The 72,089-nt window shown below is 36.4% G+C and overlaps 3 protein-coding genes and 3 pseudogenes across 3 annotated transcripts; 5 read left to right on the plus strand and 1 right to left on the minus strand.

Moving 5' to 3' along the window:
- Positions 4,173 to 5,138, plus strand: OR52P1P (olfactory receptor family 52 subfamily P member 1, pseudogene; annotated as a pseudogene).
- OR52N24P (olfactory receptor family 52 subfamily N member 24, pseudogene) lies at positions 16,055 to 16,790 on the plus strand (annotated as a pseudogene).
- On the plus strand, positions 21,373 to 25,541 carry OR56B1 (olfactory receptor family 56 subfamily B member 1). The gene is made up of 2 exons (XM_001499362.3): positions 21,373 to 21,388; positions 24,583 to 25,541. The coding sequence occupies exons 1-2, from the start codon at positions 21,373 to 21,375 to the stop codon at positions 25,539 to 25,541; spliced, it is 975 nt and encodes a 324-aa protein (XP_001499412.3).
- Positions 25,542 to 38,787: 13,246 nt separating this feature from the next.
- On the plus strand, positions 38,788 to 39,777 carry OR52N4 (olfactory receptor family 52 subfamily N member 4). Its single transcript, XM_001499373.2, has one exon. The coding sequence runs from the start codon at positions 38,788 to 38,790 to the stop codon at positions 39,775 to 39,777; it is 990 nt and encodes a 329-aa protein (XP_001499423.2).
- Positions 39,778 to 55,884: 16,107 nt separating this feature from the next.
- OR52N4J (olfactory receptor family 52 subfamily N member 4J) lies at positions 55,885 to 56,850 on the plus strand. The gene has a single exon (NM_001391419.1). The coding sequence runs from the start codon at positions 55,885 to 55,887 to the stop codon at positions 56,848 to 56,850; it is 966 nt and encodes a 321-aa protein (NP_001378348.1).
- A 3,012-nt stretch (positions 56,851 to 59,862) lies between these two features.
- Positions 59,863 to 60,453, minus strand: LOC100146283 (serine/arginine-rich splicing factor 3 pseudogene; annotated as a pseudogene).
- Positions 60,454 to 72,089: the final 11,636 nt, after the last annotated feature.

The following is a 72,089-nucleotide window of genomic DNA, read 5'->3' on the forward strand; positions in this document are numbered from 1 at the left end:
AGAGGTGGAGTGTTAAAACTAAAACAATACAAAAATAGAGAAAGGTATTAGACTGCACCGTGGTAGTAGACTGCACATACTCCTTTCCTGCCTCTTTAACAAAAACTTCTACCTTCATCTTCATATTCTGATCTTGTCAATGAGAAGAGAACTGCTTGGACGCTCAATTTCCTAGGGAATACAAAAACTCCTTAGATGGCTCTATTCACAAACCCAGTGCAACTAACTGAACTCCCAAGTGGGGCTGTGAGATAGGTTTCATCATTATAACAACCTCTTGGTCAAATATTCAGTTAGTTGAGGGCGGAAGACCAGCAATGCTCTTTCAGTCTTCCGAGGATATTTCTACAATGCTGTGCCTTCTAATTTCTGCTTTTCTGGAGTCATGTGAGTTTTGGCTGGGGAAAGAGTCTGGAAAAGACATTTTTTAGCCTCAAGAGAAGTCTATCTGTGCAATTGGTGATTGGCAGTTTATTTCAAAGCAGGGAGAATGAGATTTAGAGGCCAGGAAAGGGGATTTTGCTAAATAATATCTCAGTGTGTCTAGTTTGGAGTTTTATTTATCAGGTTTCCTAAAATGGGTGTTTTAATTTAGCATCAGGCTCAGTGGTTGGAAAGGGGAGCAGAACGGGGAGCTTCCAACAAAGGAAGAAGCGAGTGATATATTAGCCAGAGCAAGGAAATGAGAAGCATTGTGAAGAAATTTCAAGACATTTACTGTGATGTTTCTGAAATAACTAACAAGAAATAATTATTCACTGAGCACTGAGAAAATGTGTGTGCTTAGTGAGATAGACAGATACCCGCAGAGATCAACAGCAATAAACTGGACAGGAGGAATCAACAGAACCTTAATGATGACCTTGAACTTTTTCATGGTCCAGTGTTCTCACAATGGTCTAGCTGTGCTCTTGTGAAGACAGAATGGCAGCTTTTGGTTTGTGGTGCTGTTTCAGGAATGGAATTTTTCTCCATTCACAGTCTTTCCCCCAAATTGTGATGTTAAAACTTTTATCCTACTGAGGGCTTTGGCTTTAATGTCACAGTAAGAATTGGATTAGAGATTGAGTCAAAGGAACAGGTTCAAACTGAGGTGTTAGAATGGTCACAAATTTTATCAATAGCATAAAATATTTTATAAAAGAGATGGTTTGAGACTACAGATTCATTCCTGTGAATTGGATGAGATGGTGATGGGACTGAGTGAGTGAAATGATGAATACATTGTCCTGTGAAGGGGTTGGTGTGTATAGAGTTTGGGATTCCTTAGAAAGAAACTACACAGACCACAATTGATATTCACTTACATCAATCAAATTAAGAGGTGATCTTGACAAGTAATATGTGGTAATCTGTGCTTAGTCCAGCTTCCACAATAAGAAAAAAATCATAAAGCATAGAGTCAGAGACCTAAAGAGCAGGAAGGAACTTCAGTGAAGAATCATCAAGTTATGCCTCCTGCCTATGGGTAAGTGAATTTGTGAGAAGACTGAAAATTGTCTGGCATAAACTAAATGTTTGGTGTGGTGTAGTGAGCAGTGATTTTCTGCTTCTGCATCTAACTCCAGCTTTATTCTTTATGTTGAGCTACTCAGTTGAGCAGAGATCCACATTAGCTCAGTGAGCAAAACTGTGTCTTAAAAACCAGAGTTGAGTGTGTCTAGTTTAGGTGAGAGCAGCCAGCGAAGTATTTTCCAATCTCCTAATGATTGTCCTGTGACCCTAGAGGGCATATAGAAAAAAATTATAAAGAACATTTGTTTTATCAGCAAGTTTGCTCTATAATGAGCAGTCTTTATTATGTAAACAGTCAAGCTAAAACTGGATTCTAGCTGGTTAAGGAAACTGCACGAGGATTCTGCATTGAATATGAGATCACTTTCCTATTAAAATGAAGGCAATGATAATAGTAAATTACATTTATTTAGCACTTTCTATGGGCCACAAACTATACTAGGTGTTTTCCTTAAATTTTAAGGATCTTACAAAGAATAACTATTACCATATAATAGATTAGAAAACTGTAGGATCTTGGACAAATTTACTGTCCAAAGCAACACTGCCAGTGAGAGGTAAATACAAATATTTGTTCCCAGTTTCATGGATTCCAATGCCTAAACTCTTTTTATTTTTTTTACCACCACAGCTCCCTGCTTTAAAAACTCCAAGATCCTATACCTCCAAAATAGTCAGCCTCTTCAAAGAATATGTAAAAGCAGGCATGAGATATGAGTACATTCTTGCGCAAATATTAGTTGAAGATCTAGAGAGCTCACATCACATCACTAACAGTCACATTTTTAGACAAGTTCAAACTTTCACCTTGATGTGTTTGTCCTCAGAGAAGATAAAACTCTTGGTCAAACTGATCAGAAATTTAGATCTTTGCATTCTGCCTTCCCAGGAATAAGCACAGAGAGCAGTGTGCCCAAAGAAACTCTCATATGCACCTAGTGGTACAAGCCATATTTATCCCTCTTCTGTGGAGGTCATGTGGTTTATTGTCTCAGAGCTGTGATTAGAATAGCACTTGTCACCAACCTCCTCTCTTAGTGTTAGTCACTATGTCTCTGAGAACTAACGCAATGGTTGCTCTTGTTTATCAACATGTTTAGGCTATCTGGTGTTGTTTTGTTTCTTAAACCCACCTACGTGGTGAAGAAGGATCTTCTATGCAGTCCAAAGATGCAGAAGCTTCTTTTCTGATTTTTTTTTTCCCAGTGACTTTACACACATGGTATTTTGCTCTTTGAGGAATAGGAGAGTTTGCTTCTCATCTGATATACACATCCAGAGCAAGAAATAGTTGTGGCAAATAATTGATTCCTCTTTGATAACTATTTTCTAATTCCTCACATTTCCTACAATCAGTGGCTTTTTTTGTACTGATTATTGCAATACTGGTTATCCAGCATCTAGAATAGGGCTAGTTAAAGGGGAGGTTCACAGAAAATATTTACAGTTGAATAAATAGATATGAATTTCTGGGCAGTAAAGTTCTCATCCCCATTTTGAAAACTTCCCTTTAAAGTGATTCTGCAGCTTTTATTTTAATGACTATATCTTAATTTCTATCCCATCACCATCATGGTTTCCCATGTTCTGCATAATTCCTTTTAGCTTAAGTACTTCTTGCTATGAATTGTGTCTCTTAGGGAGGGGCGGTATGAAAAAGGTGAGATAAATGAGAGGGTAGTGTAAGATTTTTCCACATGGAGGGATAAGCCATCCAGGCAGCAGTCAAGGTAGTCTTGTAAAGTCACTTCTTGACATTCTGGAAGGGTGAAATTGAGAAGGATTTGGCTATATCTTTTCTCTGACATTACCAAGAACCACAGATAAAATATGAATTAAGGATTAACCAAGAAGTGGACTGTAAAATGTTGGAAGTTTCTGTTTTAGAAATAAAACGAAATCCAAAAAGGGTTCACTTAAACATCTTGGGAAATGGAAACTGAATATGTGAGGCTAGATGAAGCATCTTTTGGAATTTCAGATGAAGATAGATCAGGGACATGTGAATATCTCTCTTAGTTAATGTAAGGAGTGGAAAGAACTAGGGTAATATTAAGATCAGAAATAATCACCAAGCACTAGGTCCAAAACTAGAACCCATTTTAAGTTGAAAAACAATAAAAATGATGTCCAGCTTCATTCAGTGAACTGTGTTGGCCGTATGTGTTTTAGACTGTTGATTCCACCTAATCTCTTCCTATACTCCAGAAGAGAGAGAGAGAGAGAGAGAGAGAGAGAGAGAGAGAGAAAGCGTGTGTGTGTGTGTGTGTGTGTATGAAGTATATTTCTGAGAAGAATAAATGGTGTCTGTATCTTATTTTGAGGCCAATAAGCCTTAGCCAGAAGACATTTCTGATTTATTTAAATTCTTATTTGAACCCTTTCTCATATTCATTTATTTTATTTAACAAGTATTATGTCAGGCACTATTCAATGCTCTTCACAAATTTTAATCCATAAAATTCTCTTAACAACTATAGCGGATAATACTATTATTTTTCCCATTTTACAGGTGATAAAATTTGCCTAACATTGTATAGCTAGTAAGCGTTACTCTAGTCTCATTCATATCCCTGTCCTGTGTTGTCTCTTCAGGTAAGGTGATACTGTGTGGAGGTTTCTGACCAGAGAAGATTCCCAGAACTCTTGGCCAGACCATGGAGTCTCCTAATTATACCAATCTGGACTCTTCTGTTTTCTTCCTCCTGGGCATCCCAGGTCTGGAACAGTTCCACCTGTGGTTCTCACTCCCTGTGTGCTGCCTGGGCACAGCCACAATTGTGGGCAACATGACCATCTTCGTTGTTGTTGCCACTGAACCAGCCCTGCACAAGCCTGTGTACCTGTTCCTGTGCATGCTCTCAACTATTGACTTGGCTGCCTCCTTCTCCACAGTTCCCAAGCTACTCGCCATCCTCTGGTGTGGAGCTGGAGACATCTCTGCCTCTGGCTGCCTGGCACAGATGTTCTTCATTCACGCCTTCTGCATGATGGAGTCCACCGTGCTGCTGGCCATGGCCTTTGATCGCTATGTGGCCATTTGCCACCCACTCCGCTACACCACTATCCTCACTGACACCATCATTGCCCGCATTGGAGTGGTTGCTATGGTGCGGGGCTCCATGCTAATGCTCCCATGTCCCTTTCTAATTGGACGTTTGAGCTTCTGCCAAAGCCATGTGATCCCCCACACATACTGTGAGCACATGGCTGTAGTGAAGCTAGCCTGTGGGGACACTAGGCCTAACCGCATGTATGGGCTGACAGCAGCACTGTTGGTCATTGGAGTTGACTTATTCTGCATTAGTCTTTCTTATGTCCTCATTGCACGAGCTGTCCTTCGCCTCTCATCCCATGAAGCTCGGTCCAAGGCCCTAGGGACCTGTGGTTCCCATGTCTGTGTCATCCTAATCTCTTACACACCAGCCCTCTTCTCTTTCTTTACCCATCGCTTTGGCCGTCACATTCCAATCCATATTCACATTCTTTTTGCCAATGTCTATCTGCTCTTCCCACCTGCTCTTAACCCTATGGTATATGGAGTTAAGACCAGAGAAATTCGGGAAAGAGTTGTCAAAGTGTTTCAAAGGGGTAAAGGAACCCAGATCAAAGCATCTGAGTGATCCAGGGGTATAGAAGGGACTTAGTCCAAAAGAAAAGAAACTTTTCAAGATTAAACAATGTTAGTATTTGAGACTGGAAAGAAGTTTTAATAGAGTGTTGATATCCTCTGCAACACCTTCTAGACTATTTCTAAGAATAATAAATCAGAGAAGAGATCAAATTGGTTTGGCATTCAGGGAAGTGTAACATGGGAACATTCTTCCAACCTACGTTAGAAGAGCCTCTGCATAGTCATAGGAGCTTTCCTCACTTTCTGGCCCTCTCTCAATACAGCAGGCATGGATTCCTAATTTCATACTTTAGGTCATAGCTGCTGTATGACCATCTGCAAAGATGGGAGATAGGACCGTACAGTCACAGAGCTACACAGGTTTTTTATGATTTTGAGTGAATCCTATATTTCTCCATTAAAACCTAAAGCCAAGAAGAGGGAAGGGACTCACCAATACCCACAATAATAGCAAGTGGCAGAGCAAGGACTTGAAACTGAGAATCCTTTTACAAAACAATAAGACTTCTATGGATGAGGGCACAGGATAGGTCAGGAATAGCTCTTCATTTATAAACTTGGAATATTCATCCCACAGATATATGCTTGTCTTCAGCCCTAGGAAGACAACCTAAGTCCAGGTGACCTGGATATGACTCCCTGACAAGCAATGTATAAATATTCTTACACATTCATACAACTGTGAGGGACTCCCAGAGGTCATTGACTCCTATCTCTGAACCTATAAAGGACAGTCACTTATCCACACCAGAGTAGGAAATCTTAGCCATTCATCCATCCATATATTTAGAAGGAAAGAGAGCCAACTTGCTCTTATTCCCTCAGTGGAAAGTTTTTAACTGTACCTGCTAAATTGGAAATTGGTTACTATACATCTTGAGACCTGTTTTCCAAAAAGAATAGCTTTAAGCAATTGGCCTTCTACATTTCGTTGACAAATTAGCACTAATTTTGAATTTATGGATGGCACATGTCATCTGCTTTTCATCCTCTCAGCATGCCATTCCACACTGTTAAATGGAGGAGACACAGAAACCCCTTCTGTAAATTCATAGACACTCCTACCTTTGAAGAATATGGGTCTTGAGGGCAGAAAACTAAGGAACAACTTTTTAAAGCTTCCATTAGTAGGAATATGAATGTTTTGATTGTGATATTTCACATAGGTGGGGATAAACAGTTTGCACTTCAATAAAGTGTGCTGAACACGGTCTATTTTTCAAAGGAAAGAATTATTACACCACTCTATAGGAAGATTGCCAGTGCAGAGTGTGACACTGGTTTTAGTTAATTTTTCCCTCTGATCATCAAATTGAGATATTCTTAACAGATTTTTAAGAATTGTATACAATTCTAAGCAGAATTTCTCTGCAGGATTTCTATTTTATGCTTCAAATTGACCATCTTGCTAGCATGCAAACCCTAGAACCCTAAATCTGGAACAATTCTGTACGTGGTGTCATATGTTCCTGTACTCAGACTGCAGAACACTTCTGAAGAAAGTATACAGACATGCAGATTGCAATTGCAACCACTATTTGTTCATAATTTCAGATTTTAACTGAGATCTCATCGCTATATGGCAATGCCTTTACCTGCTGCATGGTGTGCAATAATACATTTTTATTGTACTTAATGCTTTTATACACCTCGTGCCCCTCAGGGTTGCCATATTCCATTAATTTCTATTTCATAAAGAAAAATGAAATGAAAAAATAAAAGAAAAGAAAAAAAAGTAAAATGAAAAATGAAATGATTGGAAGTAAACTACCTCACATTCTAATCCTCACTTGAACTTTTGACGTCTATTACCATTATTTCCTCCTGTATTATTGTATTAATTTATTATTAATTCCTTTTTCTGATAAAGCAAGCTTCTCAAAATATGTTCTTGGGAGCTCAAACCATTGCTCACTTCTATGTCTTGTGCTCACAACTTGCTTGAATTTATTGACACTTTTACCCAATAGTAAAATTTCCCTTGACCTTGGTGAGCTTTCTTTTTTATGCATGTTTGTGGAAAATATTTTTGGAATTAATTATTTCTGCTTTCATGACTCCTGTTCCTTCCCTACATTATAATCTGGCTTCAACGACAAGTTAAAGTTTCCAGTGAAACATCTGTTATCAAAGTCAACAGTAAACTTTTCTAATTGGACTAGTTTACAGTATGTTTTGCTATTGGCCATATCTGCATCTCCCAAATCTGCCTGCTGCGACCTCTGTAATACCACACAATCCTAGCTTTTCTTGTATGTGTATAATTTTTTTTCTTGTTCTCAAAGAAATTATATTAGATCAAAAAGAAAACTTCAGTGAGGTCCATAAGGAAGAAATGATTTTTTTTTTTTCTTGGAAGGACCTGAATTTTTTTTTTTATTAATGTTATGATAGATTACAAGCTTGTGAGATTTCAGTTGTACATTTTTGTTAGTCATGTTGTGGGTACACCACTTCCCCCTTTGTGCCCTCCCCCCAACCCCCTTTTCCCTGGTAACCACCGATCAGATCTCCTTGTCAATATACTAACTTCCACCTATGAGTGGAGTCATATAGAGTTCATCTTTCTCTGACTGGCTTATTTCGCTTAACATAATACTCTCGAGGTCCATCCACGTTGCTGTGAATGGGCCAATTTTGTCTTTTTTATGGCTGAGTAGTATTCCATTGTGTATATATACCACATCTTCTTTATCCAATCATCAGTTTCTGGGCATGTAGGCTGGTTCCATGTCTTGGCTATTGTAAATAATGCTGCGATGAACATAGGGGTGCAAGGGACTCTTGGGATTTCTGATTTCAGGTTCTTAGGATAGATACCCAGTAATGGGATGGCTGGGTCATAGGGTATTTCAATTTTTAACTTTTTGAGAAATCTCCATACTGTTTTCCATAGTGGCTGTACCACTTTGCATTCCCACCAACAGTGTATGAGGGTTACTTTTTCTCCACAACCTCTCCAACATTTGTCGCTCTTGGTTTTGGATGTTTTTGCCAATCTAATGGGTGTAAGGTGATATCTTAGTGTAGTTTTGATTTGCATTTCCCTGATGATTAGTGATGATGAACATCTTTTCATGTGTCTATTGGCCATATTCATATCTTCTTTTGAGAAATGTCTGTTCATGTCCTCTGCCCATTTTTTGATCGGGTTGTTTGTTTTTTGTTGTTGAGCCGTGTGAGTTCTTTGTATATTATGGAGATTAACCCTTTGTCGGATAAGTGGCTTGTAAATATTTTTTCCCAATTAGTGGGCTGTTTTCTTGTTTCAATCCTGTTTTCCCTTGCCTTGAAGAAGCTCTTTAGTCTGATGAAGTCCCATTTGTTTATTCTTTCTATTGTTTCCCTCAACTGAGGAGTTATAGTGTCTGAAAAGATTCTTTTGAAACTGATGTCAAAGAGTGTACTGCCTATATTCTCTTCCAGAAGACTTATTGTTTCAGGCCTAATCTTTAGGTCTTTGATCCATTTTGAGTTTATTTTGTTGTGTGGTGAAACAGAATGGTCAATTTTCAATCTTTTACATGTGGCTGTCCAGTTTTCCCAGCACCATTTGTTAAAGAGACTTTCTTTTCTCTATTGTAGGCCCTCTGCTCCTTTGTCGAAGATTAGCTGTCCATAGATGTGTGGTTTTATCTCTGGGCTTTCAATTCTGTTCCATTGATCTGGGGACCTGTTTTTGTAGCAGTACCATGCTGTTTTGATCACTGTAGCTTTGTAGTATGTTTTGAAATCTGGGATTGTGATTCCGCCGGCTTTGTTTTTCTTGCTCAGGATTGCTTTAGCAATTCGCGGTCTTTTGTTGTCCCATATGAATTTTAGGATTCTTTGTTCAATTTCTGTGAAGAATGTTCTTGGGATTCTGATTGGGATAGAATTGAATCTGTAGATTGCTTTAGGTAGTATGGACATTTTAACTATGTTTATTCTTCCAATCCATGTGCATGGAATGTCTTTCCATCTCTTTATGTCGTCATCAATTTCTTTCAAGAAAGTCTTGTAGTTTTCATTGTACAGATCCTTCACTTCCTTGGTTAAGTTTATCCCAAGGTATTTTATTCTTTTTGTTGCGATTGTGAATGGGATTGAGTTCTTGAGTTCTTTTTCTGTTAGTTCATTGTTAGTGTATAGAAATGCTACTGATTTATGTATGTTGATTTTATACCCTGCTACTTTGCTGTAGTTGTTGATTATTTCTAATAGTTTTTCTATGGATTCTTTGGGGTTTTCTATATATAAGATCATGTCATCTGCAAACAGCAAGAGTTTTACTTCTTCATTACCTATTTGGATTCCTTTTATTTCTTTTTCCTGCCGAATTGCTCTGGCCAACACCTCCAGTACTATGTTGAATAGGAGTGGTGAAAGTGGGCACCCTTGTCTTGTTCCTGTCCTCAGAGGGATGGCTTTCAATTTTTGTCCATTGAGTATGATGTTGGCTGTGGGTCTGTCATATATGGCCTTTATTATGTTGAAGTACTTTCCTTCTATACCCATTTTATTGAGGGTTTTTATCATAAATGGGTGTTGGATCTTGTCAAATGCTTTCTCAGCATCTATTGAGATGATCATGTGGTTTTTGTTTTTCATTTTGTTGATGTAGTGTATCACGTTGATTGACTTGCGGATGTTGAACCATCCCTGTGTCCTTGGTATAAATCCCACTTGATCATGGTGTATAATCTTTTTGATGTATTGCTGTATTCAGTTTGCCAAAATTTTGTTGAGGATTTTTGCATCTATGTTCATCAGTGATATCGGCCTGTAGTTCTCCTTCTTTGTGTTGTCCTTGTCAGGTTTGGGGATCAGAGTGATGTTAGCTTCATAGAATGTGTTAGGGAGTACTCCGTCTTTCTCAATTTTCTGGAACAGTTTGAGAAGAATAGGTATTAAGTCTTCTTTGAATGTTTGGTAGAATTCTCCAGAGAAGCCGTCTGGTCCTGGATTCTTATTTTTGGGGAGGTTTTTGATTACCGTTTCTATTTCCTTACTTGTGATTGGCCTATTCAGATTCTCCATTTCTTCCTGATTCAGTTTGGGGAGATTGTAGGAGTCTAGGAATTTGTCCATTTCTTCCAGGTTGTTCAATTTGTTGGCATATAGTTTTTCATAGTATTCTCTTATGATCCCTTGTATTTCATTGGTATCTGTTGTGATTTCTCCTCTCTCATTCCTAATTTTATTTATTTGCGATTTCTCTCTTCTTTTCTTGGTGAGTCTGGCTAAAGGTTTGTCGATTTTGTTAATTTTTTCGAAGAACCAACTCTTTGTTTCATTGATCCTTTCTATTGTCTTTTATGTTTCAATATTGTTTATTTCTGCTCTTATTTTTATTATTTCCCTCCTTCTACTGACTCTGGGCTTTGTTTTTTCTTCTTTTTCTAGTTCTGTTAGGTGTCGTTTGAGGTTGCTTATGTGAGCTTTTTCTTGTTTAGTGAGGTGAGCCTGTATTGCGATGAATTTCCCTCTTAGGACTGCTTTTGCTGCATCCCAAATGATTTGGTATGTCGTGTTCTCATTTTCATTTGTCTCCAGATAATATTTGATTTCTTCTTTAATTTCTTCAATGATCCATTGTTTGTTCAGAAGCGTGTTGTTTAGTCTCCACATTTTTGCACCCTTCTCTGCTTTTTTCTTGTAGTTGATTTCTAGTTTCATAGCGTTATGATCAGAAAAGATGCTTGATATTATTTCAACTCTCTTGCATTTATTGATGTTTGCTTTGTTTCCCAAAATATGGTCAATCCTTGAGAATGTTCCATGTGCACTTGAGAAGAATGTGTAACCTGCTGTTTTTGGATGAAGTGTTCTATATATATCTATTAAGTCCATCTGGTCTAATTTTTCATTTAATTCTATTATTTCCTTGTTGATTTTCTGTCTGGATGTTCTGTCCATTGGTGTTAATGGTGTGTTGAGGTCCCCTACTACTATTGTATTGTTGTTGATGTCTTCTTTTAGTTCTATTAAGAGTTGCTTTACAAATTTTGGTGCTCCTGTGTGCGTATATATTTATAAGTGTTATGTCTTCTTGGTGGAGAGTCCCTTTTATCATTATATACTGTCCCTCTTTGTCTTTCTTTATCTGTTTTGCTTTGAAATCTACCTTGTCTGATATTAGTATAGTGACACCTGCTTTCTTTTGTTCATTATTAGCTTGGAGTATTGTTCTCCATCCCTTCACTCTGAGTCTGTGTTTGTCTTTGGGGCTGAGGTGTGTTTCCTGGAGGCAGCATATTGTTGGGTCTTGTTCTTTGATCCATCCTGCCACTGTGTCTTTTGATTGGGGAGTTCAATCCATTTACATTTAGAGTGATTATTGAAATGTGGGGGCCTACCACTACCATTTTATGTCTTGTTTTCTGGTTTTCTTCAATTTCCTTTGTTTCTCGTCCCATGGTTTAATCTGTTCTGATGAAGAGCTGCTACTCTCTGTTGTTGTCCTTCTACTTATCTCCTCTGCTCTTGGTTTTGTAGCCCCTTTCCTTTTTTGGATTTTTCAGGAATGAGGGTTTTCCTGAGGATTTCCTGAAGAGGAGGTTTTGTGGCAATGAACTCCCTTAACTTTTGTTTATCTGGGAAAGTTTTTATTTCTCCATCGTATTTGAAGGATATTTTCGCTGGGTAGAGAATTCTAGTCTGTAGGTTTTGGTCCTTCAGATTTTTGAATATATCATTCCACTCTCTTCTAGCCTGTAAAGTTTCTGCTGAGAAATCTGCTGATAGCCTGATGGGGGTTCCTTTGTAGGTTAGTTTCTTTTGCCTGGCTGTCCTTAGTATTTTCTCTTTGTTGTTGACTTTTGCTAGCTTCACTACTATATGCTGTGGGGTTGGTCTTCTTGCATTGATAAAGTTTGGAGATCTATTGTCTTCTGTCACCTGAAGATCCATCTCTCTCACCAGATTTGGGAAGTTCTCAGCCATTATTTCTTTGAATAGGCTTTCTGCCCCTTTCTCCTTCTCTTCTCCCTCTGGTATACCTATAATCCTTATGTTGCATCTCCTAATTGTGTCTGATAATTCTCGGAGAGTTTCTTCATTTCTTTTTAGTCTTACTTCTCTCTCCTCCTCTGCCTGCAGCATTTCTATATTGCCATCTTCCAAATTGCTAATTCTTTCCTCCATATTATCGGCCCTACTGTTCAGTGCATCTAGATTTTTCTTAATCTCCTCTATTGTGTTCTTCATTTCCAGTATTTCTGTTTGGTTCTTCTTTATTGTATCAAATTCTTTTGTGACATAGCTCCTGAACTCGTTGAGTTGTCTATCTGAATTCTCTCTTAATTCATTCAGTATTTTAATGATGGCTGTTTTGAAGTCATCATCATTTAGGTTATATATCTCATTTTCTTTGGGATTGTTTTCTGTGTATTTGTTATTTTCCTTCTGTTCTGGAGATTTAATGTATTTTTTCATATTGCTTGATGTTGTTGATTTGTGCCTCCGCATAGAGATAGAGTTTAGTTGCTCCTTCCACTTGTTTTTGCTTCTGTGATGGGGGAGCAGCTGTTTATACTGCACCAACCAGGAACTCTATCCGCAGTTGCTAACCAGGCCTGGGCCCCTCCTTGTAGTCACAGTGGTCCTTTGGATTCCCTCTTCTGCCATGGGGGCCGTCACGGGGGGTCTTCAGGCTGCTGGTGCCTACTGTTGCAGCCCACCTAGACGTGCTCCCTCCTTGGGGTCTGCAACGGTGTTATGGGCTTTTCCAGTGGCCAGGGGTGGGGTCACTTATATTTGCCGCTCCGTCACTGTCGGCACCCACAAAATCTCACTTGTCCACTATGAGTCGCAGCAGAGCTATTGGCATCTTCTACAGTCTGTGGTTAGCCCACCTAGCTATGCTACTTTTGTCCCGGGGTCTTCCAGCCTTGTGGCTGCCAGTTGGGTGCTCTCTACTAGTGCTGTGCAGAGGCTTTCGCTGAGGCTGCTGTGAGCCTGTAGGATTTCCCCCTAGGCTATGGAGCCGGGTCGCTGGAACTCCACCCAGCCCCAGTCCTGTTCCCCAGGAGCTCGGGGAACCCTTTGCCCTGTCTGGAGGATAGCCGTAGATCCCGATTTCAGTGGTAGCTGGTCAGCTGCTGCCCTGCCTGATATTCTCCTCTCCGGGACCCTCCCAGTGTTGTGGATGCTGGGCGTAGCCCCTCCGCTAATGGCAGACAGAAAGTTTTGTCTGCTGCCCGGGTGGAACTCTGGAGCTTCCCCTCCAGGGCGCGGAGCCAGCCTCTACACCTTCACCCAGCCCCAGTCCTCTCTGAGATCTCCGGCAATCCCTTTCCCCACCGTGCAGGCAGTGGCAGCTGGGGGGCCTCTGTACCCTCAGTGATTCTCTCTGGGACACCAGGCGGGATCTCCCCGCCAATGGCGGGGAGAGACTCTCCCAGCGGGCTCAGGTGTGCAACTCCAGAGTTTCCCCCTCCGTTTAGGAGCAATTGTGGGGGGTTTAGGTAGGGTTCTGATCACCTGTTTCCACTGTCGCTCCTCTGTTGTGTGCTCGCTCCTGCCCTAGGTGTGTGTTGATCCTCTGGGGGCGTCCGTTGGAAGAAAGCCGCTTGCAGGTACTAGGCTGTTCGGTCGGGGTCGGAGAGTTTTCACCTATCTCCATAACCTCCCAGAGGGAAGTCTGTCCGCCTTCCGATGTATAGTCGCGTGGGTCTCTCAGACGTCCAGAGATGCTGTCTGGATATCCTTTGTTAAGCGATGAGTGTCCAAATAATTGTAGACTCGAAGGGAGAGAGACAAAGAGGACTACTCACGGCGCCATCTTGGATCCTCCCTCCAGGAAGAAATGATTTTTAAAATGCAAAATTAAGAGCAGTAATGCTAGAAATAAAAAAATAAAATGCCAATATTTTCATGGATTAAGTAATTATAAATTTAAATGTCATGGATATATCAATTTCTCCAATAAAATTCGTATAGACTTTCTAGTGACAAACTTATTCATGGCATGATAGAATGTAAACTCTTATACATTACTAGGAATTAATTTTAAATAAATAATAATACCAGAGTGCCATATATGATTCATGAGCAAGTATATTTGTTGTAGCATTTTTATTAAATAAAAAAATGCTGGATATCAAAAGATATAAAAATGTTTGAATAAATTCTATTTATCTAATAACAAACATTTATACAGTCTTAAAAATCCTCTTTTGGAAGAATATTTAGTGTGCTAATTGTATACTGTTAATTGTATAAACAGCAATATATATGTAATGATACAATAGTATTCTATTTCTATTAAACTATCTACTTGCGTATATCCTCATATTAGTAAATTTAAAAAATACACTGATAAATGTTACTTCAGTGGAGGGACAAATAAGTGTATTTTAAAAGGTAATTTTAAAAGAATAATTTAATGAATTATTGTGCACTAAAAGCATTCACATAATTTGAATGTATTCAACTTGGTTCCCCCAGGGCCCTTGCAAAACTTCATAGGGAAAGGAACTAAGCTCTGCGGTAGTGAAATAATTAGTTTCTATTAAAACATCTCATTTCTGAACTATAGCCAGTTATCTATCTACACAGATACACGTTCATATGTCAGTATACACATGCACACATGCATTCGTACACACATACATATACATGTTTAGCTATTCATCAATCACCATTTAGACATCCTGGAGGTTAGCTTGATTCCAGTACCAGTAGTGTCTCTTATGCTTTGAAAGGATCCCTTGGGACATTTAGGATATATAACACTCATTTCTCTTCAAACTCAGGTCAATGGTCTTCATATCAAAGAAATCCAGAGTTAAAAACTTGCCCAGAGACTGTGATGTTTAGAAAGCCAAGTTCCTGGGAAATTGGAATTCATATCTTTGTTTTGCCCTCCAAAACCTAAGGTATTTAGATATAACAATATAGGAGTCAGGGACAGGAGAATTTCCACTTAGCCATAGAGGTAAAGAGGAGAAAAGATTTAAGATGGGCACTAACTGATTCCCCTCCTACCCCCACAGATGTAAATGTTTCATTCCATTGATCTAGGTTCAAGTCAGAAGATGATAGAAGGTGATGTTTCAGGGGCTGAAGGAAATATTTATTTCTCATCTTTGGCATTAAAAGTCAATTTAGATGATAATAATGCCCATACATCTACATAAACAACTCTTCTAACCATATAAGAATGCTGGCTTTGGGAGTGGGGAAAGTCAGGAATAGACCACTGCCGTGTCATGGAATAATAGGAATTATGTAAAGAACAATTCTAGGTCATGAGAATCATCCTCAAATTTCTCTTGCTGCCTACTTGCCTTCTTTTTTTTCCTTATTAGTGTCCAATTTAACTTGAATTAGATCTATCCATAAATTCTTAGTTCTGCCAAATATATTTTAGGCCAATATGTATTTTGTAGCAATATCTACCAGGAGAAATCTATTTTCATGGTATAAAAATCCAGAATGGTCTAGTAGGGCTGAGGTATAAGCTCTGACAGCTGTTTTTTTCTTTTTTGTAATGCAAGTGTCTGACTTAAGCTTTGATTGCCAAGGCATCCACTTCAAAGAAGCATCCACTTCAGAAAAGGCTATCTCAGATAAACACATGGCCAGCCACAGCACTAGATAAAAGGCCTAGCTGCCCCTGCCTCTCCAGGCTCCTTTGTTTTAGAGATATTTGTTGATTTCTACAACTGACCATTTGGGCCACTTGTTTTTTCTCTTCCCACACTTTAAATGCTCATTCTCATCTTTTAAATTCACCAATAAAGAGTGAGCCCACAAAGCCCTAGGCCTACACCTTCAGCTCCAATAAAAGCAGAACCCCGGGCCTACAATCTCTCTTACACTACCCTACCTGATCTGCTGTGAGGACTCCCTGCACTGGCCCATGTATTACTTTTTGGCCATGCTTCCCTTACTGACTTTTTCATACTTTTTGGCCATGCTTCCCTTACTGACTTTTTCATATGCTCTAGTATAATCCCTAAAGCCCTCAGCATATTCTGGTTCCATTTCAAGAAAATCAACTTTGATGATGTCTGGTCCAGACATTCCTTGTCTATACCTTCACAGAGATGGACTCCAGGGTGTGCATGCTCATGGCCTTGGACTGATATGTGGCCATCTGCTACCCTCTGTGCTTCTCAATTATCCTCACCAATCCTATTATTGCAAAGGCTGGACTCTCCACTTTTCTCAAAGGGGTGTCACTCATCATTCCATTCATTTTCTTCATCAAGCTGCTTCCCTACTGCAGAGGCAATATAATTCCCCATACCTACTATGACCACATGTTGGTAGCCAAGTTATCCTGTGGAAAAATCAAGGCCAATGTCATCCATGGTGTGATGCCTGCCCTCTTGATTGGAGGCTTTGACACGCTGTGTGCATCACAGTTTTCTACATCATGATCTTCTGGGCAGTGATCAGCCTGTCTTCAGCAGATGCTCAGCAGAAGGCCTTCCTGCACCTGCACTGCCCACATCTGTGCCATTGTTTTCTCCTATAGAACGGCTTTCTTTTTTTTCTTTTCCCATCAGTTTGGAGGCCACACAATTTCTCACATCATTGTGGCAAATATTTATCTGCTTTGCTTCCCATTATGAATCCTTTTGTTTATGGGGTAAAAAACAAGCAGATATGAGACTGTGCCATGAGGATTCTTTCAGGTTCTAAGGACATCAAATCCTATAACATGTGAAAGGGATATTTGCCTGGGGTTGGATGGGAAGGAAGAGAATGCTTCTCACTGTTTAGGCAGGAGAATGTCCAAAAATAGGTATCTGAGCTTCCCAAATAAGCATGAAGAGTAGTCCATTGCTATACAATTTTTTGCAGAATACCAAAATAATTTTCATGCCACATCAACCTCCATATGAGTTTTCCACCTGCAGGTTCTCTGTATGACTCAGGTCTCAATAATATCAGCTTCCAAGAAAGAAAATTACTAATGGGAAGCTAGAGCAATTATCCAGAAAATTAAGTCAAGCGAAACTGATGATCTGGGGCCAGAATACCTAAATTGTTCTATTTTTTAATTGTGAAAGGAATTTCCAGTTTGTTCACTGTGATTTAACTCTGGAAAAAATGTGCTATAAATTCTCATTATTCACAAAAATTCTGTTTTCACAACTTTTTAAGGACAAAACTAGAAAGCACATCAGGAAGCCATTAGAATAATGAGGTAAGCCTCTGGATAACTTATGAGAAACATGATGACCTGGTATATGACTAGTTCTCTCCTAATATGAGCAATTCCCACAATTGCCTCCTTCCCAACTAGTGGGTTTTATATTTTCTTTAAGATGGCTTTCAAACAATGTACAGTTTGGAGGGATAAGTAGAACTATTAGTGACATTTATGAAATATTATGATAAATGTATTTCTATAACTACAAGGTTATGAAGAGCAATGGTTACTTTTCTTCTTCTGAGCTGAGAATGAAACTAAGACAATTGCTTAAAAATTTCCTGTATAATACTCAGGGTCTTTCTAAATTACCACGAAAGTGACAGACTACAAATAATAGTAGTTCGATAGCATTGTCAAAGATACCATAAAGAAGATTGCAGAGTCAGTTCTTCCTGCCCAACTTCCAAAATCCACATTACTTTTCTCTGAAGTTGTTAATTTATATGCATTAATTTCCATTTTTTGGTTCATCTTCTAGTCTTTTTCTCATTTTATAAAGGCAGAAAACCAATAAGCTTTCCTCAAAATCACCTTTTTTGTTTTATTTCTCTCAATTTTAATAGTAAAATTTCTTTAAAGATTGCCAGCATTTATTCTCTCCACTTACTGATCCTCAAATAATTCTTGCCTCCTTCTAGCTTCCTTCAGAACATCTTTCACTTCATCATTTCACTGAAATAGATATTGTCAGTTTCACAAATGACTTCACTGTTACTATACCAAATGGTTCCTTCTCTATGCCCATCCTGCCCTACCTCTCAACAGTACTGAATATAGTTGATGAGCCTCTTTGTCTAGAAACACTTCCTTTCCTTGATTTCTGGAATACGTCACACATTCCAAGTTGTTCTTCATACTCACTGAACACTTTCTATATGCCTATTTTTCTCCTATTCCTCTGGATTTCTTTATGCTAACATATCACTGGGTTTAACTCTTTCCCTTTTGTACTCATTCCCTAGGCATTTCATTATAAATGGTATGATTGCATGATAATGACTCACAAACTGATTAACTTTTTAATGGATTCATTGAAGCTCAGGAGCAAGTTCAAGGTGACATAAACTTTATTATACCTTTTCTTTCTTTTTTTACTATGTTATAATTGACACACAACATTATATTATTTTCAATTGTACAACATAATGACTTGAATATTCGTGTATATTTCAAAATGATTATGGAGGGAAGTCTAGTTAACATCCATTACCATACATAGTTACAGAATTTTTTCTTTGTGAAGAGAACTTTTAGGATTTACTCTTACTAACTTTCAAATATTCAATACAGTATTATTAACTGTAATCATCACGCTGTACATTACGCCCCCACAATTTATTTATTTTATAATTGGAAGTTTGTACCTTTGGGCTTCCTTCATCCAGTTTTCCCATCCCCCACCTCCCACCTTTGGCAACCACCAAACTATTCTCTGTATTTACAAGCTTGGGTTTTTGTTTGTTTGTTTCAGATTCCACACATAAGAGAGGTCATAGGGTATTTGCGATTCTTTGTCTGACTTATTTCATTTAGCATAATGCCCTAGAGGTCCATCCATGTTGCTGCAAATGGCAGGATTTCCTTCTTTTGATGACTGAATAATATTTCATTTTATATATACCACAACTTCGTTGTTCATTCATCCATCAGTGGACGTGTAGATTGTTTCCATATCTTGGCTATTCTAAGTAATGCTTCAATGAACGTGGGAGTGAATATATCCTTTAGAGTTGGTGTTTTTGTTTTATTTGAATAAATATCCAGAAGCGGAATTGCTGGATCATATGGTAGTTCTAGTTTTAATATTTTGAGGAAACTCCATACTGTTTTCTATCGTGACTGCACTATTTTACATTTCCACCAACAGTGCACAAGAATTCTCTTTTCTTTAAATCTTTGCAAACACGTGTCATTTCTTGTCTTTTTGCTAAAAGCTATACTAACAGGGGTGAGGTGATAAGCAATGTAACCTAATTGGCTTCTACAGAAAACAACATTCAACATCTTTAAACTACAGTTTTTATTTCTCAAGTGAACATAAAACATTTACTAAAATAAACAATAAAAGGATGCTAAGAACAACTTAATCTCAATGCATTTGAAAATATATATCAAATAGATATGTATTTAAAACACTACAAGTGATTTAAGAATAAATGTAAGGTCATGGTAGCCATCCACCTAAGAAATTGAATCAGTTACCTAAAAATCTCCATAAGCATGTGTGTATGTGTGTGTGCTGGGATTTGTGTGATAGTACATTATGACCAAGTGGAATTTATTCCAGGAATTCAAAGTTGATTGAGAACACAAAGGATTATCAATTTAAAGTACCATAAATAGATTTAAAGAAGAAACGAAAATCAAAAGGCTATTTCAATAGATTAAGAAAAAAATTTGTTTTAATTAAACATTTATTCATGATAAAAAGATACAGTAAAATAAATTTGGAAGGGAATATCCTGAACTTGATAAAAGTTATGTAAAAAACCTACAACTAACTTCCTAATTAATAGAGAAATATTAAAGTCTTTCTCCATGAGGATGATAACAAGACAACGATGTCAACTGTTCCCTTTTCTATCCAACATTGTACTATACGTTGCAGCAGTGGAATAAAGTAATACAAAGAAATAAAAGGCATTAGTACTGGAAAGACTCAAAATGAATGAAAATGAAAATACAATACACCAAAACATAAGGCATACTGCAAAAGCAGTTCTAAGAGGAAAGTTTATAGTAATAAATGCATAGTTTAAGAAAAAATAAAGATCTCAAATAAACAACCTAACCTTATACTTCAAGGAACTAGGAAAAGAAGAATAAATAAAACTTAAAATTAGCAAGAAATAACAAAGACAGAAATAAATGAAATTAATGAAATGGAGATTTAAAAAAACAGTAGAAAAGATCAATGAAACTAAACCTGGTTTTTTAAAAAGATAAACAAAAATGACAAATCTTTAGCTAAACTAAGAGAAAAATAGAGGAGACTCAAAAGAATAAAATCAGAAATGAAAGAGGAGAAAATGCAGCTGATACCACAGAAATACATAGGATCATAAGAGACCACTACGAACAATTGCAGACCAATGAATAGGATAACCTAGGTGAATATATTCTATGTTCCAATGACTCTCAAATAATATACCAATCATTCCAATTTTTTTTTGTTCGAATTGCTGTCCTGCTCTCTGGGACTAATTTTCCATATTTTGGCTAAACAATCTTTACATGGATGCATCAGCGACACCTCATGTTTGTCCTGGCTTAATATGAACTCTTTCTCTTCCTCTGTGACTTTGTCTTTGTCCAATCTTCCTTAAGGATGTGCATAACATCACATTCCAAACCACTGCATATACCAGGGATTTAGAATTATTCTTTGGTCATAAAAGTTATCAATTTACCTCCAATGTATATTGTAAATCGATCCATTTCTCTTCATCTTCACTGCCTCTATCCTAGTTCAAGGTATAGTCATCACTCTTTTGGATTACTGTTGCCTATCTGATTTACTTATATTTATTTTTGCCACATTTCATGGAGTCTCCACATTGATGCTATGTCCTAATACTCTAAAAATTTTCAGCATTATTTTAGCATAAATTTGCTTACAAGCCTCTGGCCTCTGTTACCTCAGCAGCTCTATTTTTTACTTATCTCATTTTTCAGTACATCCTATGACTCTGGACACAATTACCCTTTTTTATCACCTTGAATATAATATGATTCACCTCATTTCAGCATCTTAAAGTTCCTGGAATCCTTCATCTTCCCCACCTCCCCCTCGCCAAACACACGCAATAGTTAACGTCTACTTAAATATTTGGCCTCAACACAAAGTGCTGTTTCTTCAGTAAATCCTCCTCTGATATCAAGAATAAATTAATTCTCCTTGTTATATGCTGTCATCTCTCTGGCTACTTTTGCTTTAAAGCACTTATCCCAGTCTATAAGTATATGCTTGCTTGATTATTTACAATAGCATTTTATCTCCCCGCACCAATTAGACCACAATGTCTGTGAGGACAAGGACCACGGCAGTTTTATTGATCATTTTATGCCTACCATGTTTTCTAAACACAGTGGGAACTCTCTCTCTCTCTATATATATATATATATTTTGAGATGAATAAATAATTACTCCTTTAAATTTTTTTTTAAGCACAACTTCCTAACCACAAAAGTTAGAATCCCCTTAAATTTGGTACTCAATAACAATTCAAACAGTAACAAAATTTTCTACTCTTTGTAGGCCCATTATGGTTTCATCAGTGAAGGCATTTTATTGCCTATGTAAGTTCTCAGATTCCATCAATAGGAAATATATCTTTGAGTTGATCTCCTTTCCAACCTTTTGGGATTTAACAACAGGAATTTAGTTTTATCTGTGGGCTGAATTCTCTATGGGGTTCTCTCCCCATGTCTCCAATGGAGGTCCATTATCTTTAGATCCCTGAGCTGCTTATTACTTCCCATAAATTCCAGAAACTCATAATTTCTGAGGGTTGTCAGCTAGGAACACATGTTAATCTCGTATGAAAATTCCTATATTAGAAAGTTGTGTCTTTGCCCCATTGGAAACCTCTGCCATTGCCAAGACTTCAGACTGTGAGTCTCTGCTCATAATCACAGTAAGTACTAAAAACTTGGCATGGTCACATGTATTATATCCCAGAGCATTGGATGGCTCATCCTTAACTTGTCTTTACATTGTTTTGAGAACATCCTGCACAAGAGATTGAACTTTTCCTCTGCCCTAGCAGGATATATAGACTTGGAGAGACTTTTCAAGAGAATTAGGGCTAGAGTTAGAAATTATAAGGTTCATACAGTGCTGCAGAAGTTACCTTGTCTATAAAACAACTGCCAGAATATCTTCGGTATTAATATATTGCTTACATAGCAGAATCACATTCCATCTCCTGCTAAACTCTAGTTGTTTACATATATATAAACAATTACTTCTTTTCTGTGAGTTCAAACTTGCTCCTTCTCTTAACTGTATCATAGAAATGTCAATCGGGGGGAATCATTTAAAAGAATATGGGCAAAATATCAAAGATATAAGGCTGTATATTTGATATGAGGAAGTATAATAACAAATTAGTATTTTGAAAACTACCAGGCCTTTTACAGTTGAATGGGTTACACACTTACAAGCTCTCAAGATGGAGATGTTGTGCTTAAATCCCTCAGAATTCTTATCTAAAACTTCAAGTCAAACTAGCTTCAACTCCAAGGTTGTTTGTGCCTATTATTTGTTAAAATTTGCGGGGCCTGCCAGGTGGTGCAGTGGTTAAGTTCGCACGTTCCACTTCTTGGCGGCCCGGGGTTCGCTGGTTCGGATCCAGGGTGTGGATATGGCACCGCTTGGCAAAAGCCATGCTGTGGTAGGCGTCTCACATATAAAGTAGAGGAAGATGGGCATGGACGTTCGCTCAGGGCCAGTCTTCCTCAGAGAAAAAAAAAAGAGGAGGATTGGCAGTAGTTAGCTCAGGGTTAATCCTCCTCAAAAAAAAAACTGCTATGAATACATTTAGATGACTTTAGTATTCATCAAATTACATCCAGTGTCAAAGAAGGATGATTTCTCCCTATCTATGTTCTCCCATATGTCTATGGTTAGACAATATATGTTTGTCCAAACATAGAGGCAGCAAGAAATATACACAAAAACACATCTAGCTGTTAATATGAACCATCTCTTGTTGGTGATACAAGACAATTTTGATTTTTTTCAGATATTTTTTCTGTACTTAAAAGCAATTATATCAAGAATAAACCCTAATAATTATAACTAAATTTCTAATAATCCTAATCTAAATATCACATTTTAAAACTTTGGTCCATAGTTTTCCAGTCTTTTTTTTTTGTCTTGCCCATAAACCTACAATAGCTTTCACCATGGTAAAGATATTGATAATTAAATGCCTTGGAAAATCAATGATTTTAGGAAAAACCAAATATTGTGTATATCTGAAATGCAGGATGCTAGGAGTTAAAACCAAGGGATGATACTCAACGGACTTATTCATGTCAGGGATTAGCTTATGCACTATACAGGAATTTGAATTTTATTTGAAAGAAAGTTTGAGGGCATGGATTGTTTTAAGCAAGGGAATACCAATTTTAGAAAGATCAGTTTTCTGACAAAAACAAAGAATCATGAGGAGAGACATTTGTGACCAGGTAAGATTACAGAAACAGTAGTACTGAAGAGAAGGGTGCATGAGTGAAGTAAAGGAGAAAAATCAACACAATCAGGAAACAATTGTTTGTGGAAAAAGAAGGCTGTTTCTTAGTTTCAGGCCTGGCTGGTTTGACCCCTGTGCAGACGAAAAAGTACATGAAAAACAACTGAGTCTGAGGAAAGATAATGAGTCTAGTCTTGAACATGATTCTGAATATACAATGGCAGTTTCTTCAATATGGTGGACAAGTAATTCTTGTTTACTAAAGAAAATGAAAAGCACCTTATTACCAGTACCTAAATCCTGTTTTTGTACATCTTTATAGGTGCTGTAAGACTGAACTAGAAAAAATATTTGCTATGGTTTGTCTCCATTATGCATCGACAAATTCAGTCATGATCACTTCACTTCTCTTCAAGCTATTCTTTTGTGACCTTCTTGGAAGTCTATACAAAGGAAAATATCAAAGAAAAGCTATTCATCTTCCAATGTGCAGCGTGCTTTATGTTGACAAATCTTTAAAGTCTGTGCTATCGAAGGTTTAGAATGATATATAAAACTTTAGTGGGCATCTGTAACAACTTGGAATGGTGCAGCCACAAAATTTAATCTCCCATCAATCCACATTTAAACAAATCTATTTATTGTTAGTTAATAAAAATCTGAATCAAGCAAGTTTGAGCCAAATATGAAGAAGACAAACGCATACACTTGACTCTGCAAAACTTCTGAAGAGACACACAAAGATTTAAAAAAAGAAAAACTAGAGTCATATTTATGTGGTTTTCCCAATCTGAAATAGTGAGGATAATACAAACAGACATTTGAGATTCATGCTGAATTTTCCCTGAATAGTAAACACTGACAATTGCCACTTCTAAATTTACCTTCTACACCTTAGAATTTCATTTTAATTTATTTCAAATTACTATAAGAGATGGACTACAGAATTCACTTTGTTATAGCACAAAACTACAGTATGTGGAGATAGCTTAAAAATAACATTTAATGAGGATTATGCTCAGAGAAAGCAACTTTAAGAAACATTTTTGTCTCTTAGGAAAATATGTCTGCATCTCTGATAGGCACTAATAGCTCCAAATTGCAGGTATCTGAGTTCATCCTGATGGGATTCCCAGGCATTCACAGCTGGCAGCACTGGCTCTCTTTACCACTGGCATTACTCTACCTCTCAGCAATTGGAGCTAATATCCTCATCCTCTTTACCATCTGCCAGGACTCTGCTCTTCAGAAGCCTATGTACCATTTCCTAGGCATCCTCTCTGTGGTGGACATGGGCCTGGCCACCACCATCATGCCCAAGATCCTAGCCATCTTCTGGTTTGATGCCAAGGTCATTAGCCTCCCCGAGTGTTTTGCTCAGATTTATGCCATTCACTGCTTTGTTGGCATGGAGTCTGGTATCTTTCTCTGCATGGCTTTTGATAGATATGTAGCTATTTGTCACCCTCTTCGCTATCCGTCAATTGTTACCAATGCCTTAATTTTAAAAGCTACCCTGTTCATGGTGCTTAGAAATGGCTTGTGTGTCATTCCAGTGCCTGTGCTTGCAGCCCAGCGTAATTATTGCTCCAGAAATGAGATTGACCACTGCCTGTGCTCAAACCTTGGAGTCACAAGCCTGGCTTGTGATGACAGGAGGCCAAACAGCATTTGCCAATTGGTTCTGGCATGGCTGGGAATGGGGAGTGACTTAAGTCTTATAATATGGTCATATACTTTGATTCTGCGCTCTGTACTTAAACTAAACTCAGCTGAAGCTGCATCCAAGGCTCTGAGCACTTGTAGCTCCCATCTCATCCTTATCCTCTTCTTCTATACAGTTGTTGTAGTGATTTCAGTAACTCACTTGGCAGAGACTAAGGCTGCTTTGATTCCAGTTCTACTCAATGTGCTGCACAACATCATCCCCCCTTTTCTCAACCCTATGGTTTATGCACTTAGGACTAAAGAACTTAGGGTGGGCTTCCAAAAGGTGTTTTGTTTGAGCTTTGAAAAAAGGCCCTGGAGAACTTGTCCATGATATACCTGAACTTCAGTAGTAGAATTTCAAAGATGATGGGAAAAGTAAATGCCTTTGAGATAGATCTCTATTTCGCATTTTATATAACCTTGTGAAAGCATCTAAAAAGAAGAAAAAAAACCTTTATGGTAGCTTAAAAATATTGACAAGAGTAACATATATGTGAGAAAAGGAAGGACTTTCTACCAAACCAATTAAATGAGATCAAAACCAGAATTAATGATTTATATGTCTCTCCTAAAATAAAAATGAATATAATAACAAACTTATACACACACACATGCACATACACAACTAAAGAAATAAGAGATTGGGACATGAATTACAGATCATTCTTGATCGTTAATAGGTATAACTTGTGAGCAAAGTCAAGTCTGCTTCAAGAAGCATCATTTCAGTAATATGAATGAAGACGCAAGAATAGAAAATACTTCAGATGAGCAAAGCCAAACCAGACTATGATGGGGCTCTTGGTAGAATATGGCAAGGTGATCACACTTGCACAAAAAGAACACCAAAGACATAGATAGATAAGTAGATAGATAAATGAGAGAGAAAGAGAGAAAGAAATGTACGTGTATAGAAAGATCTGTCTCTTACTCCATTTGCCTCTCCAGGTTTGTTCTCTGCACTTTCTGTGCTGTTCAGTGCCATAGAGGACTGAAGCTCATGTAGTCTATAACCCAAACTTCTTTGTCTTCGAGCATTCCGTTGGTTGAGCCAATGGAAGTCACTTTCAGGAGATTAGAGTGCAAGAAGAGAAATAGTTTGGGTTGTTTTTCTGCTGCCAACCTGCTTTCATATCACGTTTCTGACTAGAAGAGCCCCTTAAGCACTTGGCAGGTAGCCCATCTGCTACAGCTACACCTCTTACAGTTTTCCTCAGGAACATTTTTTCTTCCCTTTCCCCTTCAGGATAAAGGAATGATAAACTCTTTATGATATTGGTCTCTGGATATCCAACATCCATTATTTTTCTCAACACCCATTATTGTTTCCTCAATCCCACCAACATCTCAGTTAATAGTAACTTCATTAAATCCTCTCAGACTCACAATGGTGTGTAACTTTGTTTTTTGCCGGGACCCTGACTGTTTCACTAGCTTTGCCTACATCACCAACACCTCAATTACAACTATTCCTCTGCTACTGTGACTACAGCCACACAGCATACAGTCAGCTTGAGTAGGTGAGAAGGAGATCTACAGATGAACAGAAATAAAGAAATCTGTAAGGCAGGAGGCAGATACAGGATTTTTAACCCAGCAGAAAGTCTTACCTGAAAATTTTCTCCTTTTTCACAATCTTAACACCAATGACTAGCAGAAATAAAGCTTACCCTATTTGTGTCATGTATTTCATTATTATCTGGGCTGGTTTCCACTGAGCTCATGATTAGAGTGTTTTATTAAACAGATGGAATATTTTATGGGTAATCTCTTGAAAAAATGAGGATTAATTTGGGATGAAGGCCCACCAGATGCTAGTAACATTATTACACGTTGCATAATGTCATTCACTCTTCAGTTAGATGTGAAAGGTAAATTCTATCTGTTCTCGGGCACTATGAAAATAACATGAATCGTATTCCTTATCAGTTTGGCTTTCCACACAATCTTGAAGTAGATTATATTCATTTAAAGGCTAATAAAGGGAAAACCCAGTGTTCTATGGACTCATAAATCTACTTTCTGTAATAATGATATATTTCAAAACATTAAGAAAATTTAAGAAAATATATTTTGCAGAAGTCCAATGAAGAAACAAGAAGATGGCATTTCTATTCAATAACAATGGCCATGATAAGGGGGAAATTCAGTGAAACAAAACAGAAATGAAATGTTATTCTACTAGAGATAACTTATACATTATAGTCAAACAGAACTGAAATGTCAGAAATTTATTCAAGAGTCAGGTGAGGACAATTTGCAAAACAGAAAGGAAATGAAGAGAAAAAAGTAAGAGAAGAATTAAGGAATATAGACCATGGATTTCCAAAATAAGTCATTATATGTTGTCACATAAAGAATATCGAGACAGCTGCAAAGATTCTGAGGAGCAGAAGTTTTCTGAGAGCATTGGTCAGAGGCTATTGGACCAGATGAGTTACTCTGCAACTTTACATCCTGAGCAACTCTGAAAGTTGTTTTTACCCAGGTTATCTGTGGAGAACTTGTCCATCTTTAGTGGAATTTTAACATCATAGATCTTCCTTAACTGAGTGGGATGGTTCCCACTCAGGTTTATGAAAATTAGCTTGATGAACTCAAAAAACCTTTTATTAAAGTTGATCTCAACAGCAATGGATTAATTTGTGACTATGAACTTCTTTTGCTTTTCAAGGAAGCTAATATGTCATTACCAGGATAAAAGGAGTGAAATTATTCAAAAGTCTATTCTAGATGGTGACAGGAATAAATATGGGAAGATATGTTTTGACAGATTTGTTTATACTTCTAAGTGATAAAAAGCAGTGATATTACCAAAACCTCCCACAAAACAAATCAACAGGAAAGAACGAATTTGGCCTGTGAAAGGAATTTTAGAGCTGTCCAGTTAAGGAATTATTTTACTCTCTTCTCCTAAATTGCTGCCCTTGACATTTCCCCTATGCTATTTCTCTCTATCTTTTTTCCTGTTAGAAGATCTACCTTTTGGAATTTGCTTAGATGATTGGATATGAATGTTATTGGACATTAATTTTGCTTTCTGCCCATTGTGCTAGTTCTTATTCAAGATCTATGGTCACAGGGTATGTGCATATGAATGTCCTATTTTTTCTTATAGAACTAAATATTTGCCAAAGATATTAACTCTGTAGAATATAGTAGAAGCTATTCATATTTTTATTCTTCAACTAAGTGTTTTTATGATATTCTTCCTACATGATCTTTTTTGTACATTTATAATATTTTTATTATATTGAAAAAGACTTCTGATTTTGCTACTTTTTAAAAGAGGTAAGTAAAAATAAGTAAGTAAATACATACAAGTAAGTATGTATATAGTAAGTAAAAATACATTATAGGTAGAGGAAAAAAGTATCTTGAATTTATATCTTCTCTCTCATACCCAAGGTGTAAACAATTGACATATTTTGCCTTAATACACTTGATTTGATACATACCTATTTGTTTTAAAACTTGTGTCATCAAACTCTCTCGTTAAATTTAAAATGATGTTGAATATGACGCTTCTGAGTAGAGAGTGTACTCAGAACTCAAACAGGATACAACAGGACATGTAGGTTCCATGAATAATTTTACACCTAAAACAAGGAGATGTGGTCACAAAAATTGAGAATATATGTGTTGGACTTAATGTACTCTTGCTTTATCAAGCTGTTTGCTTTGGTTTTCAAGATCATAATGTTACTTTAACTGAAAAGCGAGGTAATCTGGTAGCAATGCATTAGTTCAAATGAAAGCTTCACATACTAAAGAAGAGAAAATCAAGCAAAAGGAAGAGAAGTACTCATTAAAAATATAAATTAAAGGACGCATTGTATACAAATATAGAGTCTTGAGTCTGGAAATCAAGAGGATTTCTTCTGGTTTTAAGAAGCATAACCTCTCTTAAACCAACATCAGCCAAAATTGGTCATTTAATACAAGGACCTAGAGGCTTATTATACAAGCCAGAAAGTGAAACTGGACTTCCTGATTCAGAAATTTGAGTTCCATAAGGAATTAAGTATTTCCTGTTCCTTTGAGCTACATGGGTATTGTCTTGCGTGTGTGTGTGTTTGCGTGTGTGTTTATGTATGTGTGTGTGTGAAAGACAGACAGAGACACAGAGAGTCAGACAGAGACAGAGAGAGAATTGGCATAATTTTTCTCTTCATGTAGGTCAGTTTTCCCTACTTCTCTACGCATGTGGCCAGGTATGCATTCATATTTTCTAGGGTCTGAAACGCATGTAAATTTTGAGGTCTACCTGAAAAAAAAACTACAAAATAAATATTTGCTTAGAATGAAAAAGGAATTTATAACACAACTTTGAAAGCTGACAAATTGCATACATATCATAGAATCCCTTTAAAAATCCCAAGAAAAATGGTACATATCACTTTTATTAATTAATTACTTTAATTAAATAATTTACTTCCTGGTAAACATCTATAGCAAAATTTAAAGAAGTTTTCATTCTGGATGTAATTTCAAGCTTAGACAATAGTTGTAAGAGTAGAAGTGCCGCATATTCTTTACACAGATCCACTAATAGTTCACACTTTGCTCATTTATCATTTTTCTCTTTCTTTCCACTTGTACATAAATATATGTATATATTATTTTTTTCTGAGCAATTTGAAAATAGGTCAGTTGTTTACTCAAATATTTCAACTTTCATTTTCTAAGAAGAAAGGAATTGATTTATATAAACATAAAACAGAAAACAAAATTAGAGAAATTATATGGACACTTTTCTACAATCTAATCCAAAGTCCATATACAAATATTTTCAAGGGTCTTTATAAAGTCCTTTATAGCAATTCCTTCCAGTTTGGGATCCGATCTTGATCAAATATTTCATTTTATTGTCATGTGTTTTCATTTTAATATTGAATATTTCTTATGCTTCTTTGGTCTTTATATTTTTTTACTCAATGATAGGTATTTTGCAAAATATCCCTCAATTTTGTATTATATGATATTTCCTCAAAGTTAGTGCAGCCAGCCTGGGGGCACAGCAGTTAAGTTTGCATAATCCACTTCAGGGACCTGGGGTTTGCTGGTTTGGATCCCAGGTGTGGACCTGCACACCACTAGTCAAGCCATGCTGTATCAGGCGCCAAACATATAAAGTAGAGGGAGATGGGCAGGGATGTTAGCTCAGGGCCAGTCTTCCTCAGCAAAAAGAGGAGGATTGGTGGCAGATGTTAGCTCAGGGCTAATCTTCCTCAAAAAAGAAAAAAAAATAGCGTGGTGGCCATTGACATGCACCTCTCAGATGTCCCTTCAAGAGAGGCTGATGTACGTAGTTCTGTTGACTGACTTCCGGCTGCTGCATCTTTAGAGGCACCATGGCACACACACTAAGATCTTGCTTCCCTTGACGGCTCTCAGACAATGACCGCACACAGCAGGGGCACTTGAGCTAGGTCATTCCTGCCAGATATGGGGCTCTTTTAATGGTTGGACTTTGTTTGGGGACTCTCCACTAGGCTTTCTCAGAACTGCACTGAAAGCTGATGCTTTTCCTATGCAATCCTTCCTTACTGGTTTCTTTTCATGCATTGGACCTGCTTCTAAGTCTAAAACCTCTTCATTTTCTCCTGATTCTTAGCCTTTACACTTCACAGGTGTTTCCCCCAATCTGTTGAATGTCTAATCCTATCTTGTTGTCCTCTCCTTAGAGGTCTAGAACAAACACAAGTCATAATGGGAGTGGAGTGATCCAAGAAAACAGATGGTTAGAGAAGGTTGTGAAACTGATCACCCACTTCACAGCTAGCAAGAAGAACCCCAATCTGCATGGAATATGGGCATAATTAGTCCCTCAGAACAAGGTGTTGACCCAAGTGCAGAAGAGTTCATCAATGGTGATGTGGGAAAATGTCTGTGTTTTCAATCATTTGAAAGATATGAAGGTGGGGACGGGGAGCAAAAGCTGGAAGAATGGTGGAGTTCACTGATTATTACCATGCTGTATTGAGACTATGTTGAGCAATAATGAGAAAATGAAATGAGTTAACCAATAGTAAAATTTAAATGTGACAGATTTCAAGAAGTTTGCAGGAGTTTATTTCCTCAACTAAAAAGAACACAGCTGAGGAGTAAAACTGAGCTTGGAAATTGAATCACAAAACTCAACTGTCATTTAATGCTTGGCAAGACAGATCTGTAATACTAAGGTTTTGTTCCTGGTTTGGAAAACCTGAGACCCTGAAACATAGGATCTGGATATCTGGATGGAAGCTCCTGAGGATTTGGCTCTGCAAAGCCCCTGACCCCTCAGAGTTTGCAAATTGGTCAACCCCTTCATTTGCAAGACTAACACTACCCTAAAGCAGGAAGACAATGAAGAGCTCTCTCCCATACAAGGCTATTATTACCACCCTCTGCAGGTTGCCAGGCTGTTAACTGAAGTTAAACCTCAATGTGATTACATTATGAGTGAATTACAAGAAAGAGAGAGTGTGTACTAACAGAAGCCAGGGTATTGGAACTTAAATGTTCTCAGTGAAGGAACCAGAACATAAGACATAAGAACATAGGGGATAAGCAAGAATTTATCGAATTGAGGAACTTTGTGTAGACACTTTATTGAGCACCCTGGTAAGAATTCCAGGATACAGGTCAAACTCACTGATAGAGTGCCTCTTTGAAGCCTGGAGAAAGTAATGGCCCATGATGAGTTAAGTGGAAATGCCTGAGTTGCCCTGGCAGCTGGTAGAGGAAGCAGTGAAAAGGTAAAGGAAGTGAGCATGCTGGAATTGATATATAATGTGAGGCCAGAAGTCATCAGAGAATTATGTTCTGTGGAAGAGCCCAGAAAACACAACACTTACCAAGGAATGCAGTGGTGAGAGAGGCACCTCTCAGTATCACTAAAATGTTAAGATATGGCTCTCCTCTCCAGAACAAGTCTGTGGGAAGGAGAGGTAGTCAGAGATCTGGGCTGGTTAGCAGCTGAGGGGATGATGGAGCCTGAAGTGATAGAGAACTGACAGTTCAATCAAGTTTCAGCCACCATTTCAGCAGCTGTGCCTGAGATTGTACCTATGTTAGAACAGATTAATAAGGTCCCTGGTACATGGTATGCAGTGATAGATCTAATAAATGCATTCTTTACTATTTCAATCAAAAAAGAGAAATAGTTCAGATTCAAGTAGAATGAGCAACGGTACTCATTTACAGCTTTCTCCAGGGTTAGAATGGTTGATAGTATTGTACACGTTTAGTATATTCTTCCTGGTTTTGTGCGTACGTCTTCTATTAATTATTGAGGGAGGATATTGAATTTTCCACTTCTATTTTTGGATTTGTTTATGTTTCCTTGCAGGTCTATACAATTTTGCTCCATGCATTTTTAATTTCTCTTATTAGAGGCATAAATGTCTAGAATTTTATGCTCTCTTGATTAATTTCCTTTGTTTTTTCTTTTTTAATCTTTTGAGGAAGATTAGTCCTGAGCTAACATCCATGCCAATCTTTCTCTACTTTTTATATGTGGGACACCTGCCACAGCATGGCTTGACAAGTGGTGTGTAAGTCCACACCCAGGATCTGAACAGCGAACCCTGAGCTGCCTAAGCAGAAAGTGAGAACTTACCTGCTGCACCACCAGGCCGGCCCCTTAATTTCCTTTTTATCATTATGAAATTGACCTTCTTTATCCTTTGTAAAATTATTTGCTCTGGAATCTATTTTGGCGTTAAAATAGTCACTTCAGCTTTCTTTTGACTAGTGTTTAGCACTGTGTAACTTTTGCCATCCTTTTTTTTTTTTTTTTTTTTTTTTTTTTTTTTTTTTTAAAGATTTTATTTTTTTCTTTTTCTCCCCAAAGACCCCCGGTACACAGTTGTGTATTCTTTGCTGTGGGCTCCTCTAGCTGTGGCATGTGGGACGCCGCCCCAGCGTGGTCCGATGAGCAGTGCCATGTCCGCGCCCAGGATTCGAACCAACGAAACACTGGGCCGCCTGCAGCGGAGCGCGCGAACTCAACCTCTCGGCCACGGGGCCAGCCCCCTTTTGCCATCCTTTTAACCTATTTGTATCTTTCCACTTCATACGTGTTTCTTAAAGTCAGAATACAGTTTGGTCTTGCTATTTCATCTCATCTAAAAATCTTACCTTTTAATTGAGTGTTTAGACTATTAATGTTTAACATGATCATTGATATGGTTAGATTTTACTCTGTCATCTTTTACTTGTTTTCTTTGTCATATATGTTCTTTGTTCCTTTTCCTTCTTTTTTGCCTTCTTTTGGATTGAGTATTTATTACGATTGCTTCTAGCTTAGCACAGATGCAAGAATAAATAAATGAAAAACCTAAGAGTGGGAAACTTAAATACATTGTTTGTTGTCCAAGAACAATCAGGAGTACACAGAATAGATAAGCCTAATAAATGTTATATTTCCTGTGAATATGTACTGAGCTTACACTCCAATAGACAATATTCGTTCTTCTCAAGCACATGTAAAACATTTATAAAAATGCCATTTTCTTATTAAGGAGATCACACAATACCATCAACAAACCATGTAAAGAGAAACAATACAAGAAACTCTCATCATAATGCTTCAAACTAGTAATATAAAATTAAAAATGGCATTTTTAGTAAGTAACCAACAGCATGGTTAAGTGGCAATGAGAAAACAGTCTCTCGTCAAATTGACACATAACTATTGGAATAAAATAAGGACTCTAATACACAAAGTTTATTTTGAGGAAATAATCAGATCTGAAATGTCATAAAAGTTTCAAATACATATTCATTTATTATAGCTTTTCTTTTAAAAGGATCTATAAATATGAGAATAAGATATATTTAAATAAATTATATGCATCCATAGTGAACTTTTATTCAATCAAAATAATCCTGTTTTGGATTAACTAGTGATATAATGTTAAATGAAAGTACCAGTCTATGTTGTATACATTATGGTCATTTTTTGCTAAAACATATATAATATGTGCATATCAATACATTTGCATATATGCATTTTTTAAATCAAGATAAAAATACACCAGAAGTCCCCGCTCAGTTGTTGAACTATGGGTGCTTTTGTGTGTGTGTGTGAGAGGAAGATTGGCCCTGAGCTATCATCTGTTGCCAATTTTCCTCCTTTTGTTTGAGGAAGATTGTCACTGAGCTAACATCTACGCCCATCTTCCTCTATTTTATATGGGATGCTGACACAGCGTGGCTTGATGAGAGGTGCTAGATCTGAGCCTAGGATGGGAACCTGTAAACCCCAGGCCACCAAAGCAGAGTATTCAAATTTAACCACTATGCTACTGGACCAGCCCCTGACTGTGGGTGCTTTTTAATTTCCTTTAAAACACCTTTATCTTTTTCCAAATTATTGAATGTATATTGACATTACTTTTATTATCTATTTTAAACTGATACAAAAATTAGAATCAGTTATGTTTTTGAATTGTTGCTATCATCATGATCATTATTTCAAGGTTCATATATTAATTTCCTAAATTTATATAAGTATAATAAGATTATACTTTTGGGGTTGGCCCCGTGACCGAGTGGTTAAGTTCGTGCACTCCACTGAAGGCGGCCCAGTGTTTCATTGGTTCGAATCCTGGGCACGGACATGGCACTGCTCATCAAACCACGCTGAGGCGGTGTCCCACATGCCACAACTAGAAGGACCCACAACGAAGAATATACAACTATGTACTGGGGGGCTTTGGGGTGAAAAAGGAAAAAAATAAAATCTTTAAAAAATAATAAGATTATACTTTTGATGACTTTCTTTTGTAACATCATAATGTTCATCATTTTCCTCACTTGAAACCAAGCTTTTTAAACTAGGGACCAAGTTTACATATCTCCTAGCTTAACTTGGAGAGTAGAAAGTTCTAAATTAACATTAATTAAATGGAGAGATGAAACTATACTTAAATAAAACAAGAAATTAAAAAATAAATCAGTGTGTGAATGAAAGAAACATTCTCTTCTTAAGTGCTTTTGATCTATTTTTCCAAAGGGCAGTATGAAAAATGGAAACATTAATTTGGGATAGATATTAAATTTTAGTTTTCATTAAAAATAACTTGTATTCATTTTGATTCTCTCTCTTCCCCTATATACATGCTGACATACAAACCCACACAATATGAGATTATTTACTATGTATGTATCATTATTTAGGTACTAATAATGGAAATTCTTGCTCTTTTCCTTTTCCCATAGAGGTTAGCTTGATCCCCACACCAACACCTATGTCCCTAATATCCTGAAATATCCCCGTGGGGCACATAACACACATTTTCCTTTAAAAGCTCAGTTCAATAGTACAGCTACCAAGGAAGTTAGAGGTTGACAGCTGCGCATGAACATTTATTCTACGATTGCTATTTTTTTGACGAAGACCCTGAACACCAGGACCAGATTGCATTCAGTTCACTGTTTCACTATTCAGAAACTAAGGTATTTAAGATATACAAAAGAGGGGATAGTGTCAGGATTTTTTGTTGTTGTTGTTGGTAGGCAGTAAGATAAAGTGGAGAGGGGCGTTGAAGATATATACATCAATTGCTTATTATTTTTCCAGAAATAAATCTTTTATTTTATTCACACAATTTGAAGGCAGAAGTGTTTTGTTGGAGTATTTTAGAAATGTGTGTTTCCCAAACACGGCATTAAAATTCAGTGTAACATCATCATGGTCATGATTATCTGGGTTATTTGTCTACCCAAATAGGAATCCTTCTTTCAGTAATGGTAGAAGTCAGGGATGAATCACTCCCATGACAAGGAGAAATGGTAGAACAGCTAGAAAATAGTTCCTGATCATTAGACCAATGCTTAGATTATTCTCGCTTCTTACATGTCCTCCCCTTATTCCTCAAATCATGATCTCATTTCCTTTGTTATTTTCTAGAGAGACTGAGCTGTGACTTTGTTTCATTGCTTTTGGGCAGCAAAAGCTATATGAAGCAAACAACTCTCATGTGAAAAGAAGAGTATGGGTCTAAAGGATTGAAGACAGTCTAATGAAAAAACAAATTCATGACCAATAGAGTTGAAGAAACAAGGTAGACAGCAGGTGATATCATAGTTTTATTTTATAATTAGTGATGGTCGTGTTAATATTACTATTCCAGTAAACCTCTTCACACACTAGCATAGCATACATCAAATTTCCCTGCAGAAGAAATTAAATTCTGTTGTAAAGAATTATTTTAAATTTGTTTTGGAAAAGAAACCTTTAAATTTGTAGTTAATACTTAGATCTTTAACTTACATCTTGGAGAGCTTTCTAACTGTATGGAAGGTTGGATCAAAATTGTTGTGTAAGCATGAAGCCAGTTTTAGTGACTAACGCTATACATATAAAAATAAATTGAAGAGTATAAATAGAATGTTTAGTATTAAAAAATCCTTCGACAAAAGTGCACATAGAGTCCCAGGAAAATATTTTCAACTTTAAATTTAATGGTGCTTGTTTTTTCTTTAATTTCTCTACATGCTTCTTATACATGGGCATATAGTTAAAATGCAATAGAACTAAGGAAATATATTTGGATAAAAAACATAGTATCTTTTTCTCCAAGTAATTGTTCTTTCTGTGAAGACATCTTTAAGACACTGGACGCTTTAACTCCAAGAGAAGCTGTGATATTGCATCGTGCACTGCTATTTACAATGCAATATATAGATCAAAGCAGGTATTGAACATCTCAGTTAAGAGAGACAGTTCAATGCATTAAAGTGGGATAAAGAGAGAAAAGAATACTGATCCTATTGACTAGTTTATACTAAATTGTAGTAAAGTACTGGAAAAAAATTTGATAAATCCATTGGAACTGTAATTATGTTTGTGATATATATATAGAAAAAGTTTTATGTTTATATTTTTTGTAATGATATATGTGTAAGAAAACTGGAAATTATGTTGAATATAGAAATAAATTATGAGTTTACCAAGTCTAAAAGATAAAACCTCGTCAGCAGTTTTGGTCTTCATGGGAAAATATTTCTTATATTCTGAGGACCTTATTTTATGCTTTTATTCAAAATGGAAATTAATACACTTCTCGAAATTCCAAAGCTAAAATTTTATCTTATGAACAAACCACTTACATTAAATAGAAAACTGAAAGTCAGCTTAAAAGTTGCCATATGATGTAAGTGTACATTTGACAAATTCCCATTTTAAAACTTTCCTCCTATTAAAAAAGTGAGGAATTAATTTAATTGTTTTTTCGGATATAGGTTGTAGAGAAACTTTATCAAATCTGGTAATAAAACAATTTGCTACAATTAGCTTTAATTACACAACTCCAAGCATTTTATTTCCCCAAACTGATTTGACCCAAGTGTTTTTGCCTTGAATTCTCTTTTTCTGACTTTAATATAGCCTTCCCAATTCTTTTATAACCTGTTTACCTAAAACACTGTGTGTGCGAGTGTATATATTTTTTTCAACTTTTGAGTATAGTTTTAATTCTGATGTAATCTTTTGCAATGCATATATATTTTTTAAAAGTTAATTGGAATTTAAATATTAATTATAATTAACTAAGCTAGTTTAAATAATTTATATTTATTGCTGAAATTAATATGTATGTTCTGCCTTTGCCATCTTATTTTTCCTTCTGGTTTATTTTTATTTTCTTGGTTCCCATATTTTATTAATGGAATGTTTTGTTTATTTATCTTTCTTTGTAACCTTAAGGAAGATGCAAGATATAATATGAAGCTAGTTTTTTTTGCTTGTTTTTGTTTTTGCCACAGACACCAGATAATCTCAGAGGGCAATGCCTGAAGATACAACAGGGAGATTGGTAGACAAACAGAATGAAAGAAATGATTTGTTATCATTGACAGATTTACTACCAAAACAATGCTAGCTGCTCTCCTGTTATTACTGGAAATTTACACCGAGTAGAAATTTAAAAACATTAATATAAATGCATATATAGCAAGTATCAGACAATAATGAATTGTCTTAAAATTGAGATGAATGAATCAAAAATTTACCAAATTGAGAGATCCCAAGCTCCATTGGTGAAAAAATGATTTAACATTTCCAAATGCTTAGAACAGTATGCTGGTAATAAAAAATAACTATCAGCCATTAATTAGCAATAAGAATAAAAAAGTAGTCCTACCTGCTGGGTCATTGGTGAGGTGATCAAGAAACTCTTCTTTAAGGTCACATCAATAGGAAGATGTATATAGCTATTAAGAGTTAAGTCAGGTATGCTAACAAAAATGTCTTTAGAGAAGTCATAATAAGACTTCTTGAGTATAAATCTATGAGGATGGGCATCTGGTTTTTTAAAAACTTCATGTAAACTCAGTGTCTGTGATGAGACTGTGGATTGCTCAATAAGAATTTGTTGAATGAAAAGATGAATTAGTCAACTAATAAATAACAAATAAACAAAAGATCTCTTCCGTGCACTCAGCAAATGTGACTGTTTGATCATTAAAATGCACTATGGAATTTTAAAACGTGGAGGTGAGAAGGACATGGTAACCATTAATTCTGTGTCTCTTCTCTTTTACTTACTGTAGGAAAACCCAATAAATTTTAACCCTAATTGATCATGCTAATGCTTAATAAAACAGATCTCTCCCCAGCCTCATTTATTCTTGATGGAGTTCCAGGGCTGGAAGACACACACCTCTGGGTTTCCTTTCCGTTCTGCTCCATGTATGTTGTGGCTATGGTAGGGAATTGTGGACTCCTCTACCTCATCTGCTGTGACGACTCTCTGCACAAGCCCATGTTTTACTTTTTGGCCTTGCTTTCCCTTACTGACCTTGTCATGTGCTCTAGTACAATCCCTAAAGCCCTTTGCATCTTCTGGTTTCATCTCAAGGAAATCGGCTTTGAAGAATGCCTGGTCCAGATGTTCTTCATCCATACCTTCACAGGGATGGAGTCTGGAGTGCTCATGCTTATGGCCCTGGACCGTTATATAGCCATCTGCTATCCTCTGCGCTACTCAACTATCCTCACCAATCCAGTCATTGCAAAGGTTGGGCTTGCTACTTTCCTGAGAGGGGTGTTGCTCATCATTCCCTTCATTTTCCTCACCAAGCGTCTGCCCTACTGCAGAGGGCATGTAATTCCCCATACCTACTGTGACCACATGTCTGTAGCCAAATTATCCTGTGGGAATGTCAAGGTCAATGCCATCTATGGTCTGCTGGTCGCCCTCCTGATTGGGGGATTTGACATCCTGTGCATCACAGTCTCCTACACCATGATCCTTCGGGCAGTCGTCAGCCTCTCTTCGGCAGATGCACGGCAGAAGGCCTTCAGCACGTGCACTGCCCACATCTGTGCCATTGTTTTCTCCTACAGTCCAGCGTTTTTCTCCTTCTTTTCCCATCGCTTTGGAAGCCACACAATTCCTCCATCTTGCCACATCATTGTGGCCAATGTTTATCTGCTCTTGCCTCCCACCATGAACCCTATTGTCTATGGGGTGAAAACCAAGCAGATACGAGACTGTGTTATAAGAATTCTTTCAAGTTCTAAGGATACCAAATCTCATGGCATATCAGTGTCCATTTTCCAGGACAGATAAGAGCTCATGTTTAGGTAGGAGCTGATAAAATCTTTTGAAATGACTCTTGGCCATGGAAATGGAGCTTGTTGAAATGTACACTTTTAAAAACGTGTCTTGAGAATGCAAAATCACTTGCCCACCCATCAACTTTTCTGTAAATTTTTTTCCTTCCCATTCCTGGGAAGGATTAGTCTCATAATTAACCCATGATTCCTTGATCAAAACCTAATTTGTCTATTTTTTATTAAGAAACATAAAGTGGAAGGAGATTTTCCAGTGTTTGCAAAGAGTGATTATAATTTCCAGATCGAGAGTCAATTGTTACTTTCCCCTGGAAAATGCATGCTATACATTTTTAGTCACTACCAGACTACTTTTTTTTTGAATGAAATCTTCCAGAAAGAGAAGCTAGAAAGTATTCTATGAAGTCATTAATATAAAGAATTTTAAGCCTCTGGGCATCTTAGAGAATCTTATTATTAGGCTGAGTAGATCTTTCCTAGCCAAGCCACACACATTATTTCACTACAAACTAATTTGATATCCAATTTCCTTCTAGCGGGTCTTTGAAAGCACACAATCTGGAAAGTGAACTAGATAGATCTCTTAACCAAATGTAAAAAGAGTATTTTTTTAAATAAGAATAGCATGACATGGGATCAGAATCAACTTGTTTCATCTAACCTGTAATTTAAAATCTAATAAATAAAATTAAATATCCTTTTCTAATATTTGAGATTCTTCTATATTAATAAACAAGTAAGAGGCTGAAGGAAGTAGTATTTTTATATTAATATCTCATGATCTATGCCAATTATATAAGGAATATAGAATAAACTGAATTTTTATTCTCATCTCTCCCTGTTCAACTTAAAAGAATAAACCTTGTCTCTCCCACTTCAGTTAATTAGACCCATAAAATTGCATTTAATTAGATCCTGTTTAATGTCACGTATTTTACTGTCCTACAAAATAACCCCACCCCTTGATATATAATTACTTTCCATGTTTTATGCTACTTCTCTGCTCACCTTAACCTCAAAACTTCTGGAACAATTGTTGGTTCATAAACTGGCTTCCACACACAAAGGGCAGGTAGAGACAAAGAAAGAGGCAGACCACTCCACATTGGTAGGTGGCAGGTTTAACAAACAAGGAAAGTACATACAAGACTTGCCTTGGGTGGCTGCAAGATGAGCAGATTCCTGCACCCACCTGCCTTCCAGAATTTTAAAGTTTATATAGAGGCCTTAACAAGGTTCAGTCTCATATACCATAAAGATGGTCTCAGAAACACATTGCTTTGTCAAAGATGCATCCTTGAAAATGGCTAAGGCTGTGGGAATTGCAGGAAGAGCATACATTCCAAGGACAGAGGAGTGGGTGAAGAGCCTCGAATTGCCTGGGTCCAGCTCGCAGGTCAACCACCGATCATGTCCTTTTAATGACCTCCTCCAACAAGTTGTCAACATTCTCTTGCTTTACCTTCTCAACTTAAAATCATTCTTCCCCTGGTGTGTCTTTCTGTGATCCCATCCATCACTTGAAACTGTTTTTGCCAATTTCACCAGTGGCTTCCATGTTAACGAATTAAATAGGCCTCTTTCTAGATTCATCCGACACTACCTCTCAGGAATATCAATTGTAATTCTGTATTCCAATCTCTTGAAACAATTTTTTCTTATTTACTTCAGAAACACTATACATTTTATGATTTTCTTCACTCTTGTTTAACAAGAAAACATATAAATGGCCAACAGGTATATGAAATGTTCAACATCACTAGTCACTAGGGAATGTAAATCAAATCCACAATGAGATATCGCCACACATCCTGTTAGGATGGCAATTATAAAATCAGACAAGGAGTTCTTGGTGAGGATGTGGTGAAACTGAAACTATTGTGCACTGTCAGTGGGAATGTGAAATTGTGCAGCCCGTATGAAAAACAGTAGGGACATTCCTCAAGAAATTAAAAATATACTACCATATGACCCAATAATCCCATATCTGAGTATTTGCCCAGAAGATCAAAAATAGGAATTCAATGAGATATGTGTACTCTCATCTTCATTGCAGCGTTATTCACAATATCCAAGCAACCTAAATGTCCATGGATGGATAAATAGGCAAGAAATGTGTTGTATATATACAATGGAATATTTCAGGCATAAAAATATGGAAATTCTCTCATATGCTACATCTTGGACGGACTTTGTGGATATTATGCTAAGTGTAATAAGTCAGTCACAGAAGGACAAAGACTGTATGATTCCACTTACACGAGTTACTTATTGTAGTCAAATTCATAGAAGCAGAAAGTAGAATGGTGATTACTCATATATTATGAGAATGTGTGTATTATTATGTATGATAAAACTATACATTGCTGATGAAAGAACATTTTTAAAACCAATTAAATCAAGAGACATTCAGTGTTCATGGATTGGAAGACATCAATTCCTCCCAAATTGATACACAGGTAAAATGCAATTATTATAAACATCCCAGCAACATTTTTATTGATATATAGAAGATTATTCTAAAATGTATTTAAAATATCAAAAAAATAGTTAAAACATTTGAAAACATGTAATAAAATAAGGAAACAGTCCTCACATTTTCAAGACATACAGCTATAGTAATCCAGACTGTGGTATTGGCAGAGGATACACATACAGATCAATGCAACAGAATAGAGAACTCAGAAACAGACCCCCACAAATATGCCCAAATGATTTTTGACAAATATGTAAAAACAATTTAGGAAAGGAAACACATGCTTTTGAAAAAAGTTGCTGGAATAGGTGGGCATCCATAGGCAAAATCACCTCTTCGCCTAAATCTCTTAATTGTAGCTTACAAAAGAACTCAAAATAATAGAATATGAAATTAAATGTTATTCAAAGCTCTAAAATATTTAGAAAAACAATGGGATAAATCTTTAGGATCCAGGACTAGGCAGAGTTCTTAATCTTGACACCAAAACACAGTTCACACACAAAAAAAAGGAAAATTAAGCTATATAAAAATTTAAAAAACCTTTTGCTCTGCAAAAGCCCCAATAAGAGGATGAAAAGACAAGCTACAGAATGAGAAAAATATTTGAAGACACAGACAACATACATACACACAACACACTCGCACATGCTCAACAGTAAAAAGAAAAATTCAATTATAAAATGGGCAAAAAATATGAACAGTTATTTCACTGATAAGGACATACAACTGGAAAACAGATGCATGAAAAATGTTCAACATCGTAAGACATGCACAAATGCAGATTAAAATCAGAATAGAATCTCACTACAAAACCATGACAATGGCTAAATTAAAACCTAGTAACAACATGAAATTCTGGCAAGGATATTGAAAAACCAAATCATTAATATATACACATATGCATTTTTTATTGAGATAACATTGGTTTGAAACATTATATGAATTTCTAGTGTACATGATTATATTTCAATTTCTGTGTAGACTACATCATGTTTACCACCCAAAGGTTAATTACCATCTGTCACCATACACATATAACCTATTACACCTTTTGCCCACTTTCCTCCTCCCTTCCCCTCTGGTAACCACAAATCTAATCTCTGTATCTATATGTTTGTTTTATTATTGTTGTTTTTTTTTATCTTCCACTTATGGAAGAAATCATATGGTATTTGACTTTCTCCGTCTGACTTATTTCACTTAGCATAATAAGGCCCATCAATGTTGTTGCAAATGGCAAGATTTCATCTTTTTTAATGGCTGAGTAGTAGTCCATTGTGTATACACACCACAACTTCTTTATCCATTTATCCATTGATGGATACATAGGTTGTTTCCAAGTCCTGACTATAGTGAATAATGCTGAAATGAACATGGGGTGCAAATATATTTTCACATTCGTGTTTTCATGTTCTTTGGATAAATATCCAGAAGGGAAATAGCTGTGTCATAAGGTAGTTCTATTCTTAGTTTTTTGAGGAATCTCTATACTGTTTTCTACAGTAGCTGTACCAGTTTACATTCCCACCAGCAGTATATGAGGGTTTCCTTTTCTCCACATCCTCTCCAACACTTTTTACTTCTTGTTTTATTAACTACAGCCATTCCGATGGGCATCAGGTGATATCTCATTTTAGTTTTTATTTTCATTTTCCTAATAATTAGTGATATTGAACATCTTTTCATGTGCCCTTTGACTATCTGTATATCTTCTTTGGAAAAATACTGGTTCAGATCCTTTGCCATTTTTTAATTAGGTTGTTTGTTTTTTTGCTGTTTAGTTGTATGTGTACTTTATATGGTTTGGATATTTACCCCTAATCAGATATATGATTTGCAAATATCTTCTCCAAGTTGTTATGTTGCATTTTCATTTTGTTGATGATTTCCTTTGTTGTGCAGAAGCTTTTAGTTTGACGTAGTCTTATTTGTTTATTTTTCTCTTTTGTTTCCCTTACCTGGTCAGATATGGTATTCAAAAAGAAACTTCTAAGAGAGATGTCAAAGAGCATACTGCCTATGTTTTATTCTAGGAGTTTTATGGTTTCAGGTCTTACATTCAAGTCTTTAATCCATTTTGAGTTAATTTTTTGTGTATGGTGTATGATAATGGTCTACTTTCATTATTTTGCATGCGGCGGTCCAATTTTCCTAGCACCATTTATTGAAGAGACTTTCCTTTATCCATTAGATGTTCTTGCCTTCCTTGTCAAAAATGAGCTGTCCATAGATCTGCATGTTTATTTCTGAGTGCTCAATTCTTTCCCATTCATCTGTGTGTCTGTTTTTGCGCCAGTACCATGCTGTTTTGATTGCTATAGCTTTTTAAGATATTTTTAAGTCAGGGAGTGTGATACTTCCAGGATTTTTCTTTTTCCTCAGGATTGCTTTGGCTACTCAGGGTCTTTTGTTGTTCCATATAAATTTTAGGATTCTTTGTTCTACTTCTATGAAAAATGTTATTGGAACTTTGATAAGGATTGCATTGAATCTGTGCATTGCTTTAGGAAGTATGGGCATTTTAACTACGTTAATTCTTCCAATCCATGAGCACAGGATATCTTTCTATTTCTTTATGTCTTCTTCAATTTCTTTCAACAATGTTTTATAGTTTTCAGTGTACAGGTCTTTCACCTCTTTGGTATTCCTAGGTGTTTTATTCTTTTTGTTAAGATTTTAAATGGGATTGTATTCTTAGTTTCTCTTTCTGGTATTTTCTTGTTGCCATATAGAAAAACAACTAACTTTTGTATGATGATATTGTACCCTGCAACTATACTGTTTTCTTTTTGTATTTTTAATAGTTTTTTGGTGGATTATGTAGGGTTTTCTATGGATAAAATCATGTCAGCTGCAAATACTGAGACTTTTATTTCTTCCCTTGCAATTTGAATCCCCCTTTTTTTTTTTTTGGTTGTTTTGGCCTAGATTTCCAAAACTAGGTTAAATAAGAGTGGGGAAAGTGCACATCCTTGTCTCGTTCCTGTTTGTAAAGGTATAGCCTTCAGTTTTTCACAATTGAATATGTATAATGTTAGCTGTGGGTCATCATATATGGCCTGTATTGTGTTGAGGTACTTTCCTTCTATACTCCTTTTTCTCAGAGTTTTTATCATAAATAGATGCCATATCTTGTGGAACGCTTTCTCTACATCTATTGAGATTTCTATTCTTCATTTTGTTAATGTAGTGTATCACGTTGATTGATTTCCAGATGTTATACCATCCTTGCATCACTGGAATAAATCTCACTTTATAATTGTGTATGATCTTTTTAACATATTGTTGTATTCCATTTGCTACTAGTTTGTTGAGAATGTTTTTGTTTATGTTCATCAGTCAAAATTGGCCTATAATTTTCTTTTTTGTGCTGTCCTTGTCTGGTTTTTGTATTGGGGTAATGTTGGCCTCATAGAATGAGTTAGAAAGCATCTCTTCTTCAATTTTTTGGAAGAGTTTGAGAAAGATAGCTATTAAGTCTTCTTTGAATGTTTGGTGGTATCCACCAGGGAAGACATCTGGTCCTGGAGTTTTGTTTTTAGGGAGATTTCCATTATTCTTTCAATCTCCTTACTAGTTATCAGTCTATTCAGATTCTCCTTTTCTTCTTGATGCATTTTTAGAAGTTAGTTTAGTTCTAAGAATTTCGCCATTTATTCTAGATTATCCAATTTGTTGGTGCATAGCTTTTCGTAGTATTCTCTTGTAATCCTAATTTTTATGTCCGTTGTATTTTCCACATTTCTCTTCTTATTTTGATCATTTGATCCTTCTTTCTTTTGTTCCTAGTGAGTTTAGCAAAATGTTTTTGCAATTAAGCTTTGCTTTTTTTCACTTTTCAAAGAACCAGTTGTAATTTCATTTATTTTTTTAAGTCTTTATTTCATTTATTTCCACTCTGATTTTTATTATTTCCTTTCTTCTACCGATTTTGGGTTTTGTTTGTTCTTCTCTTCCTAGCTCATTTAGGTGTACTGTTAGATCATTCATTTGAGAATTTTCTTGTTTCTTGTGGTTGACTTATATTTCTAAAAACATCCCTCTTAATACTGCTTTTGCTGTATCAGATAAATTTTGGTATGTCACATATGCATTTTTATTTGTCTCCAGGAATTTTTTGATTTCTTCTTCTATTTCTTTATAGACCCAACAGTTTTCAGTAGCATTTTGTTTAATCTGCGCATATTTGTAGCTTTTCCAATTTTCTTCTTGTAGTTGATTTTTAGTTTCATACAATTGTGGTCAGAAGAGGTGCTTGGTATTATTTCAGTCTTATTACACTTATTGAGACTTATTTTGTGTCCTAATATATGGTCTATCCTGGAGAATGTCCCATGTGCATTTGAAAAGGATGTGTATTCTGTGTTTTTTGACTGGAATGTTCTATATATATATATATAGTAAATCCACTTGGACTAGTGTGTCATTTAAAGCCAATGTTTCCTTGTTGACCTTCTGTTTGGATGATCTATCCATTGGTGTAAGTGGAGTGTTAAGGTCCCCTACTACTATTGGGGTACTGTCTATTTCTCCTTTTATGTCTGTTAATAATTGCTTTATATATTTAGGTACTCCTATGTTGGGTGCATACATATTAGACATTTGTTGGATTGTTCCCTTACTATTATGTAATGTCCTTCCTTGTCTCTTGTTACAGTTTTGTTTTAAAGTCTATTTTGTCCTATCTGAGTATCGCCACCCAAACTTTCTTTTTGTTTCCAACTTCATGAAGTATCTTTTTCCATCCCTTCATATTTGGTTTGTGTTTTTAGGTCTGAAGTGTGTGTCTTGTATGCAGTGTATATATGGGTCTTTTTTTTTTTATCCATTCAGCCACCTTATATCTATTGATTAGAGCATTTAGTCCACTGAAATTTAAAGTAGCTAATGATAACTGTGTACTTATTGTCATTTTGTCACTTTTTTGGGGGGTGTATTAGTAGTTCTTCTCTCTCTCTTTCTTATTCTCTTGCTATCTTCTCTTGTCATTTGATAGCTTTCTTTAGTGTTGTTTCGCTTCCTTTCTCTTTATTTTTTGTGTATTTTATATAGATTTCTAATTTGTGATTACTCTGAGGTTTATATATAATAACCTATGTAAATAGCAACCTATATTAAGTTGATAGTCTCTTAAGTTTTTCCTCTTACTAAAAGCCCTACAGTTTTACTCCCACAGACACACATTTTGTTTTTGATATCATATTGAACCTATTGTGTGTGTATCCCAAATCTCTTATCTTGGATATAGATATTTTTAATGCGTTTGTCTTTTTGCCTTCATACATGCTTTATAGGTAATTGACCCACTGCTTTTACTATATATTTGCCTTACCAGTGAACTTTTCTTTGACAATTTTCTTATTTCTATTTATGGTCTTTTCTTTTCCACTTAAATAAGGCCCTTTAAGATTTCTTGTAAGGCCTGTATAGCAGTGATACACTCCTCTAGTTTTTGCCTGTCTGGATAACTGTTTATCTCATCTTTCATTCTCAATGATAACCTCACTGGGTAGAATATTCTTGGCTTTAGGTTTTTTCATTTAAGCACTTTAAATATAAGGTGCCACTTCCTTCTAGCCTGTAAAATTTCTGCGTACAAATCAGCTGATAAACTTATGGTGTTTCTTTTGTAACTAATTTCTTTTACAGCTTCTAGGATTCTCTTTTTATGTTTAATTCTTGATATTGTAATTATAATGTGTCTTGGTGTGGGCCTCTTTGGATTCATCTTGTTTGGTACTTTCCATGCTTCCTGTATCTGGATGTCTCTTTCATTCTTCAGGTTAGGGAAGTTTTCAGCTATTATTTCTTCTAATGGCTTCTCTTCCCTTTTTCTCTCTTCTCTTTCTTGGATACCTGTACTATGGATGTTAATATTTTTGATGTTATTCCAGAGGTCCCTTAGACTATTCTCATTCTTTTTAATTCTTTTTACTGTTCAGAGTGAGTAATTTACTCTATTCTTTTATCCAGATCACTGATCCATTCTTCTGTGTCATCTACTCTGTTATTGATTTCCCCTAGTGAATTTTCTATTTCTATTATTGTATTCTTAAGCTCCATTTGGTTCTTTCTCATCTTTTCTAAATATTTATTGGAGTTCTTGCTGTGTTCATCCTTTCTTCTCCCAAGATCAGTGAGCATCCTTATGTCTATTACTTTGTACTCTTTATCAGGTAGATTGTTTACCTCTGTTCCATTTAGTTCTTTTTCTGAGAATTTGTCCTGTGCCCTTATTTGAAACATATTCCTTTTGCTCCTCTCTTAGCCTACTGGTCTCTGCTCATATCTTGTACTAGGTAAATAAGCTGTATCTTCCGATTTTGGAGAGGTGTTCTTATGTAAGTGATGCCTTGTGGGGCCCAGGTGTTTCCTTCCCTCTCATCACCATTTCCACATGTTCCAGGAGTATCCCCTGTGTGGGCTATGTCTGCCCTTCTGTTGTGGTCAGGTTGCTTTTGTTATGGGCACATACATAGGCTAGGCTGGCCCATTGGATGGCTTGTGGTAAGGCTCAGATAAGCATGGCTGCTATGGTCACTTTATGGGGGGGCGGTGAGCCCTGGTATATCTTGTTGAAAAGTCTGATAGCACACAAGCACTGCTGTTTTTCTCTTAAGTGAGTCAGGCCCCAAGTATGTGTGGTTGCTAAGCTCATGGCTTACAATTTCTGTAGCTATTCATTGCAATGCAGCTGTTGTCATCTCTCTCAGGAGCACAGATGTCTAGGGCCTGCCCTAGGAGCAGCAGCACACAATCTTTTCAGCTGTTGAAGGATGGGAAAGATTCCTTGTGTGGTTTTCTGAGATGACCAGTGGTAGAAGTACACTGCCATTGACACGGCCCACACCTGTGGGCCCGTACAACCCACCAACACAGGTTCCCCCCACTTGCCGTACTGCAGAAGTCCCACACAACCTGCCTATGTGTCCCAAAAGTTCACCAGGAGCTTGCTGATGAGCAGGACAAGTCCCTCAGGTGGGCTGCCTGCCCTGGCTGTGCTGGATTGAATCAGTGTCCTAATGGGTGGAGGAAAACACCTGTGCCAGCAGCCCAGAGGAAGCAATCAAATACTGTCTTCCAGTGTCCCTGTCTGCATGAATAAACTAAGTCACAATAATGGCTGCCACCAGAGTCTCAATCCCTGGAGTGAGTGGGCCCAGCTGCCTCCTGTCTCTCTGAGATGTATTCAGAGCCTAGTAGGTGAGTCTTTTTTTACCAATGGACTATGAAAATTTATTTCTGGTGTTTTTGTGTTGTTTTTTGGAACAGCTGAATCTGTTAATGAATCATTTAAAAGTGGGTTTTTCTTTCTCTGAAGTTTGATAGTTTTTCTGGGGTATTCCCTGTTGGTTTTCAAAGCCAGAAAGCTTATTGTGGTACAGATCCTCACTCAGATCCCGCTACTCCTCCGGGAAAAGCTTTGTACCTATAAGATTGCTCTCAGCCATGATGTGCTACAACTAGGATGTGTTTTCTTCCTCTGCAGGGGTATATTTCTGTATTTTCCACCCCTGTCAATGTTGTCCCTTATTGTGGAGGTTCTTGTTATCCAGTTTCCAAATATGTCTTAGAGAAAATTATTTCCCATGTAGTTTTCAGTTTGTTGCATCCATGGGAGGAGGTGAGTTCATAGTTCTCTTGTGCTGACATCTTCTCAGAATACTGAATCACTAATACATTGCTGATGAGAATGTAAAATGGTACCATGACTCTGGAAAATATTTTGACAGTTTCTTAAAAATACAAACTGGGAACTTTCATACAGCTTAGCAGTGACCCTCCTGGGCATTTATTCCAGAGAAATGGATACTTATTTTCAAACAAAAACCAGTAAACTGTGAGTGGTGTGAATGAAAATGGCAAAGTAAGGAACATAAAAAGTTTATCCCTAATAAAAGGAATGGATAAACTGGGGAAAAACTATCAGAACTGATTTTCTCATAACTGTTAATACTAATCAAAAGCCTACAGCAATTATAGGAATGCTTAGTCAAGAAAAGACAGCTGAATCTCAGCAAGAGAGCTTTGTGGAATTTTAAAAATTGTGGTAAAAGTCACATTAAAAAATCACCATTTTAATCATTTTAAATGTACAATTCAGGGGCTTTTAGTACATTCACAATCTTGTGCAACCATCACCACTATCTAACTTCAGAATATTTTAATCATTCCATAAAAAAAAACTGATAAAATTTTAGGCAGTCACTCTCTTCCCCTAGTCCCTGGCAACCACAAATTTACTTTCTGTTCTATGGATTTGCCTATTCTCAATATTTCATCTAAGTGGAATCATACAATATGTGGTTATTTGTCTATAGGGTCTTTGACCCAGAATAGTTTTTAAGGTTCATGTTATTTGATCATTTCTTCATAGCTATACCCTGACTTGGCAAGTTCTAAGTACTCAGTGATGTTATTTAATTAGAGAAACAAAAAATAAATGAATAGAAGAAGAAATGGATGGATCTGGGAATGACCGAACATTCTATACTTAAGCGCTTTCACCACGTGTCGTCCCGCAAGGCCTCACATAGAAAGAAACAATACTCTGCAATAGATATTAAAATCACTCCTTTTCATTAAAATTAGTCCACATTCATTTTAATTCCTCTCCATTAAATATATGCTCACACACAAGTACACACATATAGATGCACACATATGAAATAATTTACTTAAGTATCATCATATAGCAGTAAGAATGGAAAGCTTCCACTCCTTTTTATCCTCTCACTGGGGTTAGCTTGATTGCTACACAAGCAGCTGTGTCTCTAATGTTTTGAAGTATTGCCTTGGGATATATAATACACATTTTTATTAAATACTCAGTTCAATAGTACAGATATCATGGGATTTAGAAATTGAGCCCTGTGTGTGTACATATATTGTAGAATCCTGATGTTTTCTTAACCAAGATCCTAAACACCTGAACAACATTGCATTCAGCTCCCTGCTTTGCTATCCAGAAACTAAGGTATTAAACAATGTACAAAAGTCAGTTTACTGGCAGGATTTTTTTCAGTCAGTAAGATATAGTGGAGAAAGATTTTGAATGTATATAAATTGTGTACAGTATTCTCAGAAATGCGGATTTGAGTTCATTCACCATGTTTAAAGGCAGAAGTATTGTGGGAAGGTATGAGGTTAGAAAATGTTTATTTCCACAATTCTCAGATTACAATTCAGTTTAAATTTCCATTATTACTACAGATATTTATAACCAGATATCCCTAAACAAACAGGAATCTGGTTCTGTTGCAGTGGAAGTCAGGTATGAATCACCTCCATGACAAGAAGAAATGAGGAAAGAACTAGAGAACAATTGCCCAGCATAGTCAAAACACTCTTACTTTTTACCTACCTTCCACCTTGTTCCTCAAAAGGAAAGTCTAATTGTTCTTGGTTCATTTCTGAACAGACTTAGTTATGACTATATTTCATCCATTTTTAGATAACAAAATTTGCCTGGAGGGATCCACTGCCATATGTAGAAAAGATCATGTGTTTTAAAGATTGAGGACAGTCTAGTGAGAAAACATTGTCATTGAGGCTTGGGAATGAAAATAGACAGCAGGTGATATCAAAGTTGTGATTTATAAATGATGACATTCATGTGTTAATCCTAATATTCCAAAATAGCTGTCCACACCCACAGCAAAATATTTGTTAATTTTCCTTGCAAGAAAAATAAAATTACAATGTATTGAGATCATTTTGTTTGTTTTAGAAAATTTCTTACTTATTTTGTGCTTAATAATGTATTACCTTGGTATGAGTGTGGATCTCTAACTGACAGTTTTATAAAGGTATTGATGATGGGACCTAAAATTATTGTGTAATAAGTAAGTCAATTTTCAGTAATTAAAGATATATGTATAAAAAGAAAACACAAAGGACATAAAGGTTATTTATCTCACATTTAGAAAAGATATTCTTCAGAATACAGCACAAGTAATCTCAGAAATACGCTGTCTATTTTTAAATTATGGATATCTATACTTTTCCTAATTTCTCTACTTGCTTCTGTTGCAGGGATACATACAATTAAGAGTTGACTGTATGAATGTATTAAGACAGACAAATGAATAGTGATATTAATTTTTCAACAACTTATGGCAATTTATTATACACTAGCCAAATATTTCTCAAAAATAAATTTCAATGTGTATTTTATTTCAATGGTAATCATATATATGGGAGACATATGCACATATGTACACGTATATGATTTTTATAGGTTTTTTATTTCTTTTAATGATATCTGTGGAAGAATTAAAATATAAAGTACACATTTACAAGCCTCACAGAAAACAAGTTGGTGACAATTTTGATATTTGTGGAAACAACTCTTATATTATAAACTTCTAATATTCTTTTTTCCAGTCGAAGGGCATACTAATGACATTAAAGTGAGAAATTAAGGATCAGCTAATTAGCTGCAATATAATTTAAATGATCATCCTATTTTTTAAAACTTTTACAGTCTACGAGCAAAGTGAGCAAGAGAACTTTTTCAGTACTTTCTAATGTTTTTATTGAGGAGAAACTTTGCCAAATTAGAGAAGAAGAAAGTTTAGTTCAACAACTTTAATTACCCTGTGTCAAGCGTTTCTTTTCTTTTTCTCAAAAGTGATCTTGTTCCAACACTTTCTTGCTTTCATTTCTGCATCGTCTCAAATTAGTATTTTCTCCAAAATTTTATGGTGTGTTTTATTATTTGGTATGGTTTCTGTTTACCAAAAAAATCTTTGTGCGTATCTTGAGTGTGGTTGTCTTTCTGAAAGACCTCTTTGTTTAAAATGTATTTTTCAAAAAATCACTCTGAACTAAGACCACTTTGTAGTGTAGTTTAAATAATTCAACCTTATTTCCAAAACCAATATATTTATTTTTCCCAGCACATACTTTTTCTGCTTTCTTAAGATTCCCTTTGTTTTCTCTATTTCATGGGGTTTTTTTTTTAAATGTCTGATTTCTGGTGACTTATAAGGTAAACGTTATGGTTTTGTTTCTTCTGGTGGTTCCTTTCTGCTTTCCAAGTAATAATATTTAGACTACAGGATTCATTTACTAATGCTTAAAGTCAGGTATAAAATATGATTTGGTAATTCATTAGTAGGTGCATTTATTCAAAAATATGTATTAACTACTAATATGTAGTGTCTTGCTATACACTGCAGGCATAAAAAATAATAAGTCCTAACATTAAGGGTTTTATTAAATTGTGAATGATTCAAGAAATAATAAGAATTTTATAATACTATGATGTTAAAATGGTGAAACAAATTCGTTCCATAAATAAATCTATTCCCTAACTATGTGCCTGGTACTCTGCTAATTACCTTATATTAAAAGGCTTTAGAGGTTGGCTCTCCACCCTCTCCAAGGGAGAGTTGAGTCTTCACGAAAAATGTCATACTAGAGGCTTTTGTAGCGGGGAGGGGGTCAGTGAGCAGAGAAGATTGCCAAATCACAAAGCTAAAAATATCAGTATGCTTTGAGTAGGAAATAGCACAGAGCAACAAGACAGACACTGTTCTGCCCATTTTGGTTTGTCAGAAACCTAAGCATGTTTCAGGACTAAGAGCCATAGAAACTCTTCCTGCTATGCCTCGAAATTTACTTAGTTGTCTTTTCTATCTGTTCTTATATGACTCTTAACATTTCTTAAGATAAGAAGAGATCCTTGAAGACCACTATCATGAACATGTTCATCCTATGTTGCTTCACTATTTCCCAAAAAAGTTGCCTTTTGCAGAACCTAATCTGTTATCCTTTGGTGCAAACACATAAAGATAAAACGGAGATGTAGGTAGAACTAAATAAAGAACCACTTGATATCTCTTTTTCATCCACTGAATGTTAACTATCATCTGATGATGGCTCTAAATTTATTGTGGCAAGAAACTTCAAGCAAGTTATATGAATTTGTATACATCAGGTGTGATGAAGGCCAAGGATGAGGATTCATAAAAAAGGTGAGGATTGACTCTAATATTGATATTTAAATGTGAGATCCTCAGTAGCCTTCTACTGTTTAACTCCAAGAACACTGGTAGCAAGTCATAAAATCCTCCAGGATGCAGACTATGAATTCTTTTCTGGAAAAATTAAAAGTCTCTGAGAAAGAAACCTATGAACACTGATACCCAAAAATGTCTCGAGTGAAGTGGAGCTCCCTACTTGAGCAGTCTAAGCAGATTCTACCAATTGATGAAGGTCACTCATTCCCTGGAGTTTTGAATCAGCTTTCTATAGCTTCTTTCTTAAGTGTGAATTAACATTCAATGACTACTAGACATGAGAAACTCCTTCAAAGTAAACGACAAAAAAAATGCTATAAAAATAAATAATTGAAACTTAGATGATATAGAAATTATATATATATATAATTCTCAGATTCACAAGATTCAAGAAAAATAAGATCTTGGATATTTGTGAAATTAGATAACAAAAAACATCAATATGTTTGGAAGATATCATTGAAGAATTTTTCTAGAAAATGAATCAAAAAGATAGAGAAATGCAATAGAAGAAATTAAACAAAAGAAGAGAATAAATCAGAAATTCAATATCTGACTAAAAGTAATTGAAATAAAATAATATGGACACAATTGGGAAGAAATGATCAAAAGTTAATATAAGGAAATTTTGAATGCTGTGGTTCATAGATTTATAGATTCAAAAAGCTAAGTTCCTGCACAATAAAAGATGTACATGCACACATACACCTCATCATCTCTACCATCACCATTAAATTTGAAAGCATAGATGTTTTAAAATTTTCTTAAATATTTAAAATCCAAAAAACAAATAAAGAAAGAAAAGAAGAGGAAGAGAATTCATGTAAAATGTCTCAAAATCAGAAGTATTCTCTTAGTATCTATACCTGAAGCTAAGAGATTGAGAATGTCTTCAAAATTCATAGTGCCTCCATTTACTCAATTGTAAAGTGTAGATTAATATAAGTACCTCCTGTGCTTGTAGTAAGGATTATATGAGTTAATATTTACAAAATCCCTTCAACCATAACTGGTATATTGCAAGCATAAATATGAACTATTAATTAAGAATAAGAATAAATACATCTCAATCACATCTGTTGTGTCATTAGTGAAGTAATCAATGAGCTTTACCTTAATAAATCATCCATAGGGAGATGTGTATGGTAATTAACATTTAAACACGATATTATAATAAATATCAATCAGAAGGATCATAACAATTACACTTGCTTATAAATTTGTGAGGATTGAATCAATGTCATTTTGTTTTAAAATAATGTAGACACAATATCTGTGAGAGAGCCTGGCACATAGTCGATGCCAAATAAGTATTCGTTGAATTAATTGATAAATTAAGGAATAAAAAACAATACATAATTGATTTAAACTATGTTTAAGTAAATATTTCCTGGCACTTACAATTTTTAGTTCTTTGTATTAAATGTGATATTTATCAGAGAGAAGAGACAGACATAAAGAGAAAGACAAAGAGGGAGGAACACCAGAACTAAAATTGTTTTTTCTATTTTTTAAACCTAGGAAGGTCAAAAAATGAAACAAAACAACAATAAAGCTAAAACCCTACAAGTTTCTTAACAATTATACCAGCCTAACCATGATAATGCTGAACCAAACACATGTGACACCAGCCTCTTTCATTCTTAATGGGATTCCAGGACTAGAAGACATGCATATGTGGATTTCCTTCCCATTCTGCTCCATGTATGTTTTGGCTATGGTAGGCAATTGTGGACTCCTCTACCTCATTCATTATGAGGACTCCCTGCACAGGTCCATGTATTACTTTTTGGCCATGCTTTCTCTTACGGACCTTGTCATGTGCTCTAGTACAATCCCTAAAGCCCTTTGCATCTTCTGGTTTCATCTTAAGGAAATCAGCTTTGAAGAATGCCTGGTCCAGATGTTCTTCATCCATACCTTCACAGGGATGGAGTCTGGGGTGCTCATGCTTATGGCCCTGGACCGCTATATAGCCATCTGCTATCCTCTGCGCTACTCAACTATCCTCACCAATCCAGTCATTGCAAAGGCGGGGCTTGCTACTTTCCTGAGAGCACTGTTGCTCATCATTCCCTTGATTTTCATCACCAAACGACTACCCTATTGCAGAGGCAACATAATACATCATACCTACTGTGATCAGCTATCTGTAGCCAAGTTATCTTGTGGGAATATCAAAGCCAATGTTATCTATGGTCTGATGGCTGCCCTCTTAATTGGAGGATTTGACATCCTGTGCATCACAGTCTCCTACACCATGATCCTTCGGGCAGTCGTCAGCCTCTCCTCTGCAGATGCCCGGCAGAAGGCCTTCAGCACATGCACTGCCCACATCTGTGCCATTGTTTTCTCCTACAGTCCAGCTTTCTTCTGTTTCTTTTTTAACCGCTTTGGGAGTCATACAATTCCTCCATCTTGCCATATCATTGTAGCCAATATTTATCTGCTTTTGCCTCCCACCATGAACCCTATTGTTTATGGGGTGAAAACCAAGCAGATAAGAGATTGTGTCATAAGGATCCTTTCAGGTTCTAAGCACATCAAATCTCACAGTATATGAAAGGGATGTATTTCAGGGGAGAGATGGAAGGGAAAAGAAAGAACAGCGATCCTCTGTTGGCTGCTTATTGAGTGTCTAATGATGCTTCTTGGGGGGGTGGGAGTGAGGAAGATTGTCCCTGAGCTAGCACCTGTGCCAATCTTCCTCTATTTTTTTGTATGTGGGTCTCCACCACAGCATGGCTTGATGAGTAGTGCTAGGTCCAAGCCCGAGATCCATACCTGCAAACCCTGGGGCCACCAAAGTGGAGTGTGTGAACTTAACCACTACACCACCCAGCCAGCCCCAAGTTGTATATATTTTGAAAATTGTTTATGATCAGCACTATTCCTGATGAAAAAAACATTGTACTAGTATGAACCATGACTTTACAGTAAAAAGAAACCAGGACTTCCTATCCAGATATGGGTGAGTCCAATCAAAAGCATGGAGAGGCAATCTCTAATAAAATGATCTTTCAAAGAACTGTAAAAAGTATCTAAACAGTAGACAAAAGGTATCTACATCTCATGAAATTAAAATTTCTCTGGCTAATTTGTCTTTGTCTTCACCTTTATGTTTAAGATATGGAGGTCAAATGTAAGCCACTGTGAACTGTGAACCATAGGTCATTAAAAATTCTTGAAAGCATAAAAAACAAGTATAATCTTTAGATGTTTCCTTAAATTGTCACCAAGTATTAATAGTGACCTCTAAAGAACACCTGTAGTCATTACACTGCAAGTCAAAAGATTTTGTGACTGCTTTCAGTAACATATTCAACTCAGAGTATGTTATGACAAAACTGGCTAATAAGACTTGTAATTGTAGAAATTAGAGTAACTTCAGAACTTTCAATAGCCACAATATAAGTGTGAAATCTAAGGTTTTAATAATTTCTATCTTCTATATTTTTTACAAGCCATAAAGTTGTGCTAGGTCTTCTGGTTAAAGTGATGGTAAATTTGGACCCTAAGTCAGGCTAACTCCCTAAGATCAACTATACCTCAGATTCTGTATTAGCCACATTATACTCATAATCTATTATATTTTTTTACAGAAACCCTTCCAATTTAAGATTTTTAAAGTTGCATGCTGCCAAAAATGCACATATAAATGTTCAGTTATAAGAACAGTGTTTTAATTATTGATGTTCTGTATTGCATTACTTCTATGACTTAGTTATCTTGCTTTGTTTTAAGGCTATGAGGAAATGCCAAAAGACAAAAGGTCCAACGTCAGTGCTCCCAGTACATCAACAGGTAGTCTTAAAAGTGTCTTCTGTAAGAAGGCTGATACTGAACCTCATTGACACCAATTCTCCCTTGTGACATCAAGGACTCTCCTCCTTCATTGATATTCACATGAAAGGTTAAGAAGGACCACTGGAAATATTCTGTTTAAGACCTACATCTTATAAAATATCCTTATAGGTTGAGCTTTTAATGCAATGACTTACCTTTAATATTAAAGAATGTCAGTACAGCATAATCCAAAACTATCTTTAAATAGCACATTTAAGGAAACTAGCCGCAAGACTGTTGCATTATGATTTAATCTATTGCACAAAAAAATTGAAATTACAATTCCTCTGGATTTCTAAGAGGAAGATTATGCATGCCTTCATATTCAGTTCTGCACTGTTACAGTTAAACCATTTAGTCAATTTTACATCATTATGAATCAGTTTAGAATTTCCATGCAACACCTCAAATTATATAAAATGGAAGCAATTTTTAAAGCTTTGTCATAAATCATTAAGCTTTAATTTAATTTAAAGCTTTGTCATTAAATCATAGCCTCAAGCTAATGATTAAAAGCTCTTTTTTATGGGCAACTTTGAGTTATAATGTACCAGGCTGCTATACTTTAAAATGTTGGTCACTGAGTATCATGGACTTGAACTGGCTTCTACTCCTAAAAAATGGTAAGTACTAACAATCACTTAAGGATGACAACCAAAAATTCCCTTCCTTCAAAATATTCAATTGTTTTTCTTATAAAATAAGATTTGTGTAACCAACTGCTTTCCATGGGAAAAGAAATATGGTAGTAGTGGGTTTAACTATTACACAATTATGCTAATATTTTATCAGTTCAAAAGCACTTTACAAGAAAATTTATAAGTATAGCTTCCAATAGGAATGTTCTACCTGGACTGGGTACCAAGCTCATGGATTTTAGTTTTTCAAGGAAAAACAGGCTTTCAGGTTAAACAATAATTTCTAACCAAAACTTTAACACCAATGATTCTCACAAAACATATTACAAATGACAGCATGAAAAAGAATCTTGCACAGTAACTCAAAGTTCAGCTCTACAATGCACCCTTAAACCGGAAGGACATTTGTATCTTGAATAGTCTCAAATTTCCAAATAAAGAATGTTACAAAGAGCTATGTATTCATATACAGCATTCAGATCAGAAACTTTTGAGCTAAAGCAAAGGTAAACTAACTTTCTTGAAACTTCTTAGATTCTACACCAACTAGACAACCTCTGCCCAGTGTGAAGACTAGTTGCATTCTTTCAAAAGAAAACAAAATAAACTCTAATTTGGTTTAATTGTGCAGCTTTAATTTTTACCTGCTGGCTTGTGTTTACAGCAGCTTTTAAAGACTGTTTTTCCAACTACAGCTACATACCATATCCCAGCTATGGCAAAAGATAGTCTTAGTTCAACTTTGCAGGTTTTGTTTCGGTCATATTAAACATCACACTTTAGCTGGGCAGAAGTTAGATGATTATTATCAGTCTATGAAAGATTAAATAAAGTTCAAAGCAAATTCAATTTTTCTTTAGGGAACAATGTAAAGTAACAATCGGTATTATATGCCTTTTATGATCGATTGCAAACCATAAAGAATTACGTCTTTATGCGTCACTATTCAAAGAGACAAAAAATGTGAACAGCTAAAACATCCTAAAGATGCACCAAGCTCATGAAATCTCAAACAAAACTTGAATGTTCTGTACATACTCTTTCGAAATGAAGTTATTTCCTGAACACCCCTCCTCTTCCAAACTGGTTTTCTATTTCCAGTTTGACCTAGGTCAGCTATGAGACCTAGAGAAGGATAACGACGGCTTGTGATTTCTCTTCTGGGACGGTGATCTCTCTCTCCTCCTCTCTCTCTAAAGGGACCTGTTCCGGCTACGGGAGAGGCTTCTCTGTCTTGGGGATCTGCGTCTAGGTGGAGGACTCCTCCACTGTCTTGAGGGTGGTGACTCCAAGAGGGAGGTGGGCTACGATTTTGACTTTTTTCATCATTCCACAGTACCACTCTTACTCGGCAGCCACATATTGCTCTCTAATCCAGCTCTCAGACAGCATCAGCCTCGTCTAGGGGATCCTAAAATTCAACAAAAGCAAAGGCAGGAGGGTTTCTAGCAACCCACACACTTCGGAGTTGTCCGTAACAAACAAAAGCTCGTTCCAATTCAGTCTTGTTACCATTGTTTCCAAGATTACCTGTATAAACCTTACAGTCCAATGGACAGGAATCATGATGCACGTCTAGATCATGGGTTAGAAATGCTGAGGCTCAAATCCACACACCCTCGTATGGGTCTTCCTGCTCCCCTCTTGCCCGGATCCTGCAGATGCGTTTGCTAACCCGGCATCCCGAAATGGGAGGATACCTTTTTAAGAGTACTGTTTTGGTCATGATAAGGGAAGGTGAGGAGTGGGACATTAAATGTCTTCGAATCTCAAAATCACTGACATGCACCACACAGTCTCTATGAATTTTTCACCGCCTCACCCCTGTGAAGGACTAGTCTCTTCATTAACCCAAATTCCCATGAACAAAAATATAATAGGAAACAGTAAATTGTTACAATAAATGAATGGATCAGAGAGAGATAATCTGTGTCTGGAAGGCATTTTGTCTTGTTTTCAAATAGTGACTGCAATTTCCACTTTGCAAGACAGTTATTACTTCCCTCTGGATATGTGCTATGTTTTTCTCATCATTACCAAAATTTCTTCATTTTCTCAGTATCATCTTATTTAAGAGAAGCTAGAAAATAAACCATGATGTCATTAGACAATGAGATTGTGGTAATAGTAGAGAGTAATGAGATTTCAGCCTCTGGACTGTAAATTGGAAATAAGACATGTGACTGTGTCTCCTCTATTAAATTGCAAAGTGGCCAAAGGAGACTGTTCAAATAGTAATCTGATCACTGGGATTCTGATTGGGATTGCATTGAATCTGTAGATTCAAGTAACAAGTGTTGGAGAGGTTGTGGAAAAAAAGTATCCCTCATACACTGCTGGTGGGAGTGCAAACCGGTGCAGCCACTATGGAAGACAGTATGGAGATTTCTCAAAAAATTAAAATGGAAATACCATATGACCCAGCCATCCCACTACTGGGTATCTATCCAAAGAACTTAAGATTAGCAATGCCTAAAGTCTCATGCAACCCTATGTTCATTGCAGCACTATTTACAATAGCCAAGATGTGGAAGCAACCTAACTGCCCATCAACTGATGATTGTATAAAGAAGATACGGTGTATATATACACAATGGAATATTACTCAGCCATAAAAAAGAATAAAATCATCCCATTCACAACAACATGGATGGACCTTTAGAGAATTATGTTAAGTGAAATAAGTCAGATAGAGAAGGACAATTTCTGTATGACTCCACTCATATGAGGAATTTAAACATGTAGACAAAGAGAACAGATTAGTGGCTACCAGGGGAAAGGGGGATGGGGGTGGGCAAAAAGGGTGAAGGGGTGCACCTACAACAGGACTGACAAACAATAATTTACAACTAAAATTTCACAATATTGTAAACTATCATAAACTCAATAAAAAAAGCAAAAAAAAAAAAGTAAAATTTTGGTGAAAACACACCACATAAAATTTACCATGTTAGCCATTTATAACAGTGCAATTCAGTAGGGTTAAGTGAATTCATGGTTTTGTACAGCAGATCTCTAGAACTTTTTCATCATACAAAGCTGAAACTATACCTGTTGAACAACAATCTCGATTTCTCCTTCCTCTCATCACCTTGCACCTCCATTCGGCTTTTGTTTCTAAGTTTGGCTACTTTAGATACGTCATATCAGTGGAATCACGTGGTGTGTCCTTTTGTGACTGGCTTATTTTATACAGCATAGTGTTGTCAAGCTTCATCCATGTTGTAGTACATGATGGGATTTCTTTCTCTTTTTAAGCTGAATAACATTCCATTGTATGTACATAATGTATATTGTTTCTCTCTTCAACTGTCTATGGACATTTAGGTTGCCTCTACTTCTTGGCTATTGTGAATAATGCAGTAATAAGCCTGTATGTGCAAATATCTCTTCCAGATACTGTTTTCACTTCTTTTCGATATACACACAGAGGTGGTATTGCTGAATTATGTGGTAATCTTATTGTCAATTTTTTGAGGAACTCCATAATCTTTTATATAAAGGCTGTGCCATTTTACATTCCCATGAAGAGCATGTAAGGATTCCAATTTCTCCACATCTTCAAAATGGTTTTTTTCTGTTTTGTTTTTTGTTTTTTTTTGTTATGGCCATAATAAAATGTGTGAGGTGATATCTCATTGTGGTTTTTTTTTAATTAGCATCTTATTTATTTATTTACTATTTTTTTTTGTTTGGGCAAAATATTTTAAGATTTTCTTCTTTTTTTCTATTTTTTAATTTTTATTTTTTTCAGATGTACATCATATTTCAAATTCTGTATACATTACATCATGTTCACCACCCCAACACTAATTATAGTGCATCCCCTCACATGTGACCCTAATAACCCCTTTTGCCCCCCTTCCCTCCTTCCGCAAAGGTAACCAACAGTCCAATCTCCAATGCTATGTGTTTGTGGGTTTTTTTGGTCATTTTTATCTTCTACTTATGAGTGAGATCATATGGTATTTGACTTTCTCCCTCTGACTTATTTCACTCAGCATAATACCCTCAAGGTCCATCCATGTTGTCACAAATGGCCAGATTTCGTCATTTCTTATGGCTGAGTAGTAGTCCATCGTGTATAAATACCACATCTTCTTTATCCATTCTTCCCTGGATGGGCACCTAGGTTGCTTCCAAGTCTTGGCTATTGTGTATAATGCCGCAATGAACACAGGGGTGCAAGTATCTTTATGCCTTTGTGTTTTCAAGTTCTTTGGATAAATACCCAGCAGTGGGATAGCTGGATCATATGATAGATATATCCTTAATTTACTGAGGATACTCCATACTGCTTTCCATAGTGGCTGCACCAGTTTGCACTGCCACCAGCAGTGAACAAGGGTTCCCTTCTCTCCACACCCTCTCCAACATTTATTGTTTCCTGTCATGTTAATTATAGCCATTCTGACAAGAGTGAGGTGATATCTGATTGTAGTTTTGATTTGCATTTCTCTGATAGCTAATGATGTTGAGCATCTTTTCATGTGCCTGTTGGCCATCTGTATATCTTCTTTGGAGAAATCTCTGTTCAGATCTTTTGCCCATTTTCTAGTTGGATTGTTGGTTTTTTTGTTGTTGAGCTGTATGAGTTCTTTGTATATTTTGGATATTAACCCCTTATCTGATATGTGGTTTGCAAATATCTTCTCCCAATTGTTAGGTTGTCTTTTCGTTTTATTGATGGTTTCCTTTGCTGTGCAGAAGATTTTTAGTTGGATGTAGTCCCATTTGTTCATTTTTTCTTTTGTTTCCCTTGTCCGGTCAGACATGGGACTGAAAATATGCTGCTCAGACCAATGTCATAGAGTGTACTGTCTATGTTTTCTTCTAGAATCTCATGGTTTCTGGTCTTACATTCAAGTCTTTAATCCATTTTGAGTTGATTTTTGTGCATGGTGTAAGGGAATGGTCTACTTTCATTCTTTTGCATGTGGCTGTCCGGTTTTCCCAACATCATTTATTGAAGAGACTCTCCTTTCTCCATGGTATGCTCTTGGCTCCCTTGTCCAATATTAGCTGTCCATAAACGTGTGGGTTTACTTCTGGGCTCTCAATTTTGTTCCATTGATCTGTGTGTCTGTTTTTGTGCCAGTACCATGCTGTTTTGGTTACTATGGCTTTGTAGTATAATTTGAAATCAAGGAGTGTGATACTCCCAGCTTTGTTCTTTTTCCTCAGGAATCCTTTGGCTATTCGGGGTCTTTTGTTGTTCCATATAAATTTTAGGATTCCTTGTTCTATTTCTGTAAAAAATGTTCTTGGAACTTTGATAGGGATTGCGTTGAATTTATAGATTGCTTTAGGAAGTATGGACGTTGTAACAATGTTAATTCTTCCAATCCAAGAGCACGGAATATCTTTCCATTTCTTTGTGTCTTCTTCGATTTCTTTCAACCATGTTTTATAGTTTTTGTACAGATCTTTCACCTCTTTCGTTAAGTTTATTCCTAGGTATTTTATTCTTTTCGTTGCAATTATAAATGGGATTGTATTCTTAATTTCTCTTTCTGCTACTTCGTTGTTAGCGTATAGAAACGCAACCAATTTTTGTACATTGATTTTGTATCCCGCAACTTGACTGTATTCCTTTATTATTTCCAAAAGTTTTTTAGTGGATTCTTTAGGGTTTTCTAGATATAAAATCATGTCATCTGCAAAGAGTGAGATTTTCACTTCTTCTTTTCCAATGTGGATCCCTTTTATTTCTTTTTCTTGACTGATTGCTGTGGCTAGGACTTCCAATACTATGTTAAATAAGAGAAGTGACAGTGGGCATCCTTGTCTGGTTCCTGTTCTTAGAGGGATAGCTTTCAGTTTTTCTCGATTGAGAATGATATCTGCTGTGGGTTTGTCATATATGGCCTTTATTATGTTGAGGTATTTTCCTTCTATACCCACTTTATTTAGAGTTTTTATCATAAATAGATGCTGTATCTTGTCGAATGCTTTCTCTGAATCTATTGAGATGATGATGTGATTTTTATTCTTCATTTTTGTTAATGTGGTGTATCACGTTGATAGATTTGTGGATGTTGAACCATCCCTGCATCCCTGGAATCAAACCCACTTGATCATGATGTGTGATCTTTTTAATGTATTGTTGTATTTGATTTGCTAGTATTTTGTTGAGGATTTTTGCATTGATGTTCATCAGTGATATTGGCCTGTAATTTTCCTTTTTTGTTGTCCTTGTCTGGTTTTGGTATCAGGATAATGTTTGCATTGTAGAAGGAGTTAGGAAGCCTCCCCTCCTCTTCAATGTTTTGGAAGAGTTTGAGAAGGATAGGTGTTAAGTCTTCCTTGAATGTTTGATAGAATTCACCAGGGAAGCCATCTGGTCCTGGACTTTTATTTTTTGGGAGGCTTTTGATTGCTGTTTTGATCTCCTTGCTGGTGATCGATCTATTCAAATTTTCTACATCTTCTTGGTCCAGTTTTCGAAGGTTGTATGTTTCTAAGAATTTATCCATTTCTTCTAGATTATTGAATTTGTTGGCATATTGCTTTTCATAGTATTCTCTTCTTATCTTTTGTATTTCTGAGGTGTCCATTGTAATCTCTCCTCTTTCATTTCTGATTTTATTTATTTGAGCCTTCTTTCTTTTTATCTTGGTGAGTCTAACTAAGGGTTTGTCAATTTTGTTTATCTTTTGGAAGAACCAGCTCTTGGTTTCATTAATTTTTTCTATTGTTTTTTTAGTCTCTATTTTCTTTATTTCTGCTCTGATTTTTATTATTTCCTTACTTCTGCTGATTTGGGGCTTTGTTTGTTTTTCTTCTTCTAGTACCTTTAGGTGTGCTTTTAGATTGTCTATTTGGGATTTTTCTTCTTTGTTGAGGTAGGCCTGAATTGCTATAAACTTCCCTCGTAGAACTGCTTTTGCTGTCTCCGACAGATTTTGGCATGCCGTGTTTTATTTTCATTTGTCTCCAGGAATTTTTTTATTTCTTCCTTGATTTCTTCATTGACCCAATCATTGTTCAGTAGCATTTTATTCAATCTCCACATTTTTGTGGCTTTTCTGGTTTTCTTTCTATAGTTGATTTCCAGTTTCATACCTGTGTGGTCAGAAAAGATGCATGGTATTATTTCAATCTTCGTAAATTTATTGAGACTTGTTTTGTGGCCTAATATGTGATCAATCCTGGAGAATGTTCCATGGGCATTTGAAAATAATGTGTATTCTGTGGTTTTTGGATGGAATGTTCTGTATATATCTACTAAGTCCACCTGGTCTAATGTGTCCTTTAAGGCGAGTGTTTCCTTATTGATCTTCTGTTTGGATGATCTATCCATTGGTGTAAGTGGAGTGTTAAAGTCCCCTACTATTATTGTGTTACTGTCTATTTCTCCTCTTATGTCTGTTAATAATTGCTTTATATATTTAGGTGCACCTATGTTGGATGTGTAGATATTTACAAGTGTTATATTTTCTTGTTGGATTGTTCCCTTTATCATTATGTAGTGCCCGTCTTTGTCTCTCATTACAGTTTTTGCTTTAAAGTCTATTTTGTCTGATATAAGTATTGCTACCCCCACTTTCTTTTCTTTGCCATTTGCATGGAATATCTTTTTCCATCCTTTCACTTTCAATTTGTGAGTGTCTGTAGGTCTGAAGTGTGTCTCTTGTACGCAGCATATACATGGATCTTGTTTTTTTATCCAGTTGGCCACCCTATGGCATTTGATTGGAGTATTTAGTCCGTTGACATTTAAAGTAGCTGTTGATAAATATGTATTTATTGCCATTTTGTCACTTTTTCTTTTTTTTGGGTGTTTTAATAATTCTTCTCAGTTCCTTTCTTTTTCTTTTGCTCTCTTCACTTGTGGTTTGATGGCTATCTTTAGCAATATGTTTGATTTCTTTTGTCTTACTTTTTTTCCTGCTTGTTATAGGTTTCTGGTTTGTGATTACCATGAGGATCCTATTTAATATACTATGCATATAACAGTCTATATTGAGTAGATAGACTCTTTAGCTTGACCTCTTTCTAAAAGCTCTACTTTTTCACTCCCCTCCTCCCACATTATGTTTTTCACATCATATATAGCCTTTTGTTTAGTGTGTGCCTATCCATTACCCTCTTATCAGTGAACTAGGTAATTTTAGTACATTTGTCTTTTAACCTTCATATTATCTGCACAGGTAGTTGATCTGCTGCCTTTACTATAATTTTACCTTACAAGTGATTTTATTGCCTGTTTTTTCTTGTTGTTACTTTGGGGTTTTTTGATAATTTTTTTTCTTTTATCTCTATTTGTGGTCATTGCTTTCCCACTTAAATAAGTCCCTTCAGCATTTCTTGTAGAACTGGTTTCTTGGTGACAAACTCCTTTAATTTTTGCTTGTCTGGGAAGCTCTTTATCTCTCCTTCCATTCTGAATGACAGCCTTGATGGATAGAGTATTCTTGGTTGTATGTTTTTTCCTTTTAGCACTTCAAATATGTCGTGCTATTCTCTTCTCACCTGTAGGGTCTCGACTGAGAAGTCCGCTGAGAGCCTGATGGGTTTCCCTGTATATGTCACTTGTGGCCTTTCTCTTGCTGCTTTTAGGATTCTCTCTTTGTGTTTAATTTTAGACATTTTGATTATAATATGTCTTGGTGTGGTCTCTTTGGGCTTCTCTTGTTTGGAGCTCTCTGTGTTTCCTGAACTTGGATGTCTGTTTCCTTCCTCAGGTGAGGAAAATTTTCCTCTATTATTTCGACAAATAAATTCCCCCCCCCCTTTGTCTTTCTCTTCTCCTTCTGGGACCCCTATAATCCGAATATTAGCACACTTGATATTGTCCCAGAGTTCCCTTAAACTGTTCTCATTCTGTCTAACTCTTTTTGCTCTTTTCTGTTCTGCTTTGGTGATTTCCTCTAATCTTTTGTCTAGCTTGCTGATCCGTTCTTCTGCTTCCTCTACTCTGCTATTGAGTCCTTCTAGTGAATTTCTCATTTCAAGTATTGTATTCTTCATTTCTGATTTTTTTTTATATATCTTCCAGTTCTTTGCTGATGTGCTCACTGTGTTCATCCATTCTTCTCCACATATCTGTGAGCATCCTCATTATATTTTGTTTGAATTCTTTGTCAAGGAGGTCGCTAGTTTCTGTTTCACTTAGTTCTTTTTCTGGGGTTTTGTACTGTTCCCTTGCTTGGAAAGTATTCCTTTGCTTCCTCATTATGCCTCTTTCTCTGTGCTATTTTCTTTGTACTAGGTGAGTCAGCTATGTCTCCTGATCTTGGAGAAGTGGCCTTATATATGAGATGGCTTATGTGGCCCAGCAGTGTGCTTGCCTCTTGTCACCAGACCATAAGAACCAGAAGTGATGCCTTTGTGGGCTACTTGTGTTCTTCTACTGTGGCAGGGTTGCTCCCACTGCAGGTACCCAGGGAGTCTGATCTTTCCTTCCCTGGCCAGCTGTTTGTAAATCCGGTTTGGGGGTCCTCAACACTGTTGGCTAAAAAGTCTATCAGCACACTCTTATTGCAATTGTCCTCTTAATTGGGTTGGTACCCAGTGTAGCTGGTTGCTAGGCTCAGGGGCATACAGTTGTGATAGGCCTGAGGCCAACAAGGCTGTTTCCATTCTCTTAGGAGTGCAGTTGAGTGGGGCTAGCCCTTGGCATGGGGGCACACAATTGTTTCAGGCTTTGGAAGATGGGGTTGATCCTTTTTATGGCTATTTGTGAAGCACAAGTCTTCTGCCACTGATAAGCCTCACCCCCCACTGGACCACATACACTGTCAGCACAGTCCTAGTCTGTGCACACTTCTCAACCCCCTGAAGCGTACCCCAATACCACACTGCAGAGGTCCCCACCTTTGCCCCAATGCCCCTCACAGTTCACCTGGTCCTCACACAGGCCCTGCCCCACAGAGACTGATACCTTTGCCTGCCTGTAGAGGATCAAGGCACTCAGTCAATGCAGCCTGAAAAGTAGCCTGAGGGCTTGCTGTTAGGTGGGACCAGTCCCTAGGGCAGGTTGCCTGCCTTGGCTGAACTGGATTAAATCTGTGCTCTAGTGGGTGTGGCAGACCCCTGGGCTAACAGCCCAAGGGATGCACCTCAATGGCCCCCACCAGTGTCTTATCAGCACACCTGGACCAGCTCAGAACAATGACCCCCACCAATGTCTCAGTCTCTGGAGAGGACCCTCCTCTCACCAAGGTGCCCCCAGAGCCCACCAGGTGAGTCTTCTTTCATCAAAGGACAGTCAACCTTCTCTCTGGTGATTTTAGGTTGCTGCAATGAGTGAGTTTGTGCGTGGGCCCTTTAAGATGAGGATCTTTTCAGTTTTCGGTGGATAGCTTTTCTGGGGCTGTCCTCACTGCAGTTAATAGCCAGCAAAGCCAAACAGTAAGACCCCCATCTCATTTGGGCTGAGTCCGAAGGATGGTTATAGCAGTATTGCCCCTGCTCCAGACCTCACACCTGCAGGGAGGGCTCGTACCTTAGGGTGGCTCCCGCCTGGCCAGCTGAGAAGCTCCATTGCTCCCAAAGGTGGCTTTTTTCCTCTCCAGCTGGAGTTACTGCCTCTTCTGCTTTCGTCAGGACTGTCCCTTGTTGTGGGGGTTCTTTTTATCCAGTTTTCAGTTTTCAATCCAGGGTGATTCTTCCCAAAATTGTTGTAACCTGGTTGTATTCATGGGAGGAGGCGAGTTCAACGTCTGCTCACAGCGCCATCTTGACGAGATCCTCATTGTGGTTTTGATTTGCAATTTCCTAATGGCTAGTGATGCTGAGCATCTTTTTCTGTGCTTGTTGACCATTTGCATATCTTCTTTGGAGAAATGTCTGTTAAGTTCTTTGCCAATTTTTAATTAGATTGTTTGTTTTTGTTGTTGTTGAGTTAAAGGAGTTCTTTGTATATTCTGGATATGAATTTTTTATTAGATATATGACTTGCAAATATTTTTTCCAGATTCCATTGGCTTCCTTTTCACACTTTGGTTGTTTCCTTTGCTGCATAGAAGTTTTTGAGTTTGATATACTTCCATTTGTCTGCTTTTGCTTTTTTTGTCTGTATTTTTGGTGTTATATCCAAGGAACCACTTCCAAATAAAATGTCATGAATATCTTCCCCTGTTTTCTTCTATGATTTTTATATTTTCAGTTCTTTTTAACTCTTTAATCCATTTTGAGTTATCTTTCGTGTATTATGTAAAATAAGGGTCCAATTTGATGATTTTACATGAGCATATCCAATTTTCCCAGCATCATTTGTTGACAAGACTATCCTGGCATTCTTGTCAAAGATTATTTGATTGTATACATGAGGATTTATTTCTGGACTCTCTATTCTGTTCAATTGCTCTAGATGTCTGTCTTCATGTCAGTACCCTGCCATATGGATTGTATTATGTCTATAATATGTTTTGAAATCAGGAAGTGTGAACCTCTAGCTTTGTTTTTCTTTCACAAGATTATTTTGACTACTTAGAATCCTTTCACGTAAATTTTAAGATTAGTTTTTCTATTACTGCAAAAAAATTCCACTGAGATTTCGATAAGGAATTCATTGATTCCATAGATTGCTTTGGAATAGGTGTATGAACATTTTAACAATATTAAATCTTTCAATTCATGACCCTAAGCTGTCTTACCATTTATTTGTGTCTTCTGTAATTTATTTCAGGAATATTTTGTAGCTTTCAGTGTATAAGTCTTTTACATTCTTTCTTAGTTTTATTCCTAAATATATATTTTTAAGATTTTATTTTTCTCCCCAAAGCGCCCACCCCCAGTCTATTTTTAGTTGTGGGTCCCTCTAGTTGTGGCATGTGGGATGCCACCTCAGCATGGCCTGATGAGCCATGCCATGTCTGTGCCCATGATCCAAACTGGTGAAACCCTGGGCTGCCAAAGCAGAGCGTGCAAACTTAATAACTTGGCCACGGGGCCAGCCCCCTCCAAATATTATCTTTTTGATGCTACTGTAAATAGGATTTCTTAATTTTCTTTTTGGGTTGTTCATGTTTAGCATGGAGGAAAAAACTGAAATTTGTGTGGTGATTTTGTAACCTGTACTTTGCTGAATTTGAGTATTAGTTCTAACAATTCTGTCATTACTTGCTTTATATATTTGGATATTCTGCCATTAGGTTCATATATATATATATATATATATATATATATATATATATATATATATACACATATACATATAATTGTTGTAGCCTCTTGATTAATTGAACTTGTTATCAATATGTAATGTACTGTTTTGTGTCTTGTGACAGTTTGACAAAGTTCATTTTGTCAAAAACAGGTATAGATACTCCTACTCTATTCTGATTATCATTGGCAGGACTACTTTTTTCACCCTTCTACTTACAACCCATTTACATTTAAAGAAATTTATGTTAGGGAAGGATTTACTGATGCTATTTTGTTAATTGTTTTCTGTTTGTTTTTTAATTATGTTGTCCTTTTCCTCTCTTATTGCCTTTCTTTGCATTTCATTGATTTTTTTGTTGTGGCATGCTTGATATCATTCTTTTTTCTTTTTTGAGCATTCTATAGGTATTTTCTTTGTGGTTACTATGGGGATTATGTATAATAATATATTAGTTTTAATAATCTATTTAAGTGCTACTCCCTTACATTGCTCTCCCTCTACTTTCTGTTATCAATGTCAAAAATTACGTTATTTTGTACCATTAACATAGTCTTATATTTAGCTATTTTTATGTTTTTATCTTTTAAATTCTATACCTGAATTAAAAGTGATTTATGTGTCACTATATCAGTATTTCAGGGTTCTGTATTTGTCTGATTTTTACCTTCAGCAGAGCTTTATATGTTCATATGATTTCCTGTTGCTTTCTAGCGTCCTTTCGTTTCAACTTCAAGTACTCCCTTTAGCAATTCTTGTAAGATAGATCTAGCATTGAGGAACTCACTCAGCTTTTGTTTATCTGTGAAAGTCTTTATTTCTCCTTCATTTCTGAAGGACAATTTGCCAGATAGTATTCTCGCTTGGCAGTTTTTTTCTTTTAGCACTTCGAATATATCATCCCACTCCTTTCTCGCCTGTAACATTTCTGTTCAGAAACATACTGATAATCTTATGACAGCTCACCTGTACACGGTGAGTTGCCTTTCTCTTCCTGCTTTCAAGATTCTCGCTTTGTCTTGACTTTTGATAATGTGGTTATAATGTGTCTGTATGGGCCTCTTTGAGTTTATCCTCTTTGGAGTTCTTTAAGCTTTTTGAAGTTGGATGTCTATTTTCTTCCTTAGATTTAGGAATTCTTTGGCCATTATTTCTTGAAATAAATTCACTGCCCCTTTCCTTTCGCTTTCTCGTCTCTCCCATTAT

The sequence above is a fragment of the Equus caballus genome, chromosome 7 (assembly GCF_041296265.1).
Source record: "Equus caballus isolate H_3958 breed thoroughbred chromosome 7, TB-T2T, whole genome shotgun sequence".
Lineage (NCBI taxonomy): Eukaryota > Metazoa > Chordata > Mammalia > Perissodactyla > Equidae > Equus > Equus caballus.

Bases quoted from the DNA above. Each gene is read 5' to 3' on its own strand.
- OR52N4 (XM_001499373.2), top strand. From the start codon at position 38,788: ATGCTAATGCTTAATAAAACAGATCTCTCCCCAGCCTCATTTATTCTT.
- OR52N4J (NM_001391419.1), top strand. From the start codon at position 55,885: ATGATAATGCTGAACCAAACACATGTGACACCAGCCTCTTTCATTCTT.